Source organism: Lolium perenne, chromosome 2, assembly GCF_019359855.2.
Source record: "Lolium perenne isolate Kyuss_39 chromosome 2, Kyuss_2.0, whole genome shotgun sequence".
NCBI lineage: Eukaryota > Viridiplantae > Streptophyta > Magnoliopsida > Poales > Poaceae > Lolium > Lolium perenne.
The window spans coordinates 181,927,450-181,999,538 of record NC_067245.2 but is presented as its reverse complement, the minus strand read 5'-3'; the positions used below and the strand labels follow the sequence as shown (position 1 = coordinate 181,999,538).

Below are 72,089 nucleotides of genomic sequence, written 5' to 3'. Positions count from 1 at the left end.
TTCATTCCATGCCACCAAAATTGTTCCTTCAGGTCTTGATACATTTTAGTACCTCCGGGATGAATAGAGTATAAGGTGTCATGGGCTTCCTTCAGGATGACTTGCTTCAGCTCTGAGTCTGACGGTACACATAGGCGTCCGTTGTACCAAAGAACTCCTTCTTCATCTACGGTGAATCCTGGTGCTTTTCCTGTGGCTATCTGGGTCTTGATTCCATCAATGCTGGCATTTCCCTTCTGAGCTTCCTTGATCTGACCAATCAAGGTGGGTTGTAGCTCTATGCTGGCTAGGAATCCTTCGCTAACTAGCTCCATTCTAAACTGCTCAAACTCCTGGTATAGGCTAGGTTGTTCTTCTGCTATCATTGAGTTTAACTGACACGGCGGTCTACTCAGCGCATCTGCTACCACATTGGCCTTGCCGGGGTGGTAGTGAATTTCCATATCATAATCCTTGATCAACTCTAACCATCTTCTTTGCCTCATATTCAGCTCCTTCTGTGTGAAGATATACTTCAGGCTCTTGTGATCCGAATAAATCTCCCAGCGATTACCCATGAGGCAATGACGCCATACCTTTAGTGCTAAAACTACAGCTACGAGCTCGAGGTCATGGGTTGGATAATTCTGCTCATGTTGCTTCAGTTGCTGGGACAGATAAGATATCACCTTGCCTTCTTGCATCAACACACATCCAAGACCAATCTTGGATGCATCACAGTAGACGTCAAAGGGTTTGGTGATGTCCGACATAATCAGAATTGGTGCTGAGGTCAGTCTAAGCTTGAGTTGTTGGAAACTCTCTTCACATTTGTCCGTCCATTCGAACTTCTTGTCCTTCTTCAGCAATTGGGTCATTGGTCGAGCGATGCTCGAAAAGCCTTCTACAAATCTGCGGTAATATCCGGCTAATCCAAGAAAAGCGCGGACCTCGGTCTGGGTTGTTGGGGCTTTCCATTCTGCAACAGTCTTGATCTTGGCGGGATCTACGGCAATTCCTCCTGCAGACAAGATATGTCCCAGGAATCCTACTTCCTTCAGCCAAAACTCACATTTGCTGAACTTAGCATACAGCTTATGCTCCCTAAGGGTATCCAGGACAGCTTTTAGGTGTTGCTCATGTTCTTCTTCGGACTTGGAGTAGATTAGAATGTCATCGATGAAAACGACAATAAACTTATCCAGAAAGTTCATAAAGATCTTATTCATGAGGTTCATGAAATAAGCGGGGGCATTGGTCAATCCAAATGACATGACATTGTACTCGTACAATCCATATCTGGTGGTAAAGGCAGTTTTGGGAATATCCGATGCACGAATCTTCAATTGATGGTATCCAGTCCTAAGATCAATCTTCGAGAATACTACGGCACCGGTCAGTTGGTCAAACAGATCTTCTATCTTCGGTAAGGGGTATTTGTTCTTGATGGTGACATCGTTAAGCTTACGATAATCCGTACATAAACGACTGGTGACAAGGGATTAACTTGTTAATGCCTACGGATTGTAGACTAGGGTTTAGTTAGATGTAGAGGGCAAGTAGATCTCGAAGGTGTCAGCCGAAAAGTGCTTGACGAATATGAAACTAGGGTTGTGTTGACAATAGAGTTCGGTCCTTTCTTTGTTCCTCGACTCCCCCTTATATAGGAGGTGGAGCCGAGGGTTTCGTAATACAAAAGTTTACAGAGTCCGGGAGGGTTTCTAACCCATCCCGCAAGATTACAAGTATCCTTTCCTAATACAATTCTAGCTTTCCTTAATAATATATTGGGCTTCCGAATCTTCTTATTCTTCGGGTCATGGGCCTTTAATAAACCCCGGGTACCATCTTCGGCAGGCCCATTGGGGATGCCTATGTCAGTAGCCCCCGAGATTTTGCTTGAATCACAGAATCATGGAAAATCTCCAACTTTATATTCGTTCCATTAACCGAATTTATCACATATCTTTTAAATATGCAATTCTATATTGTACAGGGATAACGGTAGTTGGGGCTAGTTCATCTGACGGATCAGGTACTAGTTAACTGCTCTAGTGGCAATCCGCAAAAACCTACTTCAAGATCACGTCCCTGGACATGATCTCAGGATACTGGTGTAAACTTCGACAGGCGCGGCTTAAGGTCTTACCATTCTGTCGAGTCCCAGTCATATTTTATCGGGTACCTAACGCGTCCATTAGAATTTTTCTTCATATCTGTTGATACGGAAAAAAGTAGCAAACCGACGTCAGAGACGGTGCTACGCCGCTCAGAACGGATCTGGGGTCTTACCTTCGCAAAGTTATGCGGCATTCAGAGATTATTCGCGACTTTTAGCGCTCTGAGAATATATTGTCGAGTGCTTTTTGGCTGTTGGAATAGCACATTTTATTCAGTCATATTTGATGACTTATTTTTGTGTTCCCGATGGGGTATATGTAGAGTTATATGTATAACTCGAAATATATTCACTTCTTTTTTCCTTTCTCTATATTTTTGTATAAATTCATCGGGCACGCGAATAGCGTTCCCGATGGGAGTAGCCCCCGAGGCTACAGCCAAGGACTTGTGCTTGGTTGTAGGCTCCACAAATTAATACCATCTATCAATATATTGTTACTCTTTCTCGAGCTTCTCATATCTATCGGGTGCGCGACCAGCGCTCCCGATGGGAGTAGCCCCCAAGGCTATGAACAAATACTTGTATTTGATCATAGGCTCTCGCCATTTCTATTTTGTCACACTTGAATATTTCTTTTTTCCGAAGTAGCCCCCGAGCATTTGGGCAAAAACTTGTATTTGATCAAAGGCTCCCGAAATAATCAATAATATTTTCCTGTCGAAATTCTTGTCAAGCGTCTTTGTCGAAAATTTCTCTTATCAAGGTGACATCATTGCTTACGATAGCCACGGTTACTGAATCAGGAACATGCGAGAACCGCTTCTCTCTCTGCCTTGTGGGTCCTATTTTCCTATCCAATTGACATGTCGCGCAAGTGGGGGACACACGTCCTCCGCTTTTTCTGGCACTTATACTGTATCACCTGTCCGTTCACTTCTCAGTAAAAATCCATTTTTACCCCTTGTCCACGTGTTTGCCATTTGCGTCATAATTTTTCCATCCAACGGTTGCGTCGACTCGCCGCACCACTACATAAGGCCATCGTCTTCCTCCTTCAGCACTTTCGCTCGCGCCGCATCTCTGCTCCTCCTCTGCAACTCCTCCATTGCTCCCATTGCTTCAAGCGCTCAACCACTCTTACGCCCTTCGCCGCCAAGTCCGTTGATGTTGCCTCACATCCGTTTGACTAGGCATAGCACGCCGGAGTCGAAGATGACGACAACAGATCTGGGAAGCGCCGAGTGGGAGAGATCCAAGATCTCTGCCCAAGACATCAACATGCTGAAGAAGATGGGATTCAACAAGAAGGAGGACTCGCTCCAGTTCCCCAAGGAGGAAAGCTACCCGAAGCCTCCAATCGACTATCGGGTTAGTTTCGTTGACCATCTCATCCGAGGACTTTCTCCCCCAATCCAAGAATTTCTTCGTGGTCTCCTTTTTGTCTATGGGCTTCAATTGCATCATCTGACGCCCAATTCCATCCTCCACATCTCGATTTTTATCACACTATGTGAGTGCTTCCTCGGGGTCCAACCCAATTGGGCTCTGTGGAAGCGCATCTTCTGCATCCGCCGTAATGGCTCTCACAACGTCGCCTACAACATTGGCGGCGTTGTTATCTGTGTTCGTTCTGATGTCGAATATTTCGACGTCAAATTTCCTGACTCCGTCCAAGGTTGGCGGAAGAAGTGGCTGTATATCCATGAAGAAAGCTCCAATCCAGTGGAGGAAAACATCGCCCCTTTTGACGGAGAAGCCAAAATCCTTCGCCGCCGTTCTTGGGATGCTGAAGCTACCGAAGCTGAGAAGTTGGCGACAGAGGCGCTGATGACTCGCATCCATGAGCTACAGAACACCCGCGGCAAGGAACTGTCGGGTATTGAGATTACCGCCTATTTCCTTAGGACTAGAGTGCAGCCTCTCCAGGCGCGCAAAAACCCCTTCTGGAAATACGCTGGTGAAAAAGATGTTGACAGGCTCTCGAAAGATCTTCCTTTGAAGGATTTTGAAAAGCTTATCCGCAAAATCTCATCACTCAACAAGAAGGATTCAGTTCCATCTTCTTGCCGTATTGCGCCATATAGTAGCGCCAATCCCCTTCCCGAGGTGATTTTTCTTTTTAATTGCTATACCGCCTCTTCGAGTTTTATTTTTTTCGACTACTATCTTATTAATGCCTTTTTGTCGACACTCTTTCTTTTTCTTAGGATCACCCCGTCCTTGCTTCTCTTCCTCCTCTTCCTGAGGGTGGAGAAGTTGAAGATCGTGCTCTTGTCGACGATGATAACCAAGGCAGCTCGCGCCCTGCCACTGAAGTCGCGGGTTCTCACAAATCCGCGGCTTCGGTTGAGTCAGAAGCCACTGCCTCGACACACTCTCTTCCTCACGCTTCTCCAAGGGTGAAGAGAAAAAGGGATGAAGTCAAAGATTCCGGCACTTCCAAAGCCGAAGAAGCTGAGCCTTCAGATAGGAAGGCAGCTTTTAATCCATATACTGATGCCCTCGTCAGCTCGTAAGTTACTCCTTACTCTTTACTTTTTTGTTTTGATGTTTCTTGTCTATCTTGCTTCTTATACTGTCGCTATTTTATTGTAGTGGTGACGAGGAAGAAGAACAACCTATTGACGCGGCTGCTAGAACGAGTACGTCGCGTACTTTAGTTGTTTCTGAAGCTCAGCATGATGGGGATGAAACTTCGCCTCCCCAACAGGACATCGTGCAACCGCCGCCAGTTGAGAGCCCCCGACCTCTCCTCCAAAGAGAGCTAGGGTTGAGTCATCCAAGGAGCCTATCCAATTTCCTGGTAGCTCTTCGACACCTTCATTGGATGATGTAAGTTGCAGACCTTTTCATACTTCCATCTCCCCTTTGTTTTTTGCTAAGTGTTGTCGAATTTACATTAGCTATATTGACTTCTTTTTATTCCTTTGTCGTTTCTTCAGCCTTTAATGAAGGAGTTTATTCGTCTTGGTACCCAATTTGTCGGGTACCGTGACTTTTCGAAGAAGTTGGAAGGTATTATCTTTATTTTTCTCTGTTGCATGTGTACCACTTTTTGTCATGATATTTGACTGTCATGTATTTTGCCAGGAGATCTTGCGGAGGCCAACAAACGTGCTGACGCTCTTGCTGTCAAGTTAGAGCAAAGCGAAAGAGCCCGCGAGAAAGATGAAAAAGATGCTGCCGCCATTGAAGATCTTCGAAAGAGGCTTCATGACGCGGAAAATTCCTTGAGCGAGAATATATCTCGGCAATCAGCTCGAGAAACAGAGATCCTCACTCGCTTCGAGTCGCAGAGTCGACGTTTTGTCAGTAAGTGCCTGAATCCTTGTGCATTTCCTCGGGTTACTTCGCTTTTTCCCCACGTTCTTTGTTTACAAGCTAATCTTTGCTTGTTTTTAGGGAGAACTCATCAAGAATACGAAGTTGAGGGTCCTGAAGGCGACGAGCTTCTTGATGCGCTGACCCTTCTTGAGATCCATGGGGATGAAGCACGCGACGGCCTTGAAAACGCTGAGGCAGGTCTGTCGAAGCTTTTCCCCTACTTCTTCCCGAAGAAAGAGGTCCCCATTACTTTTGTTGATCTCGCCAAAGCCTTCAATGAGTCGGAAGATCTTGGGCTAAAACTTCGCCAAGAGGGTCTAAAAATTGGCGTTGAAGGCACCATCGCGCTGATCGCTAATAGTCAGCAAAACGTTGACTGGGCCAAGGTTGGCGACATAGGTGATATGGAGACGAAGAAATGGCAATCTCTAATTAGAGCTGCCAAACCTTCCGCCAGACCAATCCTTTCCTTCCTTGGTGTGAAACCAGCACCTGCTCCAAGCGCATCCAAGCCTTGTCCTCTTTTTTTTTAGTTCTATCTTTTGATGTTGTCGCCTTAGTAGTTTCGGTGACAACTGCTTCAGTAATCTAGTAGTGGCCTTTCTTTTGTAATAGCAATGTGCATACTTCGAGATTTAATGGAAATCTATGTTTGCTGGATGATTGATGTCGAAAAATCTTTATTTTCAGTTGATTTTTGACAACTATTCTGCAACTCCTCGTCCTTCCGATGTTTTACTTGCCTCCTCTCACTCGAAGAAAGTGCTTGTTGATACTGAACTTGGTGAACATTCCTCTAGTAAAAATTTAGCTCAAGAATTGGAAGAACTTCGTCGACAACTTCAATATGCGAAGAAACAAACACTTGTAATGTTGGAGCAAGCTCGCAAGTCATCCGAAAAAGAGGAATTTGCACTCCAGCAAGCTCGGGAAGCCATAGCACCTAAGGAAGCCGCCGTTTCTGAGGCTGAAAAGGCAGCCACTCGAGAGAATTTAATGCTGGATTTGATGAATGAAGCCAGTACAGATATGTCAGGTATGCTTTCCCAAATCAACACTTCATCTGTCTTCTTGTTTGTTCTTTTCTCTGAGATTCCTGTGCCGTCGCCAAATAGGTTCTTTCCTTGATGCTGCTGCTAAGGACGAGAGGGTGAACACAAGGACCAATCTCCTCGTTAATCTTTCTCTTGACCATGGGTCTCTTTTCTGGGCCACTCCAGAACGTACCCGACAGATTGTCCGGTTTCAGGACCGCGCCTGTCAGGTTCGCGAATTCCTTGATTTCTGCACTAGGACCTTGTCCCTGGTGTACAAGACAATGTTTCTTCAGAACGAGGCACCCAATACCCTTCTTGGTCTCATGGAAAAATTTCGGGATGCTCCTCGTATTCATAATTTTGTGCGAGCTCAACTATCTGCTGGGGCAAGATTTGCCATGATTATGATACAGATCTGTTACCGAAAATCAGACCTGACGACGATTGTCTCCAAGTGCCTGGCTAAGCAGTCGAAGAGAAAAAGGAACATCGACAAGATCAACGATGTTGTGACTCCTGTAGCCGAGGAAATGATGGACAAGCTTCTTCGGATGGACTCTGAATTTTTTGTCAAAGGAAGTTATGCCGAACATACAACGACTGCTGTCCATAGATTGTATATTAGGTAGGGATTGATATTTTTTCTTGTAACTTGTTGAACTTTCTCAGGAATTGCTTCTTCTGTGTTGTAAGCATATTCTATATTGTAAAGCCAAAGAGTATATTTATTTTTCTTCATCAAGCCCCCGAGTATTTCAGGGGTGTGTTTTTTATCGTGTATGCGAGGTTTTTAAACCAAGGCAACCGAACTTTTATTGACTATTTTTGCGGGTACTAGCCCCCGAGTGTTTTGCTCTGTTTTGATTGCTATTTTGTATCTTCTTTTTATCTGGCGAGGTATTTGGTACCAAGGCGAAATAACTTTGTCAGGTAAACTCATCTATATTGTATATATATATTGTAACTTCAAAGGCGTGAACCCCTGAGCATGTCGAAGGAAAAGATATATATCTCCACTATCTTTATTATATTGCAGCACCGCGAGCCCGCCTCATTAAAAACCTTTCCTAGCCCCACTCGGTGCACCGAAAAAGGAAAAGAGTGCGTCTGAAAACTCGCAGGCGTTTCAGTACATTGTATTTTTACAAGGAGGACTATATTTCGACACTAAGCGTAAAAACGCCTTAGCTGTGCCACGTTCCAGGGATTTTTCTCGGGATTCCCTGTCTTCTTATCCTTGATCCTGTATGCTCCTCCTTCAATGACTTCTGTGACGATATAGGGACCAAGCCATGGTGACTCGAGTTTTTCAGTGCGATCTTGATTGAGTCGCAGAACTAAGTCTCCAACCTGAAATGACCTTGGTTGCAAACGCCGACTGTGGTAATTTTTGAGGTCTTGCTGATATTTAGCGACCCTTGACAGTACTTCGTCTCGAGCTTCGTCGAGTGCGTCAACGTCGTCTTCCAATGCTCTTCTGGAAGTTTCTTCATTGTATTCCGTGACTCTCGGAGAGTCGTGCTCTATTTCTATCGGCAGTACTGCCTCTGCCCCATGGACCAGAAAAAACGGAGTCTCCTGCGTCGCTGTATTTGGCATTGTTCGGATACTCCATAACACGCTCGGCAGCTCTTCTGGCCAAGTGTGTCGAGATTTTTCCAGTGGCCCTAACAGACGCTTCTTGATGCCATTGCAGATGATACCATTGGCTTTCTCGACTTGACCATTGGTTTGAGGATGCGCGACTGACGCGAAGTGCAATTTGATACCTACTTCTGCGCAATATGCCTTGAATTCCTTGAATTCCTTGGATGTGAAGTTACTACCATTGTCCGTGACGATGCTATGAGGTACCCCAAACCGGAAAACAATGCTCTTCACGAATTTTATTGCTGACGCTGCATCTGGTGAATTTATCGGCTTAGCTTCTATCCACTTGGTGAATTTGTCGACAGCGACGAGCATGTACTCGTATCCCCCTGGCGAAGCTTTGTGCAATTTTCCCACCATATCGAGACCCCACTGAGCAAAAGGCCAAGATAATGGTATTGGCATTAATTCTGCCGCCGGAGAGTGAGGTTTTGCGGCAAATCGCTGGCACGCGTCACAAGTCCGCACTATCTCCTTCGCGTCCTCAATTGCTGTCAACCAGTAAAATCCAGCTTAAAAAACCTTGGCCGCGATGGCTCGACTACTTGCGTGATGGCCGCATACTCCTTCGTGTACTTCTTTCAGGATTACCCTTCCTTCTTCGGGTGTAACGCATCTTTGTAGCACGCCTGAGATACTTCGTTTGTATAACTCTCCTTTGATCACAGTGAAAGCTTTGGAACGCCTAATAACTCGCCTTGCTTCAACTGGATCATCGGGTATTGTTTTTCTTAGTATGTATGATATGTACGCTTGCATCCACGGTACTTGCACCATCATGACTAGCTCCTGTTCCTCTTCTTCTTCGTCCAGTGATTCCTTTGCAACACCCGAGGGTTTTGCATCCTTCTCCTTCTTTTTTGATTTCATCGGCTTGGTGGATCTCTCGCTTATTTCTTCCCAAAACACGCCTGGAGGAATCGCCAGGCATTGCGACCCAATATTTGCAAGAACATCGGCTTCATCATTGCTCAATCTGCTGATATGATTTACCTCACATCCATCAAACAGCTTTTCTAGCTCATTATACATCTCCTTGTATGCTATCATACTCTCGTTGACTGCATCACATTGATTCATGACCTGCTGTGCCACCAATTGTGAGTCGCCAAAGATTTTCAGTCGGGTTGCACCGCAAGCTTTCGCCATCTTCATCCCATGTATAAGAGCTTCATATTCTGCCTCGTTGTTGGACGCGTTTGGGAACGTCATCCGTAAGACGTACTTTAATTTGTCGCCTTCAGGTGATATGAGAATCACGCCTGCTCCAGCTCCCTCTAATCTCTTGGATCCATCGAAGTTCATAGTCCAAGTTCTTGATAAGTCCGGAGGTCCTGTGTTTTGCAATTCCATCCACTCTGCGATGAAATCTGGCAGAATTTGCGACTTTATTGCTTTTCTTTTTTCGTACGTGATGTCCCGAGGGGAGAGTTCTATTCCCCAAAGGGAGACACGACCTGTAGCTTCTAGATTGTTTAGTATATTGGATAGAGGAGCCTCGTTAACCACTATTATCGGATGCCCCAAAAAATAGTGCCGCAGTTTTCTTGCGGTTGTAAACACTCCGTATGCTAGCTTCTGGTACTGCGGGTACCGCTGTTTTGAAGGCGATAAAACTTCACTGATGAAGTATACCGGTCTCTGCACCCCGTGGAGTTTTCCTTCTTCTTCTCTTTCGACAACTAGCGCTGTGCTGACCACTTGGGGTGTAGCCGCAATGTACAGCAGGAGGGGTTCCTTCTCTTTTGGCGCCACCAAGATTGGTGGTGTCGAAATTGTCCGTTTGAGATCCTCGAAAGCCCTGTCTGCCTCTTCGTTCCATTGGAACTTTTCTCCTTGCTTGATTAAGGCGTAGAACGGTAGCGCCTTTTCTCCCAGCCTGGTGACGAATCTGCTTAAAGCTGCGACTCGCCCAGTTAATTGCTGTATTTCCTTCAACTTTGTTGGCTTCCTCATTGTTACGATAGCTTGGATTTTTTCGGGATTTGCTTCAATCTCTCTTGCTGAGACTAGAAACCCAAGAAGTTCTCCTGCAGGAACGCCAAAAGAACATTTCGTCGGATTCAGCTTGAGACAAAACTTGTCGAGGTTGTCAAAAGTTTCTTTCAAATCCTCGATCAACGTTTCCCCCTTTTTTGAAGTTATGACGATATCGTCGATGTAGACTTGTACGTTTTTCCCAATCTGTGTTGCTAGGCATTTCTGCATCATCCGCTGATATGTTGCTCCTGCGTTTTTCAAACCAAAAGGCATTGTTCTGTAACAAAACACGCCATATGGTGTGATGAACGTTGTCTTGGCTTCGTCGTCTTCTTTTAATCGGATTTGGTTATAACCAGAATATGCGTCCAAGAAGGAAAGACGTTCGCATCCTGCCGTGGAGTCGATAATTTGATCGATCCTTGGGAGGGGAAAGTGATCCTTTGGACAATGTTTATTGAGGCACGTAAAGTCGACACACATGCGAAGGACTTTCGTGTTTTTCTTCGGCACCATCACTGGGTTAGCTACCCACGTGGCTTCTGTAGATATCTCTTTAATAAAACCAGCATCTTTGAGTCGATCAATTTCTGACAGCATAGCTTTGCGGTTTGGTTCCGAAAAACGCCGCAAAGGTTGTTTGATTGGTCTCGCTATAGGATCCAAGTTTAGGTGGTGCTCGGCAAGTTCCCTGGGTACTCCTGGCATGTCAGCTGGACACCATGCGAAGATTTTCCAGTGCTCACGGAGGAACTCGACGAGCGCGCTTTCCTATGCGAGGTCCATATTTGTTGCAATGGACGTTGTTTTCTTCGGGTCCGTCGGGTGGATCTGCACCTCTTTTGAATCCTTCGTCGTGTTAAAGGTTAGTTCCCTGAGTGGCCTCCCTGTGTCTGGCAGCACATCATAATCAGTGAGCCTTGGCGCCATATATTCTGCTTGCATTCCGAAAGTTTCCGACAGTTGATGAAAATCTTTGTCGCACTTATCAGCTAACGCGAAGCTTCCCTTGACTGTGATTGGTCCTTTGGGTCCAGGCAACCTCCACAATAAGTACGTGTAGTGAGGTACCGCCATAAACCTGGCATATGCTGGTCGTCCCAACAAAGCGTGATATTGTGATGGGAAATCCACAACTTCAAACTCCAATTTCTCTATCCTGTAGTTTTCTCGGTTCCCAAACCGAACGTCGAGATTGATCTTGCCCAACGGATAACTTGGCTTCTCTGGCGTGATCCCGTGGAAACGTGTATCAGTTGGTGCTAAGTTTGCCAGGGATATGTTCATCTTCCTTAGTGTATCTGCGTACATAAGGTTTAAGCTGCTGCCGCCATCTATAAAGACTCTCGACACGTCGAAACCGGCGATTACTGCGGGTAAGATAAGTGCGGATTGCCCTGGTCGAGGAACCTGCTGCGGGTGATCCGCAATTGTGAAGCCAATGTCCTGTCCCGACCAATTTAAGTACTCGACTGTTGGTGCAGGCATCTTTTCTGCCATGAACACCTGCCGCGAAATTACTTTCTGCGCCCTGTTAGATGGCCTGGCTTTCTGAATCATCAAGACTGCACCATTAGAGTTAGGGTCAACATATGGAGGTGGATGTGGTGCTGCCGCTATTCTGAGCTGGTGCCGATTTTCGTCCGTAATTGCGGGAGGAGGTGGGAGGTGTATCTCGCTCCTTGGCCCCTGGGGGTTTCTATTCATCGCTTGAGCGTTGGCCATTCCTGCGGCTCGCAACATTGCTTGAAAATTTCGACAATCCTTCTGCAGATGTCCTGACTGCCTCTTCCCATTATTATCAAGGTAGAAATGCATCTGGCATGGTCCGTTCATCATTTCCTCGGGAGACACATATGGTCTCTGAAACCTTGGTCCACTATTTTGCCTATTACCACGGTAGTCACTTCTGTTGTCGCCTTGTTGCTCATTACTTCTTTGGTAATCATCTCGATTATTTCCTCTGGAGTTTCCTCGAAAACCAGCCGATACGTGGCCAGGAGCATCATTATTGTAGAATTGGCGAGAAAATCGCCTTCTATTTTGAAAATTTCGACTGCGGTCCTCCTCTGGCGACCTGTGTCGCTTGTTATGTATAGCATCTTCTCCATCTGCCCACTTGTTTGATATTTCCATCAGTGCTGATATTGTTTTTGGGTTGGTTCTTCCTAGGTCCTCGACAAAATCTCCTCGTCGAATTCCTGCTATGAACACATCTATTGCCCTCTCGTCAGATATATCTTCTGCCGAGTTTTTGATGATGTTCCACCTCTGTATATATTTTCTCATAGATTCATCGTGTTTCTGTCTACACGCCCTCAATTCTTCCAATGATGCTGGTTTCTTGCAGGTGGACCAGAAATTATTCACGAAAATGTCCTCGAAACTATGCCAGTTGTCGATGGAGCCTGGGGGAAGTTTCTTTATCCAAGATCATGCGGCTCCGCTTAGATGTACCTGGATGCTTTGCATGGCTGTTTCCCTGGTTCCTCCTATCAACTTTACCATCTCGAGATAATCAACGAGCCAATCTTCGGGATCCTGTAAGCCGTCGAATTTCTTGAAATTTTCGGGTAGTTTGAACCCTGACGGGACTCGAGTTTTTCGGACTCGTCTCGTGAAGCACGGAAGCCCGCACAGATCTTCATCGGCAACTTCTGGTGAATGCCGATGTTCTCTTCTTTCTTGTCGCGCTCTGTCTACCCTTGCTTGAGCCGCTGTATCTCTTGCTCCACTTGTTCTCGGTGGATCTTGCACCGCTGCAGTGGGTCGTGGACTATTTTGCCTTGCAGTTCCTTCGGGAGGTGTAGCTGTGAATGCTGTTCCCATGACTCCAACTCCTGCCATTGCCATGTTGAACAACGCTTCCCTCGGATCCCCAGGGGGTGGTCTGGATGCGAGGATATAAGCTTGCGTTGCCATATACCCAGCTTCCGGTGTTTTAGGGATAATATTTCCCCTTGTGTCGATCGTCATGAAAGACATGTCGAGGTTTTGAACCAAATGCTCCCTCTCTGCTTCAGGTATATTTTGCAGTCGAGATCTTGCTCTCCTTCGAGCCTCTCTGTGACTATCTCCCGAAGTTCCTGATTGTCGACTTAATTCTGCTCTTCGCACAGCTTGATGCGAAGCTGCCTCCTTTCTCTGTTCAAGGAAAATTTGTTTGTTTTCCAGTTCCCTACTCACACGAGCAAGTCTATATTGATAAGCTTGTAATTCTTCTGCCGTAGCGAGTTGTGGTCATTGGTTCTGAACCGTCCATGGCTCTTGCGGCTCTATCCCATGCTGGTTGCGGGTGTTGAACTTTTTCACGTGGTGAGGACCCGACATATTTAGTGCCTAGGCCTCTTCTGAGATCAGCGGGATCGACGTATGGGTTTCCCAAATCGTCGAAAGCCTCTGACGTCTCTGGTTCTGCTCGGCTTGCCTCCTCGATTGCATAGACTTGATGGTATTTTGGGTATTGGTTTTTGTTAGGATTGGTGACACCATCGTAGAGATTGGTGAAGACCTTTCCGATGGCAGCAGATTTGTCGATGAAGTTTAAGGCATCGGCCCATTTGTCGGAGTCGCTTGATGCGTGCAATTAACACACGTCCGTTGGGAACCCCAAGAGGAAGGTGTGATGCGAGCAGATAGCAAGTTTTCCCTCGAGAAAGAAACCAAGGTTTATCGAACCAGGAGGAGCCAAGAAGCACGTTGAAGGTTGATGGCGGCGGGATGTAGTGCGGCGCAACACCGGGGATGCAGGCGCCAACGTGGAACCTGCACAACACAACCAAAGTACTTTGCCCCAACGAAGCAGTGAGGTTGTCAATCTCAGCGGCTTGCTGTAACAAAGGATTAACCGTATTGTGTGGAAGATGATTGTTTACGAAAACAGTAAAGAACAAGTATTGCGAGATTGTATGCGATGTAAATAATAGGACCGGGGTCCACAGTTCACTAGAGGTGTCTCTCCCATAAGATAAATAGCATGTTGGGTGAACAAATTACAGTCGGGCAATTGACAAATAGAGAGGGCATGACAATGCACATACATGATATGATAAATATAGTGAGATTTAATTGGGCATTACGACAAAGTACATAGACCGCTATCCAGCATGCATCTATGCCTAAAAAGTCCACCTTCAGGTTATCATCCGAACCCCTTCCGGTATTAAGTTGCAAACAACAGACAATTGCATTAAGTATGGTGCGTAATGTAATCAATAACTACATCCTTGGACATAGCATCAATGTTTTATCCCTAGTGGCAACAGCACATCCACAACCTTAGAACTTTCTGTCACTGTCCCAGATTTAATGGAGGCATGAACCCACTATCGAGCATAAATACTCCCTCTTGGAGTTAAGAGCAAAAACTTGGCCAGAGCCTCTACTAATAACGGAGAGCATGCAAGATCATAAACAACACATAGGTAATAGATTGATAATCACCATAACATAGTATTCTCTATCCATCGGATCCCGACAAACACAACATATAGAATTACAGATAGATGATCTTGATCATGTTAGGCAGCTCACAAGATCCAACAATGAAGCACATAAGGAGAAGACGACCATCTAGCTACTGCTATGGACCCATAGTCCAGGGGTGAACTACTCACTCATCACTCCGGAGGCGATCATGGCGATGAAGAGTCCTCCGGGAGATGATTCCCCTCTCCGGCAGGGTGCCGGAGGCGATCTCCTGAATCCCTCGAGATGGGATTGGCGGTGGCGGCATCTCAGTAAGGTTTTCCGTATCGTGGCTCTCGGTCCTGGGGGTTTCGCGACGGAGGCTTTAAGTAGGCGGAAGGGCAACGCAGGGGGCCACATGAGGGCCCCACACGCTAGGGCCGTGCGGCCAAGGCCTGGGCCGCGCCGCCCTAGTGTGGCGGCGCCTCATGGCCCCACTTCCTTTCCCCTCGGTCTTCTGGAAGCTTCGTGTAAAAATAGGCCCCTGGGCGTTGATTTCGTCCGATTCCGAGAATATTTCCTTACTAGGATTTCTGAAACCAAAAACAGCAGAAAACAGCAACTGGCTCTTCGGCATCTTGTTAATAGGTTAGTGCCGGAAAATGCATAAATACGACATATAATGTGTATAAAACATGTAGATATCATCAATAATGTGGCATGGAACATAAGAAATTATCGATACGTCGGAGACGTATCAGCATCCCCAAGCTTAGTTCCTGCTCGTCCCGAGCAGGTAAACGATAACAAAGATAATTTCTGGAGTGACATGCCATCATAACCTTGATCATACTATTGTAAGCATATGTAATGAATGCAGCGATCAAAAACAATGGTAATGACATGAGTAAACAAATGAATCATAAAGCAAAGACTTTTCATGAATAGTACTTCAAGACAAGCATCAATAAGTCTTGCATAAGAGTTAACTCATAAAGCAATAAATCAAAGTAAAGGTATTGAAGCAACACAAAGGAAGATTAAGTTTCAGCGGTTGCTTTCAACTTATAACATGTATATCTCATGGATAGTGTCAATGTAAAGTAATATAACAAGTGCAATATGCAAGTATGTAGGAATCAATGCACAGTTCACACAAGTGTTTGCTTCTTGAGGTGGAGAGAGATAGGTGAACTGACTCAACATAAAAGTAAAAGAAAGGTCCTTCAAAGAGGACAGCATCGATTGCTATATTTGTGCTAGAGCTTTTATTTTGAAAACATGAAACAATTTTGTCAACGGTAGTAATAAAGCATATGTATCATGTAAATTATATCTTACAAGTTGCAAGCCTCATGCATAGTGTACTAATAGTGCCCGCACCTTGTCCTAATTAGCTTGGGTTAACACTGATCATCATTGCATAACATATGTTTCAACCAAGTGTCACAAAGGGGTACCTCTATGCCGCCTGTACAAGGGTCTAAGGAGAAAGTTCGCATTGGATTTCTCGCTTTTGATCATTCTTCAACTTAGACACCCATACCGGGACAACATAGACAACAGATAATGGACTCCTCTTTTAATGCTTAAGCATTCAACAACAGTTAATATTCTCATAAGAGATTGAGGTTTTATGTCCAAACTGAAACTCCCACCATGATTCATGGCTTTAGTTAGCGGTCCAATGTTCTTCTCTAACAGTATGCATACTCAAACCATTTGGTTGTGAAAACCGCCCTTACTTCAGACAAGATGAACATGCATAGCAACTCACATGATATTCAACAAAAAGTTGATGGCTGATACGTCTCCGACGTATCAATAATTTCTTATGTTCCATGCCACATTATTGATGATATCTACATGTTTTGTGCACACTTTATGTCATATTTATGCGTTTTCCGGAACTAACCTATTGACGAGATGCCGAAGGGCCAGTTCCTGTTTTCTGCTGTTTTTGGTTTCAGAAATCCTAGTAAGGAAATATTCTCGGAATCGGACGAAATCAACGTCCAGCATCCTATTTTTCCACGAAGCTTCCAGAACACCCGAGAGTCGCCAGAGGGGGGCCACAGGGGCCCCAGATGATAGGCCGGCGCGGCCCAGGCCATGGCCGCGCCCCCCTAGTGTGTCACCGCCTCGTCGCCCCTCCGACTCCGCCTCTTCGCCTATAAAAAGGTCCCTGACCTAAAACCTCGATACGGAAAAGCCACGGTACGAGAAACCTTCCAGAGCCGCCGCCATCGCGAAGCCAAGATCTGGGGGACAGGAGTCTCTGTTCCGGCACGCCGCCGGGACGGGGAAGTGCCCTCGGAAGGCTTCTCCATCGACACTGCTGCCATCTCCACTGCCATCTTCATCACCGCTGCTGTCTCCCATGAGGAGGGAGTAGTTCTCCATCGAGGCTCGGGGTTGTACCGGTAGCTATGTGGTTAATCTCTCTCCTATGTACTTCAATACAATGATCTCATGAGCTGCCTTACATGATTGAGATTCATATGAGTTTTGTATCACAATTCATCTATGTGCTACTCTAGTGATGTTATTAAAGTAGTCTATTCCTCCTCCATGATGTAATGTTGGCAGTGTGTGCATCATGAAGTACTTGGTTTATGCTATGATTGTGATCTCTTGTAGATTATGAAGTTAACTATTACTATGATGGTATTGATGCGATCTATTCCTCCTTTCATAGTGTGAAGGTTACGGTGTGCATGCTATGTTAGTACTTGGTTTAGTTGTGTTGATCTATCTTGCACTCTAAGGTTATTTAAATATGAACATTGAATTGTGGAGCTTGTTAACTCCGGCATTGAGGGTTCGTGTAATCCTACGCAATGGTGTTCATCATCCAACAAGAGTGTAGAGTATGCATTTATCTATTCTGTTATGTGATCAATGTTGAGAGTGTCCACTAGTGAAAGTATGATCCCTAGGCCTTGTTCCTAAATACTGCTATCGCTGCTTGTTTACTGTTTTACTGCATTACTACTGCTGCGTTACTACTGCTTGTTTACTGTCCTGGGCAAAAGCACTTTTCTGGTGCCGTTGCTACTGCTTATATTTATTTATACCACCTGTATTTCACTATCTCTTCGCCGAACTAGTGCACCTATTAGGTGTGTTGGGGACACAAGAGACTTCTTGCTTTGTGGTTGCAGGGTTGCATGAGAGGGATATCTTTGACCTCTTCCTCCCTGAGTTCGATAAACCTTGGGTGATCCACTTAAGGGAAAACTTGCTGCTGTTCTACAAACCTCTGCTCTTGGAGGCCCAGCACTGTCTACAAGAATAGAAGCTCCCGTAGACATCGAGCTATTTTCTGGCGCCTTTGCCGGGGAGGAAAGGTAAAAGGCTCTCATACTTCGGTCCCAGGTAAAGTACTTTTCTGTTGCCGTTGTGTGTGCGCTCGAAGCTATTTCCTTTAGATCTTGCAATTGCATCCTTTTGTTTCTTGTTTACACTAGTTAGGCATAATGGACAACAATGAGCTTCTTATTCTATTTCCTGATTTAAGACATGGATGGTTTGATGCGAAAATTAAAAACCCTATGGAACATATTAGTATGAACGCTTTGAACACCATTGTTGCTAATGATATGGAAAATTCTAAGCTTGGGGAAGCTGACTTTGATGAGCATGATCTTTTTAGTCCCGCAAGCATTGAGGAGGAAATTTTCTTTGATGATACTTTGCCTCCTATTTATGATGATTATAATGATAGTAGTCTTTTGTTGCCACCTACTATGGAGAGTAAATTTGATTATGATTACAATATGCCTCCTATATTTGATGATAGCTACTTTGTTGAATTTGCTCCCACTATTACTAATAAAATTGATTATGCTTATGTGGGTAGTAATAATTTTATGCATATGACTCATGATAAGAATGCTTTATGTGATAGTTATATTGTTGAGTTTGCTCATGATGCTACTGAAAGTTATTAGAGAGAGGAAAATATGGTTGTAGAAATTTTCATGTTACTAAAATAACTCTCTATGTGCTGAAATTTTTGAAGCTACACTTGTTTTATCTTCCTATGCTTGTTACTTTGCTCTTCATGAACTTGTTTATTTACAAGATTCCTATGCATAGGAAGCATGTTAGACTTAAATGTGTTTTGAATTTGCCTCTTGATGCTCTCTTTTGGTTCAACTCTTATTTCTTGCGAGTGCATCATTAAAACTGCTGAGCCCATCTTAATGGCTATAAAGAAAAGAACTTCTTGGGAGATAACCCATGTGTTATTTTGCTACAATACCTTGTTTTATTTTTGTGTCTTGGAAGTTGTTTACTACTGTAGCAACCTCTCCTTATCTTAGTTTTGTGTTTTGTTGTGCCAAGTAAAGTCGTTGATAGTAAGGTTCATACTAGATTTGGATTACTGCGCAGAAACAGATTTCTTTGCTGTCACGAATCAGGGCAAAATTCTCTGTAGGTAACTCAGAAAATTATGCCAATTTACGTGAGTGGTCCTCAGATATGTACGCAACTTTCATTCAATTTGAGCATTTTCATTTGAGCAAGTCTGGTGCCCTTTTAAAATTCGTCTTTACGGACTGTTCTGTTTTGACAGATTCTGCCTTTTATTTCGCATTGCCTCTTTTGCTATGTGGGATGGATTTCTTTGTTCCATTAACTTCCAGTAGCTTTGGGCAATGTCCAGAAGTGTTAAGAATGATTGTGTCACCTCTGAACATGTGAGTTTTTGATTATGCACTAACCCTCTAATGAGTTTGTTTCGAGTTTGGTGTGGAGGAAGTTTTCAAGGGTCAAGAGAGGAGGATGATATATTATGATCAAGGAGAGTGAAAGCTCTAAGCTTGGGGATGCCCCGGTGGTTCACCCCTGCATATATCAAGAATACTCAAGCGTTTAAGCTTGGGGATGCCCAAGGCATCCCCTTCTTCATCGACAACATTATCAGGTTCCTCCCCTGAAACTATATTTTTATTCCATCACATCTTATGTACTTTGCTTGGAGCATCTGTTTGTTTTTGTTTTTGTTTTTGTTTGAATAAAATGGATCCTAGCAATCTTTGTGTGGGAGAGAGACACGCTCCGCTGGTTCATATGAACACATGTGTTCTTAGCTTTTAATGTTCATGGCGAAGGTTGAAACTGCTTCGTTAATTGTTATATGGTTGGAAACGGAAAATGCTACATGTAGTAATTGGTATGATGTCTTGGATAATGTGATACTTGGCAATTGTTGTGCTCATGTTTAAGCTTTTGCATCATATACTTTGCACCCATTAGTGAAGAAATACATAGAGCTTGTTAAAATTTGGTTTGCATGAGTGGTTTCTCTAGAGTCTAGATATTTTCTAGTGAGGTGTTTGAACAACAAGGAAGACGATGTATAGTCTTATAATGCTTGTAATATGTCTTTTATGTAAGTTTTGATGTACTAGTTCGTGCTTGTGTTTGCTTCAAACAACCTTGCTAGCCTAAAACCTTGTATCGAGAGGGAATACTTCTCATGCATCCAAATCCTTGAGCCAAACAACACTATGCCATTTGTGTCCACCATACCTACCTACTACATGGTATTTCCTGCCATTCCAAAGTAAATTGCTTGAGTGCTACCTTTAAACAATTCAAAATTTATCACCTCTGATTTGTGTCAATGTTTTATAGCTCATGAGGAAGTATGTGGTGTTTATCTTTCAATCTTGTTGGGCAACTTTCACCAATGGACTAGTGGCTTCATCCGCTTATCCAATAATCTTGCAAAAAGAGCTGGCAATGGGATTCCCAGTCCCAAATTAATTAACAAAAATAGACACTCCTCAATGGTATGTGATTGTTGGACGGCACCCGAAGGATTCGGTTAGCCATGGCTTGTGTAAGCAAAGGTTGGGAGGAGTGTCATCATAATAAAACTAAAATAAAAAGGCACTCCTTCATGGTATGAGATTGTTGGCAGGCACCCGAGGATTCGGTTAGCCATGGTTTGTGAAAGAAAGGTTGGAAGGAGTGCCACCCAAAAATAAAATAAAATGGGAGCCGCTCTTTGAAGGTTTGCCTGGCAAGGGGGCTAGAGTACCCGCTACCATTCGTTGACAACAACATACACCTCTCAAAACTTTATTTTTATGCTCTCTTTATGTTTTCAAAATAGAAGCTCTAGCACAAATATAGCAATCGATGCTTTCCTCTTTGAAGGACCATTCTTTTACTTTTATTGTTGAGTCAGTTCACCTATTTCTCTCCATCTCAAGAAGCAAACACTTGTGTGAACTGTGCATTGATTCCTACATATTTGCATATTGCATTTGTTATATTGATTTGCATTGACAACTATCCATGAGATATACATGTTACAAGTTGAAAGCAACCGCTGAAACTTAATCTTCCATTGTGTTGCTTCAATACCTTTACTAAGAATTTATTGCTTTATGAGTAACTCTTATGCAAGACTTATTGATGCTTGTCTTGAAGTACTATTCATGAAAAGTCTTGCTATATGATTCATTTGTTTACTCATGTCATTTACATTGTTTTGATCGCTGCATTCATTACATATGCTTACAATAGTATGATCAAGTTTATGATGGCATGTCACTCCAGAAATTATCTTTGTTATCGTTTACCTGCTCGGGACGAGCAGAAACTAAGCTTGGGGATGCTGATACGTCTCCGACGTATCGATAATTTCTTATGTTCCATGCCACATTATTGATGATATCTACATGTTTTGTGCACACTTTATGTCATATTTATGCGTTTTCCGGAACTAACCTATTGACGAGATGCCGAAGGGCCAGTTCCTGTTTTCTGCTGTTTTTGGTTTCAGAAATCCTAGTAAGGAAATATTCTCGGAATCGGACGAAATCAACGCCCATCATCCTATTTTTCCACGAAGCTTCCAGAACACCCGAGAGTCGCCAGAGGGGGGCCACAGGGGCCCCAGATGATAGGCCGGCGCGGCCCCTGGCCGCGCCCCCCTAGCGTGTCACCGCCTCGTCGCCCCTCCGACTCCGCCTCTTCTCCTATAAAAAGGTCCCAGACCAAAAACCACGATACGGCAAAACCACGGTACGAGAAACCTTCCCGAGCCGCCGCCATCGCGAAGCCAAGATCTGGGGGATAGGAGTCTCTGTTCTGGCACGCCACCGGGACGGGGAAGTGCCCCCGGAAGGCTTCTCCATCGACACCGCTGCCATGTACACCGCCATCTTCATCACCGCTGCTGTCTCCCATGAGTAGGGAGTAGTTCTCCATCGAGGCTCGGGGCTGTACCAGTAGCTATGTGGTTAATCTCTCTCCTATGTACTTCAATACAATGATCTCATGAGCTGCCTTACATGATTGAGATTCATATGAGTTTTGTATCACAATTCATCTATGTGCTACTCTAGTGATGTTATTAAAGTAGTCTATTCCTCCTCCATGATGTAATGTTGGCAGTGTGTGCATCATGAAGTACTTGGTTTATGCTATGATTGTGATCTCTTGTAGATTATGAAGTTAACTATTACTATGATGGTATTGATGCGATCTATTCCTCCTTTCATAGTGTGAAGGTTACGGTGTGCATGCTATGTTAGTACTTGGTTTAGTTGTGTTGATCTATCTTGCACTCTAAGGTTATTTAAATATGAACATTGAATTGTGGAGCTTGTTAACTCCGGCATTGAGGGTTCGTGTAATCCTACGCAATGGTGTTCATCATCCAACAAGAGTGTAGAGTATGCATTTATCTATTCTGTTATGTGATCAATGTTGAGAGTGTCCACTAGTGAAAGTATGATCCCTAGGCCTTGTTCCTAAATACTGCTATCGCTTCTTGTTTACTGTTTTACTGCGTTACTACTGCTGCGTTACTACTGCTTGTTTACTGTCCTGGGCAAATGCACTTTTCTGGTGCCGTTGCTACTGCTTATATTTATTTATACCACCTGTATTTCACTATCTCTTCGCCGAACTAGTGCACCTATTAGGTGTGTTGGGGACACAAGAGACTTCTTGCTTTGTGGTTGCAGGGTTGCATGAGAGGGATATCTTTGACCTCTTCCTCCCTGAGTTCGATAAACCTTGGGTGATCCACTTAAGGGAAAACTTGCTGCTGTTCTACAAACCTCTGCTCTTGGAGGCCCAACAACATCTACAAGAATAGAAGCTCCCGTAGACATCAATGGCGTCCCCAGGAACATGGTTATCGCACAACAAGCAACTTAATAAGAGATAAAGTGCATAAGTACATATTCAATACCACAATAGTTTTTAAGGCTATTTTGTCCCATGAGCTATATATTGCAAAGGCAAATGATGGAAATTTAAAGGTAGCACCCAAGCAATTTACTTTGTATTGGCGGAGAAATACCATGTAGTAGGTAGGTATGGTGGACACAAATGACATAGTGGTTGGCTCAAGGATTTTGGATGCATGAGAAGTATTCCCTCTCGATACAAGGTTTAGGCTAGCAAGGTTTATTTGAAACAAACACAAGGATGAACTGGTGCAGCAAAACTCACATAAAAGACATATTGTAAACACTATAAGACTCTACACCGTCTTCCTTGTTGTTCAAAACTCAATACTAGAAATTATCTAGACTTTAGAGAGACCAAATATGCAAACCAAATTTTAGCAAGCTCTATGTATTTCTTCATTAATGGGTGCAAAGTATATGATGCAAGAGCTTAAACATGAGCACAACAATTGCCAAGTATAAAATTATTCAAGACATTTTAGGATGACTACTATAGCATTTCCCGATTCCAACCATATAACAATTTAACGAAGAAGATTCAACCTTCGCCATGAATACTATGAGTAAAGCCTAAGGACATATTTGTCCATATGCAACAGCGGAGCGTGTCTCTCTCTCACACAATGAATGCTAGGATCCATTTTATTCAAACAAAAACAAAAACAAAAACAAACAGACGCTCCAAGCAAAGTACATAAGATGTATTTGAATAAAAATATAGTTTCGGGGAGGAACCTGATGATGTTGTCGATGAAGAAGGGGATGCCTTGGGCATCCCCAAGCTTAGGCAGCTTGAGTCTTCTTAAAATATGCGGGGGTGAACCACCGGGGCATCCCCAAGCTTAGAGCTTTCACTCCTCTTGATCATAGTATATCATACTCCTCTCTTGACCCTTGAAAACTTCCTTCACACCAAACTTCAAGCAAACTCATTAGAGGGTTAGTGCACAATAAAAATCCACATGTTCAGAGGTGACACAATCATTCTTAACACTTCTGGACATTGCACAAAGCTACTGGACATTAATGGATCAAAGAAATTCATCCAACATAGCAAAAGAGGCAATGCGAAATAAAAGGCAGAATCTGTCAAAAACAGAACAGTCCGTAAAGACGAACCTGGAAGGGGCACTTAACTTGCTCAAACGGAAAAACTCAAAACTAATGAAAGTTGCGTACATATCTGAGGATCACGCACGTAAATTTGCAGATGTTTTTGATTTTTTTACAGAGACTTCTGCGCGAATTCGTGACAGATAGCAATGCTGTTTCTGTGCAGCAATCCAAATCTAGCATCAACTTTACCATAGAGACTTTACTTGGCACAAAAACATGATAAGGAGAGGTTGCTACAGTAGTAAACAACTTCCAAGACTCAAATATAAAACAAAGTACTGTAGTAAAAACATGGGTTGTCTCCCATAAGCGCTTTTCTTTAACGCCTTTCAGCTAGGCGCAGAAAGTGTATATCAAGTATTATCAAGAAATGAAGCATCGACATCATAATTTTTTCTAATAATAGAATCATAAGGTAACTTCATTCTTTTTCTAGGGAAGTGTTCCATACCTTTCTTGAGAGGAAATTGATATTTAATATTACCTTCCTTCATATCAATAGTAGCACCAACGGTTCGAAGAAAAGGTCTTCCCAATATAATGGGGCAAGATGCATTGCATTCAATATCCAAGACAACGAAATCAACGGGGACAAGGTTATTGTTAACCATAATGCGAACATTATCAACTCTCCCCAAAGGTTTCTTTTTAGCATTATCAGTGAGATTAACATCCAAATAACAATTTTTCAATGGTGGCAAGTCAAGCATATCATAGACTTTCTTAGGTATAACAGAAATACTTGCACCAAGATCACATAAAGCATTACAATCAAAATCATTGACCCTTATCTTAATGATGGGCTCCCAACCATCTTCTAACTTCCTAGGAATAAAAGTTTCAAGTTTTAGTTTCTCTTCTCTAGCTTTGATGAGAGCATTTGTAATATGTTTTGTAAAGGCCAAATTTATAGCACTAGCGTTGGGACTCTTAGCAAGTTTTTGTAAGAACTTTATAACTTCAGAGATGTGGCAATCATCAAAATCCAAACCATTATGATCTACAGCAATGGGATCATCACCCCCAATGTTGGAAAAAATTTCAGCAGTTTTATCACAAGCAGTTTCAGCAGTTTTAGGAATTTCAGGCAGTTTTGTACGCTTTGCACTAGGAGTAGAAACATTGCCAACACCAATTATTTTACCATTGATAGTAGGAGGTGTAGCAACATGTGAATCATTATCATTACTAGTGGTGGTAATAGTCCAAACTTTAGCTATATTATTCTCTTTAGCTAGTTTTTCATTTTCTTCTCTATCCCACCTAGCACGCAATTCAGCCATTAATCTTATATTCTCATTAATTCTAACTTGGATGGCATTTGCTGTAGTAGTAATCTTATTATCAATGTCCTTATTAGGCATAACTTTCAATTTTAAAAGATCAACATCAGAGGCAAGTCTATCAACCTTAGAAGCAAGAATATCAATTTTATCAAGCTTTTCCTCAACAAATTTGTTAAAAGCAGTTTGTGTACTAATAAATTCTTTAAGCATGGCTTTAAGACCAGGGGGTACACTCCTATTATTGTTGTAAGAATTCCCATAAGAATTCCCATAACCATTACCATTAGCAGAAGGATATGGCCTATAGTTATTACCAGAATTGTTCCTATAAGCATTGTTGTTGAAATTATTATTTTTAATGAAATTCACATCAACATTTTCTTCTTGAGCAACCAATGAAGCTAAAGGAACATTATTAGGATCAACATTAGATCTACCATTCACAAGCATAGACATAATCACATCAATCTTATCACTCAAGGAGGAGGTTTCTTCGACAGAATTTACCTTCTTACCTTGTGGAGCCCTTTCAGTGTGCCATTCAGAGTAATTTATCATCATATCATCAAGAAGCTTTGTAGCCGCCCCCAAAGTGATGGACATAAAGGTACCTCCAGCAGCTGAATCCAATAGGTTCCGCGAAGAAAAATTTAGTCCTGCATAGAAGGTTTGGATGATCATCCAAGTAGTCAGTCCATGGGTTGGGCAATTCTTTACCAAAGATTTCATTCTCTCCCATGCTTGAGCAACATGTTCATTATCTAATTGTTTAAAATTCATTATGCTACTTCTCAAAGATATAATTTTAGCGGGAGGATAATATCTACCAATAAAAGCATCCTTACATTTAGTCCATGAATCAATACTATTCTTAGGCAAAGATAGCAACCAATCTTTAGCTCTTCCTCTTAATGAGAAAGGAAACAATTTCAACTTTATAATATCACCATCTACATCTTTATACTTTTGCATTTCACACAATTCAACAAAATTATTAAGATGGGCAGCAGCATCATCAGAACTAACACCAGAAAATTGCTCTCTCATAACAAGATTCAGTAAAGCAGGTTTAATTTCAAAGAATTCTGCTGTAGTAGCAGGTGGAGCAATAGGTGTGCATAGGAAATCATTATTATTTGTGGTTGTGAAGTCACACAACTTAGTGTTTTCAGGAGTATTCATTTTAGCAGTAGTAAATAAAGCAAATTAGATAAAGTAACTAATTTTTTTGTGTTTTTGATATAGAGAGCAAGACAAGTAAATAAAGTAAAGCTAGCAACTAATTTTTTTGTGTTTTGTTTAAGTGCAGCAAACAAAGTAGTAAATAAAATAAAGCAAGACAAAAACAAAGTAAAGAGATTGGATTGTGGAGACTCCCCTTGCAGCGTGTCTTGATCTCCCCGGCAACGGCGCCAGAAAAAGAGTTGTTACCGTGGGAGTTGGCAATTTCCGTGGTGTAGCTTTTCTTTAGATCCCCGGCAACGGCGCCAGAAAAAGAGCTTGATGCGTGCAATTAACACACGTCTGTTGGGAACCCCAAGAGGAAGGTGTGATACAGACAGTAGCAAGTTTTCCCTCAGAAAGAAACCAAGGTTTATCGAACCAGGAGGAGCCAAGAAGCACGTTGAAGGTTGATGGCGGCGGGATGTAGTGCGGCGCAACACCAGGGATTCTGGCGCCAACGTGGAACCTGCACAACACAACCAAAGTACTTTGCCCCAACGAAACAGTGAGGTTGTCAATCTCACCTGCTTGCTGTAACAAAGGATTAATCGTATTGTGTGGAAGATGATTGTTTGCAGAAAACAGTAAAGAACAAGTATTGCAGTAGATTGTATGCGATGTAAAGAATAGGACCGGGGTCCACAGTTCACTAGAGGTGTCTCTCCCATAAGATAAATAGCATGTTGGGTGAACAAATTACAGTCGGGCAATTGACAAATAGAGAGGGCATGACAATGCACATACATGATATGATAAATATAGTGAGATTTAATTGGGCATTATGACAAAGTACATAGACCGCTATCCAGCATGCATCTATGCCTAAAAAGTCCACCTTCAGGTTATCATCCGAACCCCTTCCGGTATTAAGTTGCAAACAACAGACAATTGCATTAAGTATGGTGCGTAATGTAATCAATAACTACATCCTTGGACATAGCATCAATGTTTTATCCCTAGTGGCAACAACACATCCACAACCTTAGAACTTTCTGTCACTGTCCCAGATTTAATGGAGGCATGAACCCACTATCGAGCATAAATACTCCCTCTTGGAGTTAAGAGCAAAAACTTGGCCAGAGCCTCTACTAATAGCGGAGAGCATGCAAGATCATAAACAACACATAGGTAATAGATTGATAATCACCATAACATAGTATTCTCTATCCATCGGATCCTGACAAACACAACATATAGAATTACAGATAGATGATCTTGATCATGTTAGGCAGCTCACAAGATCCAACAATGAAGCACATAAGGAGAAGACGACCATCTAGCTACTGCTATGGACCCATAGTCCAGGGGTGAACTACTCACTCATCACTCCGGAGGCGATCATGGCGATGAAGAGTCCTCCGGGAGATGATTCCCCTCTCCGGCAGGGTGCCGGAGGCGATCTCCAGAATCCCCCGAGATGGGATTGGCGGCGGCGGCGTCTCAGTAAGGTTTTCCGTATCGTGGCTCTCGGTCCTGGGGGTTTCGCGATGGAGGCTTTAAGTAGGCGGAAGGGCAACGCAGGGGGCCACACGAGGGCCCCACACGCTAGGGCCGCGCGGCCAAGGCCTGGGCCGCGCCGCCCTAGTGTGGCGACGCCTCGTGGCCCCACTTCCTTTCCCCCTCGGTCTTCTGGAAGCTTTGTGTAAAAATAGGCCCCTGGGCGTTGATTTCGTCCAATTCCGAGAATATTTCCTTACTAGGATTTCTGAAACAAAAAACAGCAGAAAACAGCAACTGGCTCTTCGGCATCTTGTTAATAGGTTAGTGCTGGAAAATGCATAAATATGACATATAATGTGTATAAAACATGTAGATATCATCAATAATGTGGCATGCAACATAAGAAATTATCGATACGTCGGAGACGTATCATCGCTGCTTATAAAGGAGTCCGCAGACGACCCGAAGGATGTGTCGCTGAAGATCTTGGCGAGCTTTCCGCTTGCCTTGGTGTTGACGAAGCGTAGCGACGAAAGCTCTTCATCGCTTGATGAAAAGTCAGAATTGATCGCTGAAAATTCCGACGAGATCTGAACTTCGAGATGATAAGATCCCTCCTTGTTGACGCTATATCGGAATTCTCCGAACGTCATGACGATGGGCTCCTCCAGATACGCACATGCATCCAAACGGGAGGGCGGGTGAGGAATAAAATCGACTAGATCAGTTTTTTCCTGTTTACCTCGATCCATCGCATTGCTTGCTACCGACGAAGTCGACGATTCTGGACGTGCCATCGATATCAGCTCCTTGCAACCTCTAAATCCCACAGACGGCGCCAATTGACAAGGGATTAACTTGTCAATGCCTACGGATTGTAGACTAGGGTTTAGTTAGATGTAGAGGGCAAGTAGATCTTGAAGGTGTCAGCCGAAAAGTGCTCGACGAATATGAAACTAGGGTTGTGTTGACAATAGAGTTCGGTCCTTTCTTTGTTCCTCGACTCCCCCTTATATAGGAGGTGGAGCCGAGGGTTTTGTAATACACAAGTTTACAGAGTCCGGGAGGGTTTCTAACCCATCCCGCAAGATTACAAGTATCCTTTCCTAATACAATTCTAGCTTTCCTTAATAATATATTGGGCTTCCGAATCTTCTTATTCTTCGGGTCATGGGCCTTCAATAAACCCCGGGTATCATCTTCGGCAGGCCCATTGGGGATGCCTATGTCAACTGGCACCGTCTTTCTTGTTGATACGTCTCCGACGTATCGATAATTTCTTATGTTCCATGCCACATTATTGATGTTATCTACATGTTTTATGCACACTTTATGTCATATTCGTACATTTTCTGGAACTAACCTATTAACAAGATGCCGAAGTGCCAGTTGCTGTTTTCTGCTGTTTTTGGTTTCAGAAATCCTAGTAAGGAAATATTCTCGGAATTGGACGAAATCAATGCCCAGGGGCCTATTTTTCCACGAAGCTTCCAGAAGTCCGAAGACGAGACGAAGAGGGGCCACGAGGCAGCCAGAGCATAGGGCGGCGCGGCCCCTGCCCTGGCCGCGTGGCCCTATGGTCTGGGCCCCTCGTGCTGCCTCTTGACCTGCCCTTCCGCCTACAAATAGCCTCCGTGACGAAACCCCCAATACCGAGAGCCACGATACGGAAAACCTTCCAGAGACGCCGCTAACGCCGATCCCATCTCGGGGGATCCAGGAGATCGCCTCCGGCACCCTGCCGGAGAGGGGAATCATCTCCCGGAGGACTCTACGCCGCCATGGTCACCTCCGGTGTGATGTGTGAGTAGTCTACCCCTGGACTATGGGTCCATAGCAGTAGCTAGATGGTTGTCTTCTCCCCATTGTGCTATCATTGTCGGATCTTGTGAGCTGCCTAACATGATCAAGATCATCTATCTGTAATTCTATATGTTGCGTTTGTTGGGATCCGATGAATAGAGAATACTTGTTATGTTGATTATCAAAGTTATATCTATGTGTTGTTTATGATCTTGCATGCTTTCCGTTACTAGTAGATGCTCTGGCCAAGTAGATGCTTGTAACTCCAAGAGGGAGTATTTATGCTCGATAGTGGGTTCATGCCTGCATTGACACACAGGACGATGTGAGAAAAGTTCTAAGGTTGTGTTGTGCTGTTGCCACTAGGGATAAAACATTGATGCTATGTCTAAGGATGTAGTTGTTGATTACATTACGCACCATACTTAATGCAATTGTCTGTTGCTTTGCAACTTAATACTGGAAGGGGTTCGGATGATAACCTGAAGGTGGACTTTTTAGGCATAGATGCAGTTGGATGGCGGTCTATGTAATTTGTCGTAATGCCCAATTAAATCTCACTATACTCATCATGATATGTATGTGCATGGTCATGCCCTCTTTATTTGTCAATTGCCCAACTGTAATTTGTTCACCCAACATGCTGTTTGTCTTATGGGAGAGACACCTCTAGTGAACTGTGGACCCCGGTCCAATTCTCTTTACTGAAATACAATCTACTGCAATACTTGTTCTACTGTTTTCTGCAAACAATCATCTTCCACACAATACGGTTAATCCTTTGTTACAGCAAGCCGGTGAGATTGACAACCTCACTGTTTCGTTGGGGCAAAGTACTTTGGTTGTGTTGTGCAGGTTCCACGTTGGCGCCGGAATCCCTAGTGTTGCGCCGCACTACATCCCGCCGCCATCAACCTTCGACGTGCTTCTTGACTCCTACTGGTTCGATAAACCTTGGTTTCTTACTGAGGGAAACTTGCTGCTGTACGCATCACACCTTCCACTTGGGGTTCCCAACGAGCGTGTGCTTTAGGCGTCATCAAGCTAAATTTCTGGCGCCGTTGCCGGGGAGATCAAGACACGCTGCAAGGGGAGTCTCCACTTCTCAATCTCTTTACTTTGTTTTTGTCTTGCTTAGTTTTATTTACTACTTTGTTTGCTGCACTAAATCAAAATACAAAAAAATTAGTTGCTAGTTTTACTTTATTTGCTATCTTGTTTGCTATATCAAAAACACAAAAAATTAGTTACTTGCATTTACTTTATCTAGTTTGTTTTATTTACTGTTGCTAAAATGGCCAACCCTGAAAATACTAAGTTGTGTGACTTCACAACCACAAATGATTTCTTATGCACACCTATTGCTCCACCTGCTACTACAGCAGAATTCTTTGAAATTAAACCTGCTTTACTGAATCTTGTTATGCGAGAGCAATTTTCTGGTGTTAGTTCTGATGATGCTGCTGCCCATCTCAATAATTTTGTTGAATTGTGTGAAATGCAAAAGTATAAAGATGTAGATGGTGACATTATTAAACTAAAATTGTTCCCTTTCTCATTAAGAGGAAGAGCTAAAGATTGGTTGCTATCTCTGCCTAAAAATAGTATTGATTCATGGACTAAATGCAAGGATGCTTTTATTGGTAGATATTATCCCCCTGCTAAAATTATATCTTTGAGGAGTAGCATAATGAATTTTAAACAATTAGATACTGAACATGTTGCTCAAGCTTGGGAAAGAATGAAATCTCTGGTTAAAAATTGCCCAACCCATGGACTGACTACTTGGATGATCATCCAAACCTTCTACGCAGGACTAAATTTTTCTTCACGGAATTTATTGGATTCAGCTGCTGGAGGTACCTTTATGTCCATCACTCTTGGTGAAGCAACAAAGCTTCTTGATAATATGATGATCAATTACTCTGAATGGCACACGGAAAGAGCTCCACAAGGTAAGAAGGTAAGTTAATGAAGAAACCTCTTCCTTGAGTGATAAGATTGATGCTATTATGTCTATGCTTGTGAATGATAGGACTAATATTGATCCTAATAATGTTCCATTAGCTTCATTGGTTGCACAAGAAGAACATGTTGATGTAAACTTCATTAAAAATAATAATTTCAACAACAATGCTTACCGGAACAATTCTAGTAACAACTATAGGCCATATCCTTATAATAATGGCAACGGCTATGGTAATTCTTATGGGAATTCTTACAACAATAATAGGAGTTCACCCCCTGGACTTGAAGCCATGCTTAAAGAATTTATTAGTACACAAACTGCTTTTAACAAATCTGTTGAAGAAAAGCTTGGGAAAATTGATATACTTGCTTCTAAAGTCGATAGTCTTGCTGCTGATGTTGATCTTTTGAAATCAAAAGTTTTGCCTAATGAGAATCATCATAATAAAATTGTTACTACAGCAAATGCCATTCAAGTTAGAATTAATGAGAATATAAGATTAATGGCTGAATTGCGTGCTAGGTGGGATAGAGAAGAAAATGAAAAACTAGCTAAAGAGAAGAATGTAGCTAAAGTTTGGACTATTACCACCACTTGTAATGCTAATGCTACACATGTTGCTGCACCTCCTACTAATACTAATAAAAGAATTGGTGTTAGCAATGTTTCCACTTCTAATGCAAAGCGCGAAAAACTGCTGAAAGCTAAAACTGCTGAAACTACTTTGTGATAAAGCTGCTGAAATTTTTTCCAACATTGGGGATGATGATCCCATTGCTTTAGATTATAATGGTTTGAATTTTGATGATTGCCACATCTCTGAAGTTATAAAGTTCTTGCAAAAACTTGCTAAAAGTCCTAATGCTAGTGCTATAAATTTGGCCTTTACACATCATATTACAAATGCTCTCATAAAAGCTAGAGAAGAGAAACTAGAGCGCGAAGCCTCTATTCCTAAAAAGCTAGAGGATGGTTGGGAGCCCATCATTAAGATGAAGGTTAAAGATTTTGATTGTAATGCTTTATGTGATCTTGGTGCAAGTATTTCCGTTATGCCTAAGAAAATTTATGATATGCTTGACTTGCCACCGCTGAAAAATTGTTATTTGGATGTTAATCTTTCTAATCATTCTACAAAGAAACCTTTGGGTAAAGTTGATAATGTTCGCATTACCGTTAACAATAACCTTGTTCCCGTTGATTTTGTTGTCTTGGATATTGAATGCAATGCATCTTGTCCCATTATATTGGGAAGACCTTTTCTTCGAACTGTTGGTGCTATTATTGATATGAAGGAAGGTAATATAAAATATCAATTTCCTCTCAAGAAGGTATGGAACACTTCCCTAGAAAGAGAATGAAGTTACCTTTTGATTCTATTATGAGAACAAATTATGATGTTGACACTTCGTCTCTTGATAATACTTGATACACACTTTCTGCGCCTAGCTGAAAGGCGTTAAAGAAAAGCGCTTATGGGAGACAACCCATGTTTTTACCTACAGTACTTTGTTTTTATTTTGTGTCTTGGAAGTTGTTTACTACTGTAGCAACCTCTCCTTATCTTAGTTTTGTGTTTTGTTGTGCCAAGTAAAGCCGTTGATAGAAAAGTAAGTACTAGATTTGGATTACTGCGCAGTTCCAGATTTCTTTGCTGTCACGAATCTGGGTCCACCTCCCTGTAGGTAGCTCAGAAAATTAAGCCAATTTACGTGCATGATCCACAGATATGTACGCAACTTTCATTCAATTTGAGCATTTTCATTTGAGCAAGTCTGGTGCCATTTTAAAATTCGTCAATACGAACTGTTCTGTTTTGACAGATTCTGCCTTTTATTTCGTATTGCCTCTTTTGCTATGTTGGATGAATTTCTTTGATCCACTAATGTCCAGTAGCATTATGCAATGTCCAGAAGTGTTAAGAATGATTGTGTCACCTCTGAATATGTTAATTTTTATTGTGCACTAACCCTCTAATGAGTTGTTTCGAGTTTGGTGTGGAGGAAGTTTTCAAGGATCAAGAGAGGAGTATGATGCAACATGATCAAGGAGAGTGAAAGCTCTAAGCTTGGGGATGCCCCGGTGGTTCACCCCTGCATATATCAAGAAGACTCAAGCGTCTAAGCTTGGGGATGCCCAAGGCATCCCCTTCTTCATCGACAACATTATCAGGTTCCTCCCCTGAAACTATATTTTTATTCCATCACATCTTATGTGCTTTTTCTTGGAGCGTCGGTTTGTTTTTGTTTTTGTTTTGTTTGAATAAAATGGATCCTAGCATTCACTTTATGGGAGAGAGACACGCTCCGCTGTAGCATATGGACAAGTATGTCCTTGGTTTCTACTCATAGTATTCATGGCGAAGTTTCTCCTTCGTTAAATTGTTATATGGTTGGAATTGGAAAATGATACATGTAGTAATTGCTATAAATGTCTTGGGTAATGTGATACTTGGCAATTGTTGTGCTCATGTTTAAGCTCTTGCATCATATGCTTTGCACCCATTAATGAAGAAATACATAGAGCATGCTAAAATTTGGTTTGCATATTTGGTTTCTCTAAGGTCTAGATAATTTCTAGTATTGAGTTTGAACAACAAGGAAGACGGTGTAGAGTCTTATAATGTTTTCAATATGTCTTTTATGTGAGTTTTGCTGCACCGGTTCATCCTTGTGTTTGTTTCAAATAAGCCTTGCTAGCCTAAACCTTGTATCGAGAGGGAATACTTCTCATGCATCCAAAATACTTGAGCCAACCACTATGCCATTTGTGTCCACCATACCTACCTACTACATGGTATTTTCCGCCATTCCAAAGTAAATTGCTTGAGTGCTACCTTTAAAATTCCATCATTCACCTTTGCAATATATAGCTCATGGGACAAATAGCTTAAAAACTATTGTGGTATTGAATATGTAATTATGCACTTTATCTCTTATTAAGTTGCTTGTTGTGCGATAACCATGTTCTTGGGGACGCCATCAACTATTCATTGTTGAATTTCATGTGAGTTGCTATGCATGTCCGTCTTGTCTGAAGTAAGAGCGATCTACCACCTTATGGTTAAGCATGCATATTGTTAGAGAAGAACATTGGGCCGCTAACTAAAGCCATGATCCATGGTGGAAGTTTCAGTTTTGGACATATATCCTCAATATCAAATGAGAAAATTATTAATTGTTGTTACATGCTTATGCATAAAAGAGGAGTCCATTATCTGTTGTCTATGTTGTCCCGGTATGGATGTCTAAGTTGAAGAATAATCAATAGCGAGAAATCCAATGCGAGCTTTCTCCTTAGACCTTTGTACAGGCGGCATAGAGGTACCCATTGTGACACTTGGTTAAAACATGTGCATTGTGATGATCCGGTAGTCCAAGCTAATTAGGACAAGGTGCGGGCACTATTAGTACACTATGCATGAGGCTTGCAACTTATAAGATATAATTTACATGATACATATGCTTTATTACTACCGTTGACAAAATTGTTTCATGTTTTCAAAATAAAAAGCTCTAGCACAAATATAGCAATCGATGCTTTTCCTCTATGGAGGACCATTCTTTTACTTTTATGTTGAGTCAGTTCACCTATTTCTCTCCACCTCAAGAAGCAAACACTTGTGTGAACTGTGCATTGATTCCTACATACTTGCTTATTGCACTTATTATATTACTCTATGTTGACAATATCCATGAGATATACATGTTACAAGTTGAAAGCAACCGCTGAAACTTAATCTTCTTTTGTGTTGCTTCAATGCTTTTACTTTGAATTATTGCTTTATGAGTTAACTCTTATGCAAGACTTATTGATGCTTGTCTTGAAGTGCTATTCATGAAAAGTCTTTGCTTTATGATTCACTTGTTTACTCATGTCATATACATTGTTTTGATCGCTACATTCACTACATATGCTTTACAAATAGTATGATCAAGATTATGATGGCATGTCACTCCAGAAATTATCTGTGTTATCGTTTTACCTGCTCGGGACGAGCAGAACTAAGCTTGGGGATGCTGATACGTCTCCGACGTATCGATAATTTCTTATGTTCCATGCCACATTATTGATGTTATCTACATGTTTTATGCACACTTTATGTCATATTCGTGCATTTTACGGAACTAACCTATTAACAAGATGCCGAGAAGTGCCGATTCTTTGTTTTCTGCTATTTTTGGTTTCAGAAATCCTAGTAAGGAAATATTCTCGGAATTGGACGAAATCAACGCCCGGGGCCTATTTTTCCACGAAGCTTCCAGAAGTCCGAAGATGAGACGAAGAGGGGCCACGAGGCAGCCGAGAGCATAGGGCGGCGCGGCCCCTGCCACGGCCGCGCGGCCCTATGGTGCAGGCCCCTCGTGCCGCCTCTTGACCTGCCCTTCCGCCTACAAATAGCCTCCGTGACGAAACCCCCAATACCGAGAGCCACGATACGAGAAAACCTTCGAGACGCCGCCAACGCCGATCCCATCTCGGGGATCCAGGAGATCGCCTCCGGCACCACTGCCGGAGAGGGGAATCATCTCCCGGAGGACTCTACGCCGCCATGGTCGCCTCCGGTGTGATGTGTGAGTAGTCTACCCCTGGACTATGGGTCCATAGCAGTAGCTAGATGGTTGTCTTCTCCCCATTGTGCTATCATTGTCGGATCTTGTGAGCTGCCTAACATGATCAAGATCATCTATCTGTAATTCTATATGTTGCGTTTGTTGGGATCCGATGAATAGAGAATACTTGTTATGTTGATTATCAAAGTTATATCTATGTGTTGTTTATGATCTTGCATGCTTTCCGTTACTAGTAGATGCTCTGGCCAAGTAGATGCTTGTAACTCCAAGAGGAGTATTTATGCTCGATAGTGGGTTCATGCTGCATTGACACAGGACGGTGATAGAAAGTTCTAAGGTTGTGTTGTGTTGTTGCCACTAGGGATAAAACATTGATGCTATGTCTAAGGATGTAGTTGTTGATTACATTACGCACCATACTTAATGCAATTGTCTGTTGCTTTGCAACTTAATACTGGAAGGGGTTCGGATGATAACCTGAAGGTGGACTTTTTAGGCATAGATGCAGTTGGATGGCGGTCTATGTACTTTGTCGTAATGCCCAATTAAATCTCACTATACTCATCATGATATGTATGTGCATGGTCATGCCCTCTTTATTTGTCAATTGCCCAACTGTAATTTGTTCACCCAACATGCTGTTTGTCTTATGGGAGAGACACCTCTAGTGAACTGTGGACCCCGGTCCAATTCTCTTTCTTGAAATACAATCTCTTGCAATACTTGTTCTACTGTTTTCTGCAAACAATCATCTTCCACACAATACGGTTAATCCTTTGTTACAGCAAGCCGGTGAGATTGACAACCTCACTGTTTCGTTGGGGCAAAGTACTTTGGTTGTGTTGTGCAGGTTCCACGTTGGCGCCGGAATCCCTGGTGTTGCGCCGCACTACATCCCGCCGCCATCAACCTTCGACGTGCTTCTTGACTCCCTCTGGTTCGATAAACCTTGGTTTCTTGCGAGGAAACTTGCTGATGTACGCATCACACCTTCCACTTGGGGTTCCCAACGAGCGTGTGCTTTACGCGTCATCACTTGTCCACAAACAAAACTGGGGATCTCCAAGGTGACGCACTTGGTCGAATCAGACCTTTGGCTAGCAATTCATCCAGTTGCTTCTTCAGTTCCACTAACTCTGCTGGGTTCATGCTATAGGCTCTCTGGGCTATAGGTCCGATTCCAGGGATTAACTCAATGATAAACTCGATATCCCGATCTGGGGGCATACCGGGTAAACCATCAGGAAACACATCAGGGTATCGACAGACGACCCTGATCTGATCCAAGGTTGGCTTGGCGACACTCTGGTTGCAGGTAAACTTTCTAGGTAGTCTTTTAGATACATGTTCTACTATGATACTGGTGCTACTGGTCATGGTGATGGCTTTCTTGGCACAGTCAATCACTACATGATGTTTGGCCATCCAATCCATACCCAGTACTATTTCCAAACCTTTGGTTCCCAGAATAATCAGATTGGCATAAAAATCTACTTCATGTATTCTGATGGGTACATTTTTGCAAAATTTTCTGGCTTTAGTGGTGGATCCGGGAATTTTACTTGTGGATGCAAAGTCTTCGGTGACAAAAGAATGAGATGCTCCGGAATCAAACAACACTCACAGCAGTGCGAGTTGACGGAAACATACCCGGTACAACATACGGTGCTTCTGGGCTTCTTCGGTGTTCATGTGGAAGAGACGGCCGTTGCGGTTATTGGGGTTGTTGGGGGCGAACTTCTTGCCGGTGGAGACGCGGCGTTGCTGCTGAGCAGGTGCAGCAGTGTTGCCGGCGAGCTTGGAGAGCCTCTTGGGGCACTCGTTGGAGTAGTGTCCCACTACACCACACTCATAGCAAGTGATGGTGGTCTTGTCCTTGGTTGCGACGGGGATGGCGTTGCTCCCAGTCCTTGGAGCGGTGTTGGTGTTGTTGTTGTTGGTGTTGGGGGCTCGCATTGGGGCGCGGTTGAAGTTGTTGGTGTTGTTCTGATAGTTGTGGTTGTTGTTGGGGTGGCCTCCTGGCCTGGGGTTTCCTCCACTCCGGTTCTGAAAACCCGGGCGTGAAGTCTGCATCTGGGGCTTGTTGTTTCTGGGGGCAAAACCTCCGCTTGAGCTGGGCGATACTTTGGAGTATTGCTGGGCCCACTCTGGTGCATCATGCGGCGTTTGCGGTTCTCATTGGCTTGGTTCAACTTGCCTTCCATCTGAATGGCGGAGTCCACTAAGGCTTCAAGGTCGGCGAAAGGGATGTTGACGAGGACAGTCTGCATCTCATCATGCAGTCCGTTCAGGAATCTCTCCTGCCTCTTCTCAGTGGTGTCGGTCTCGTCGGGGGCATACCTTGACAGTGTAAGGAACCTGTCGCGGTATTCTACCACCGTCATCCTTCCTTGCTTGAGTTCGCGGAACTCATCCCTCATGTTCTTGATAAGACCCGGGGGCACATGGTACTTGCTGAACTTGAGCTTGAAATCTGCCCAAGTCATGACTTGACCTCCGTTCATGGCACGGGTGCTAGTCCACCAGGCTCGGGCTGGTCCGGCAAGGTAGTGGGTTGCAAGCAAGACCTTCTCATTGGCTTCTACTCCGGCTACTTCCAAGTTGTTCTCCATAGTCTGGAGCCAGTCGTCAGCGTCGAGGGGTTCTTCAGTCTTGCTAAACACCGGAGGGTTGGTGTTCTGGAAGTTCTTGAGCTTAGATCCGGGATGATCATGATTTCCATGGCCTTAGTTAGCAAGGTTTTGCAGTGCGGCGATGTTGGCTTGACGTTCAGCTCTTTCAGTCTCCTTGTCAGCTAGCAAGGTTTGCAACAGTTGCATCATGGCGTCATTGTTGTTGCGATTGGGAGGGGCCATCTGAATATACAGAAGATTATAAGATAAGAGAGAAATTTCTATGGTTTATTTTGAGTGAGCTCAAAACTTGTAAAACTTGAATGCTTTTGATGACAAACACAAACATTCATTCTTTCATTCAACATAACACTTACAAGCTAACATACCAACACTTCCCATGGTTTTAAGAACCATTCTCATGCTACGATACAAGGGACGGGATACAACTCACACCTACATCAGTGATCAAGTGCAACTACCCTCATCCTCAATGTCTATGGGAACGATGTCGTCAGGTCCTGGCTCCGGGAACGCGTAATCCTCCTCCTCAGTGAACTCGTCCTCCTCAAAGTCGTCATCGTCACTCAGGAAGGCTCCTCCTCCCTGAATGTTGATACCGGCCTCGTCTTCCTCCATCTCTCTTAGCTGGTCCTCCTGGGCCTTGACAGTGGCCTCCAACGATGCTATCTGGGCGCGAAGGCGCACGATAGTAGCATCCCTCTTGGCACGCTGCAGGCGAAGCTTATTGCGGTCCTTGGACAGCATCTTGATGGCATCGGCATGAGTGGCCAATGCAAGGTGAGTCTGGTTCGCGTACGCACGGGAGTTGTCTAACTCCTTCTGAGTGTGGTACAACATGAAATCCAGATGCTCAGCATGGTGCCTCATCTTCGGGTGCGGCTGCAGCTCCATAGGCACTCCCATAGCATCACGCCTCACAAGATGTGCGAAGCGAGACGCAAGTAGGCGCACCATGTTCTGTCCACAGAGGCGCGCAAGTGCCTCTTGAAGGCCACGTGCGAGTCCATCGAGCCAGTTGCTCTCGCGGAAAGAGAAGAGGATCCTCTCCGAGGTGGGAGGCTCCATCTTGCCCCTCAAGTCAGCGGTGATGATCCACTGCAACTCTCCTCCAGCCTGGTAGTTCACCTGAATTCCATGGAACTCAGGGTGCGGGCGTCCAAGGAAGTCTGAGATAGCGTCGAGGTCGTGCTCGAAGATCAAACTCCCTCCGTTCCCAAGTTGATAAAACTTGGCGTTGATGGGTGCATTCGGCTCCATCTGAAAGCGAATTGGAGGAGTAAGTTAGAGAGTGAACAAGTGTGGCAAAATTTTAAGTAGATTCAAATAAGAAAGAGCATGATTCATCACATTTCGAAAAAGCCTCAAAGACAAGAGTGTGAGTAAATTTTCATAAATATTCTCTTCATTTTGATTTCAAAGTTAGGTTTCTATGAACGCCCATTCTAACTAGGGTTTCCTAAGGTCAAACAATGGCTCTGATACCAACTTGTCAACACCCGGATTTTTAAGTCCGGATGCCTATTATGACATTCATCGCAATCCCAGGAATAGTGTTGTTGCGAGGCATAATAGTCGAATATCACAGTCATCATTTATTACAAGCCATATTGTCTTACAACTTGAATCACATGATCCATATTACCAAATAGTTGATCTATCGATCAACGAACAAACACAAGTTCATAGCGGAAGCGTAAAGATAAAGGGACTCTCTAGTCCACAGGCCAACGCTTGACGTCAGAAAAACTCCTAGTTGTCGTAGGCGTCCTGCCGGTCATCTCCTTGGTAGTTATGTTCATCTTCATACTCTGGCCATTTGAATAGCCAGGGACAAAGCCGTAAGAACTTTAAGTACTTGCAAACTAACACTAAGGTAAGTGCTAACAACTTGAGTAAGGGGTGCTAAGCTCTAGTTTAATTTGCATAAAGCCAGTTTTAGTTCACAAGTATTGAATAAAAGACTTATTCATGTGCTAACTAACTCAAGTGGGAACATTAGTGTCATTCCCACAACATTTGTTGTAATTCAACAAGTCACCAAGTCACCATTCATTTCATCAATATTTTCAAAATCTGACACCGGAAACTGTATGGCCTTTCCAACCGTCCGTAACCGTGGACACGGCTATTCAAATAGATTTACACTCTGCAGAGGTTGCACACTTGTGCCACAACATTTGATTTCATCCGTCGGGATTACCCCGAATCATTGTAGCACAGTACGCGGATCATCAACCATAACTTTTCACTTACAAACCCTAGTATGAGCACCTCTCCCCATGAGCTTGGCCTCCCAGTGAAAACCAACTGTTAACCTGGGAACTGCACAGGGCTTGGCCGTACACTTCACCTCAATTCACATCATTTCTCAACAACAGAGGCAGCCTCGGCATAACCCCTATGATGTGTGTTCAGAGGGAACCCATACTAAAGTGTATAAATTTCTAGTTAAGCCCTACCCATAATCAGGTATTGTGGGGGTACTCAAAATTGGAAAGGTATCGCATTCAAACCAATATCAGGTTTATATCAAAAATCACTATCTTCTCTTGTTCACATTCAACTTGAAATCATTCAATGGAATGATTCATCATTCCAAGGTTTCAAATTCAACAAGTCATATGTTCCCATCTAGAGTAGTCAAGTTTTAGTATTTTAGCACTAGCACTAATCATGAGGGGTGCTATATTGCTTGGCTAGCTTGAGACTAACTTTGCTACTCTAGTAATCTTACTCACCTAGACCAAGTTAACTTATCCCAGTAACTGTTGGAAATAAACAAGTAAAACTTGTATGGTAAAAACTTGGGATAGGCTTGTGTTAAGAAAGATAAGAATCATGGTGCCTTGCCCCAAAGAGGCTTTGCACTTTGCAAGAGTATTAGCTTGCCTTGGTAGTTCTCAAGGTTCTCTTCTTCCTCCTCTTGGTAGAATCCTTCCTCTTCCTGGTATTCTCCGGTGCTAGCGTCTAAATTTCAGGCGAAGCTTGTTGCGGTCCTTGGACATCATCTTGATGGCATCGGCATGAGTGGCCAGTGCAAGGTGAGTCTGGTTCGCGACGCACGGGAGTTGTCTAACTCCTTCTGAGTGTGGTACAACATGAAATCCAGATGCTCAGCATGGTGCCTCATCTCCGGGTGCGGCTGCAGCTCCATAGGCACTCCCATAGCATCACGCCTCACAAGATGTGCGAAGCGAGACGCAAGTAGGCGCACCATGTTTTGTCCACAGAGGCGCGCAAGTGCCTCCCGAAGGCCACGTGCGAGTCCATCGAGCCAGTTGCTCTCGCGGAAAGAGAAGAGGATCCTCTCCGAGGTGGGAGGCTCCATCTTGCCCCTCAAGTCGGCGGTGATGATCCACTGCAACTCTCCTCCAGCCTGGTAGTTCACCTGAATTCCATGGAACTCAGGGTGCGGGCGTCCAAGGAAGTCTGAGACAGCGTCGAGGTCGTGCTCGAAGATCAAACTCCCTCCGTTCCCAAGTTGATAAAACTTGGCGTTGATGGGTGCATTCGGCTCCATCTGAAAGCGAATTGGGGGAGTAAGTTAGAGAGTGAACAAGTGTGGCAAAATTTTAAGTAGATTCAAATAAGAAAGAGCATGATTCATCACATTTCGAAAAAGCCTCAAAGACAAGAGTGTGAGTAAATTTTCATAAATATTCTCTTCTTTTTGATTTCAAAGTTAGGTTTTTATGAACGCCCATTCTAACTAGGGTTTCCTAAGGTCAAACAATGTCTCTGATACCAACTTGTCAACACCCGGATTTTTAAGTCCGGATGCCTATTATGTCATTCATCGCAATCCCAGGAATAGTGTTGTTGCGAGGCATAATAGTCGAATATCACAGTCATCATTTATTACAAGCCATATTGTCTTACAACTTGAATCAGATGATCCATATTACCAAATAGTTGATCTATCGATCAACGAACAAACACAAGTTCATAGCGGAAGCGTAAAGATAAAGGGACTCTCTAGTCCACAGGCCAACGCTTGACGTCAGAAAAACTCCTAGTTGTCGTAGGCGTCCTGCTGGTCATCTCCTTGGTAGTTCTGTTCATCTTCATACTTTGGCCATTTGAATAGCCAGGGACAAAGCCGTAAGTACTTTAAGTACTTGCAAACTAACACTAAGGTAAGTGCTAACAACTTGAGTAAGGGGTGCTAAGCTCTAGTTTAATTTGCATAAAGCCAGTTTTAGTTCACAAGTATTGAATAAAAGACTTATTCATGTGCTAACTAACTCAAGTGGGAATATTAGTGTCATTCCCATAACATTTGTTGTAATTCAACAAGTCACCAAGTCACCATTCATTTCATCAATATTTTCAAAATCTGACACCGGAAACTCTATGGCCTTTCCAACCGTCCGTAACCGTGGACACGGCTATTCGAATAGATTTACACTCTGCAGAGGTTGCACACTTGTGCCACAACATTTGATTTCATCCGTCGGGATTACCCCGAATCATCGTAGCACAGTACGCGGATCATCAACCATAACCTTTCACTTACAAACCCTAGTATGAGCACCTCTCCCCATGAGCTTGGCCTCCCAGTGAAAACCAACTGTTAACCTGGGAACTGCACAGGGCTTGGCCGTACACTTCACCTCAATTCACATCATTTCTCAACAACGGAGGCAGCCTCGGCATAACCCCTATGATGTGTGTTCAGAGGGAACCCATACTAAAGTGTATAAATTTCCAGTTAAGCCCTACCCATAATCAGGTATTGTGGGGGTACTCAAAATTGGAAAGGTATCGCATTCAAACCAATATCAGGTTTATTTCAAAAATCACTATCTTCTCTTGTTCACATTCAACTTGAAATCATTCAATGGAATGATTCATCATTCCAAGGTTTCAAATTCAACAAGTCATATGTTCCCATCTAGAGTAGTCAAGTTTTAGTATTTTAGCACTAGCACTAATCATGAGGGGTGCTATATTGCTTGGCTAGTTTGAGACTAACTTTGCTACTCTAGTAATCTTACTCACCTAGACCAAGTTAACTTATCCCAGTAACTCTTGGAAATAAACAAGTAAAACTTGTATGGTAAAAACTTGGGATAGGCTTGTGTTAAGAAAGATAAGAATCATGGTGCCTTGCCCCAAAGAGGCTTTGCACTTTGCAGGAGTATTAGCTTGCCTTGGTAGTTCTCAAGGTTCTCTTCTTCCTCCTCTTGGTAGAATCCTTCCTCTTCCTGGTATTCTCCGGTGCTAGCGTCTAAATTTGAATACGAGGTATAATCACTAAGCAAGCTCAAGAGCTATACTAAGCACATCATTATTTCACACAAACTATGCTAAGCACACACATAACATAATTAGGTGCATTAGTTTTCTTTATTGAAAATAATTTCCTGTCATTACATATGTAATTAGTTTCTATTTAGTTCTCGAGGAAAATAATTTCCTCTCATTGAATCTTCTTAAGATTTAATTTCTCAACCAATAATATATGAACTTATATTGACCTAAGTCAACCATTCCTTATCATCATTTGAGAAAATGATTTAAATGAGGTAGACCACTTCATACCATTTAATAATTCTACAAATGATTTAAATCTCAAGTATTTCATCTAAGAGTGTTTGACCAGGGGTTCAAACCTCTCATGAATTCACTTGGGACAAGATTTAAATGAAGTAAAATACTTCATATGATTTCCATATTAGTTTTGGACAATATCACTTAAGTAAACTAGCCATATTGTCCATTATTTAAACTAGGCCATGATCATCCAAAGTGACCACACCATTTTACTGCAGAAAGTTTAATGTGAGCTATTAGAGTTGGAATTAACTAAATATCATTTTTGGTTGATTTTTAATATTTATTTGAATATGCAAAAGTTCCTGACTTAATCTTTTTGTCACATTATTTTCACAACAGATCTCGAGGTGAGACCAATGGCATGTTGTAGAACTTTTCAGTGGCTTTCCAACAATATAAAATTTGTTAAATTTGGCCAAGCCAAACAGATTCTATTTAATTTCAAAGTCAGGGCCAGTATTGAAATTGGTTTGAATTTATTTAAACAAGATTTAAATAAAAGGGCCGGCGGGAAACGCTAACGGGCCAGGTTTTCAAACTAACGGCCTGCTCAGCCCAACAACGCATCCAGTGCGAGTGGGCCGCCTGACAGCGTGGGACCCGCATGTCAGCGGCTCTTTAAACCCGAAACGGTATGAAGCATTGCGGTGCGTTGGATTAGAACGAGATCGAACGGCACATGGCCATCGTCGTCTCCGGCGAGATTGGGTCACTGGAACGACGGCGGTAGGGGGTCGGAGAGCTCACCGTGGCTCCAGCTAGGGTTGGCAGTGTGCGTGATGACGTTGTGGACGACGACGAGGCAGCCTGTAGCAGTGGCTTCGCTCGAGGAGGCTCCAGTCGATGGCAATTGCACCAGGGCTTCCGCGGCTTCGATCGCTCGATTGAGCTTGCTCCGGCGACGATTGAGGTGGCTAGCGGTGCGAGGAGAAGCGGTGGAGAATGGTGGTCATGGTGGTGTGCTGGGGTTGCTATGAGAAGGCCTCTATTTATAGGAGGGAGGGGGTGCTGCGGGGCATGGTGCGGGTCGTCGTGGGCGCGGCGTCTCCGGCGAGCTAGGGAGCTAGGCGATGACACAGCGGCGATCATGACGGTACGGCGAATCTCCTAGCGTCCGCGGCGCGTTAATGCGAGGCGTACGGTGGTCGGGGCCGTGCGCGTACTGTCGCGGCCGTGGCGGGCGGTCTTGTCCTCGCCGGCGACCGTAGGCGCTAGGGGGTGACGGCAGCGTGTCCGACGAGCTCCGCGTGGCGAGACAAGTACCAGGGCGTGCGGAGGTGGTCGGGGTACGGCGAGGTATGGCGGACGACGCGTGCCCGTGTCGCGCGCGTCCGTGCACGGGTGACATCGCCATGCCGTTGGCGGCGTACCTGGAGCGTACTGGGCGCGCTCCGTCCGGGTCGTGTCGTCGTTCTTTCGTTCAACGGCGGGTACAGGCGATCTCCGGCGATCATGGGCGACGTGTTTGGCAAGGTGGCGTGGGTTGGAGAGGCAGGGAGAGAGTGGTGGCCGTCGATGGGGAACGTGGCCGGCATGACCATGGCCAGCCATGTTTTGGTCGTGTCCATGGTGTCTCCTTGCATGGGCTAGGTAGGGTAGGGTCAAGGGATCATGGCTAGGTCAAGTGGTGAGCAGAAAGTGGCCTGGTTTGATTAAAATTGGCAAAGTGATGATCTTGCCAAAGTTTCAAAGTCTCCTCTTTGCTTGCTCATAACTTTTGATCCAAAAAGAATTTGGTATGATGATCTTTACATAAGTTGTTCACCTTGTTGTGTACTTGGATGACATGCAAAGAATGGGATTTGTTTAGTTTAGAAATCTTGAAATATAGAGGCTCAAAGTGGTGACCAGATTGTAATTGTCAAAAATGACCATTATTCTATGTGAGCATATTTTGATTTTTGGATTTGGTTTAAATGGTGTTTCTTTGATTCCCAAAGTTGTAATAACTCTTTAATATCATATTGCAAGTAATGGTGAAGATCAAATGGGTCTAGGGTCAAAGTTTGCAAAAATGGCATATGCCATATGTTAGGGTTTTTAGGGTTTTATTCAGATTTGATTTCTTTCTCTTTTTGATTTATTTGATTGGTGATCTTCACTTGATCACTTTAGGGTTTTAGAGTTCATCACATAAACAATAAAACAAACATCATGGCATATCACTCAAAATGCACAAGTCCTATGCAGGGCACTATATGCAATTTAAAAGTTTTTGTTGGTTCTGAATTTTGAATCTCTGAAATTCTTCTTCTCTCTTTTATTTGAAATTTGGGATGTTACAATTTTCAATCGGAGCCGTACCGCAGTGTGGATACCCACAACGACGCCCCAAGAGGTATACGACACCCACAAACATCGCGGTCGTTGGCGCCGAGGCGTTGAGCTTTCACCATCCGCACACCGCACCCGGGAACTCAGCCGCCCGCAGCCCCAAGTTAGGCTTCCAAAACACGATCTGGGAGTTGCCAAAGCCAAAGCACCGCCAAAACCAGGATCCCTGTCAACTCCTCGCTATCCGTATGACCGAAGAGAGACCACCACCACCGCCACGTTGCCCGTCATAGAGCCCACGTAGCCCACCTTTGAGGGCTAACGCCCCGTCATCCCCACGAACTTGAGCCCATGACTTGATCAGCAACACCGCACGCGAATTGGATAGGGTAGGACGACACCATAGCCAACAGCCATAAGAGCACACGGCAGCCAAGGGAGGGGATCCGCCCACCACCACCCGAGGTGCTCGCCGTCCGGACGCACTAACATGGCCGCATGCAAGCTCAAAACGAAGGTCCCGCCGCGCGGGCTTTGCCCGGCGGCCCTCGCCGGCGACGGCGGAGGATGAGGGGTGGGGGTGTAAGAAGCTAGGGTTTTCCCCGATCATTGCCTGAACATCAGCTCCCACTAAGTTGTGTAATCTGAATCGTCGTTTACTTTGGGGACCCTTGTTTGTTTGCTTAATTGTTTGAATTTGGACTATAATTATAGCTTAGATTATTGTTGCATTGTGCGATGTTGAAATGCGTCAATTAGAGTTTGTTTTCGGAGTAGCATTTTTGGTCTCGCAATTTTGTGGAGTAACCAAATTACAGTGCATTTAGTACTTGCACTGGTGGAATTCGTTCGGTACATTTTACTGTTGCCACTCCACTCCCCCTTCGAGCATCCGCACTGCTAGGGTTCATCGCCGCCGCTGTTGCCGCTTAGAGCACGGCCGGCGCCTTCCTCGATCCGCCGCCTCCCCCGCCCCTCACCCTTGTTGTCGCTCGCACATCTCCACTCGCAGCAGCGAGGACAAGTTCCGCAATCCGCCGCCGCTCTCCCGCAGCAGACGCAGTTCCCCCGCTTTCCATCTAGGTGCACCCTAGATGGAGCACCTCGAGGGGGAGACCGCCGCCGAGCACGCTGAGTTATCCGCCGGCGGCGGTTGCAGCGAGGACTGCCTCAGCGCCCTACCCGACGACGTCCTTCTCCACATCCTTCGCGTTCTCGGCAGCACCACCACCGCTGCTCGCACCAGCGTCCTTTCCCGCCGCTGGCGCCGCCTCTGGGCCCTCCTCCCGGACCTCTACTTCGTCCTTCGCGCCAACCCAGACAGTCTGCGCGGCGCCCTCGCCGCTCTCGAAGCGATGTCAGACGACGAAGCGCCGCCGCTCCGGAAACTCTATTTCTTCGTCTTCAGCGAGCACGCCTCCCCCGACTCCCTGGCGGCCTGGCTCCCCATCGCAGCCCGCCGCCTCGCCGGCCTTCTCCATGTCTGCATTTTGGGCAATGCGGGGAAAGACGGAAGAGGTGCCTTTGAGCTGCCCTGCTTCGAGAGAGCCACCAAGATGAAGCTCCGTCTAGGATTTCTTAGCCTCAACCTGCCGCCTTCCGGCATATTCGCCAGGCTCACCAATTTATCCCTGGAGAAACTCCACCTACATGGTCCTTGCAGGATCGGTGAAGCCGTCTCCTCGCCACGGTGTCCATCCTTGCAAAGACTCAAGGTGGTCAATGCCCAGGGTCTGGGAAATTTTGCCATCCACTCAGAGTCTCTCCTGAAAATAAGGCTGGAGAAATCGTGTGGATTGCAGCAGCTGACTATCGTGGCACCAGCACTCAAAGAGTTAATTGTGTTATACTGCTTTGCTCATGATTCAGATCCGAGTCAACCTGTTGCCGACATCGCAGCACCTCAACTCGTGTCACTCCACTGGAGGGATGCTTATCATCCAAGCTCTGTCCAGTTTGGCGAGATGGCGCAGCTGGAATTGCTGGGCGCCACCTTTTCCTTGTAGATGAAGCAGATGGCTATGAACACAATCGCGACTGCGTCAGGCTGTTGCGCCACTTTCAGGATGTCAGCACTCTTACTCTGGAGCTGGCCTATATGCCAGAAGATATCGAGGTAAATACGCATGTATTTCAAGTTAAGGAATGTGTCATTTGAGATATGGGGTTCAGGTTAAAGAATGTGCCATTTTGGGTTGTAGTCTAGTATGTGTGGCATGTACATCATCAAGATGATGGTGCCATTTGAGATATATGGAGTTCAGGTTAAAGAATGTGCTATTTTGGGTAGGAGTCTAAGATAATTGTGCCATTTGAGAATAGCCAGGCACAATTCTTGCTTGCTTAGATTTTTTCTTTTTTTGAGGAAATGACATAAAATCTGTCCACCGATGCTACTGCACTAGCAGCATCTCTCGGACTATAAACCTATACTCTAAAATTTAGTTAGGTTGGGACCTCTGTTCATAAAAGGTTGTCTTAAATTTATCAAAATTTTGATGAAGGTAGACACTATTTAGTGCATAGATACATCCAAATTTAGGCAAATAAATATTTTTATGGACGCAGGGAGTATGCCACTGATCCTATAACAGAAATCTGAAGTGAACTTGTTAATTATGGCTTTGTGGAAAATGAGATCCATGTGTCCATTTCGAAGTTACATAACCTGTAACTTTTACTTTGCATGAACCTACAGGAGGACTTAGGTGAGCATCACTACTTGATGGAAGACATGGCAAGGCTCCCTTACGTTACATTCTTGACCCTGCTTATTACTGCAAAGGGACATTCCTTTGGAGCCAGCTCTTTCCATGTTCTCAGGACGTGCACTAGTATAAGAAAGCTGATGCTAATATTTAGTTCTTCTGTGGACTTGGAGGTAAGGCTATCCTTAATTTGTTTACTATTGCTTTAGCTACCAGTGGTGCCACTTAAAACAACATGCATTTCTTGCCACCCTGGGGCTTTATCTGATAGTTGCCGTACTCTAGGTGTTGGTTTGATACCAGTACTTTGATCCCAAGCTTATACTCCTATGTGGCAACTATATTTTTTTTCGAAATGGGGTGTACCCCGGCCTCTGCATCGGTTGATGCACACAGCCTTTTATTAAAACATGTGGCAACTATATGGTTTATGCCTCTCGTGATTATAACATTTTGTTCTTCTGGATTGATAAAAGTGGCATTCTACTTGCGTTGTAGTAGATTTCACTTTTGAATATTATCAGTATGTTGGAAATATATGGCAGTGGATGGGAAATTAGCCTAGTTATTCTGTACATGGCAGGCTCAATCTTGATAACACAGTTAGGATTTAGGATATAGTAGTATTATGCTTATGGCATGAGCTTTTCTAAAAATTCCATCAGTAACCAACCAAGCCTAAGGTCGATCAGAAATCTTCTTGAATATGGGCTGTTGGTAGCACTGTATCTGAGTAAATTTTATAGGTTAACACTTTCACTTTGCACAGAATAAGCACATTTTGTTGCATAGGTTGGCCTTAAGATAATTTCTAGGTGGTGCTCTATTGTAAATTTTGTTAATGACATATCTATAAGTAACAAGGTAGTCTTCGCAAAAAGTAAGTAATAAGACAGTCATACATCTTCCAGTTTCCTCTCATGTCTATGTGGTCAAGCTGTAGCAGTTATACTTACTAAGTTGATGTGTGCCCCCATTTCAGGCAGAACCTGCATGTTCATCAGGTTGCTTCTGTGATCATCCACCAAACTGGAAAACCGAGGAACTTGTGCTGAATCGCCTTCAAGAAGTAGAAATCAGTTACATGAAAGGAACTAAACATGATTTTGCTCTTGTCAAACGATTATTCAATTGGGCAACAGCACTAAAAACAATGACAATAAGTTTCCATCGCTCAATCACCGAAAGCATGGCCAAAGAGTTCTGCCAGAGGATACTAGGCTTCTCCAAGCCAGACATATGTCTAAAATTTTACGTGTACCATGACTTCTTTGAGAAAGTCTTGTATGTTCCAGAAGACTAAGGTGTGGGCTTTCTGTTTGCACTTTTGGTATTTCGTGGCTTTTGGTATCAGCTGTACCCTGTGCAAACATCAAAAGTCTAGCAGATCCTTCTGAAATGATACTATGTCATCCATCACGATTTACTTATTCCGTGTTATGTTTTACATAAGGAGGTTTAAACGTTGTTCACAAGCTATATGTGTGCAAGATCCAAACGTTGGCATGCTGAAGAGTGATGATGATCTGTTTTTGGATAGTTCACTGCAATGACCCTGCAATTATGTTCAAGTGTTGGTAAAATTTGTCTCGCCGTCTGCTCCAGCCAATACTGTTGGAATTTTGGCCCAAAATAGCCCAGTCCAATTATTCCATTCCAATAATTCCTGAAAATCCTAGAGGCCCATGTAGCCCATTCATGCATGGCAAGAGGTGGGACAAATGTTTAAGTCCCACATTGCTAGTTGGGAGAGAGGCTGGAGTGGTTTATAAGGAGAGCTGTTCTAGCACTTGTATGTGAGTGAGAACAAGAGGGAATCCTCGCGCACTCCTCCTCCTCCTCGCTCGTTCGTCACGACACGACACGGGTTGCGGGAATGCCTCGAGCCGAGAGCTTCTCTATCCTTTTTGCCGCGCGTGAATGGGAAATAATGCGAACAGTTGCACAAAGCTGAAACGAATTTTTGCTAGTGGGTTTTTATTAGGGCCGTTCGGCTCCGGCTGCTTGTCTCCTCGGTTCGCCTCCCACCGACTGTTCGTTTCATCTCCCGTCGCCGTACATTCGCTGCCTGCCCGTGCCTATAAAAGGGAGGTCGCTCCTCACCTCAAGTACGGGTTCTTGCAAACGCTTTCCATAGCACTGCGCTGCTACGGGTTCTTCTCCATCCTGTCTTGCGGCGTGCACCGCGATCCGGGACAGTAGGCCTCCGAAACCCCGCTTCTTCGAGTCTGTACGGGAGAAGGGCGATAAGGTTTTTGGGGAGCGCTATCAGCGCGACTACTGACTTCATCACGGACTTCGACGACCACTTTCCCGACGAGGACTTCTTCCCCCACATCAGCAGTCTCTACCTCGACGACATGGCTGAAAACGACAACGTCAATGCCAACGCGGGCGCACAGCTGTATGGTGTTTTCTTTCATCTTGTTCAGATCACCACCATGCTCTGTATTTGTATCGCACCTATAATTTATGGATCAATCTCTCCGAATGTGTTTCCATTATCTTTCTTCTCCTACATACATTGTTTATTTTCCATTAATCTAGTCATGTTTTTCTTGCGGTCTATTTTGTCTAAATTACTTGGTAAATTGCTAATTTTCTCAACAATCCAAAAACCTTATTATAGGCAATTTACCCCAAGTGGCTTTGTCGCATCTGTGAAGCCACCCCTTTTTGAGGGTACTCACTACAAGAGATGGCGCGCGAGAGCGATTCTGCGGTTTGAAAACATGAACTGCTATGACGCCACTCTTGGCAAGCCCGAGGAGATCTTACTCCTGCTCAGGAGCAAGTTTTTCGAAAACGACAGGCTGTTCGGGGCTGCTCTGTTATCTGTACTTGGAGAGAACATTGTTGAACCCTATATGTCCTTTACTAATGGCAAGGACATGTGGGCTGCTCTCGAGGCCAAGTTTGGGGTCTCGGATGCGAGCGATGAAGCGTACATCATGGAGCAATTTTGTGACTTCAAGATGACTGGTGATCACTCAGTTGTTGAGCAGGCTCATGAGATACAGGCACTGGCCAAGGAGCTTGAGTACTTCTCCTGTGTGTTACCGGACAAGTTTGTTGCCGGAAGCATTATTGCCAAGCTGCCTCCTTCATGGAGGAATTTTGCTACTTCCCTAAAACACAAGAGACAAGAGTTCACTGCTTCGGATCTCATTGGGACTCTTGATGTGGAAGAAAAGGCGAGGGCAAAAGACACACTTGCTCGTGGTGCTGAGGGTGGTTCAAGTGCCAACTTGGTACAGAAAAAGAACTTCCAGTCCCACAAGTTCAAGAACAAGGGCAAGTTTGATGGCAAGAGCAAGTTATTTGGAAGAACAAGCCCTCACAGTCCACTACTTTCAAGAAGAAGACTGATAAGAAGAAAGGTTCTGTCATGTGTGCGGTGATCCTGAGCATTGGGCTCCTAGCTGCCCCAACCGTTATGACGGGCGCCCGGCATGGGAAGGCGGCAAGACCGCCAATGTTGTCATGGGCGATGTTGATATGAAGGATGTTGGGTATGGTATATTACCTACTGTTCTTTCATTATGTCATTCTCCTGATTGGTGGATTGACACGGGCGCTAATGTACATGTTTGTTCTGACATTTCCATGTTTTCTTCATATCAGACCAGAGGGACTCAGTCTGTGCTGATGGTGTTGGTACGGTCGATCTGAAGTTCACTTCGGGAAAGACCGTGCGACTGAAGAACGTGCATCGTGTTCCCTCAATAAATAAGAATCTTGTTAGCGGATCCCTTCTATGTCGTGATGGCTACAAGATTGTTTTCGAGTCCAATAAGTTTGTACTTTCTAAGTTTGGTACTTTTATTGGTAAAGGATATGAGTGCGGAGGTTTATTCCGTCTGTCCTTTGTCAGGATGTTTGTAATAAAGTTGTGAATCATGTTTCGTCTGATCTTATATCAAATGTCTGGCATTCACGTCTTTGTCATGTTAATTTTGGTTGCATGACGCGATTATCAAAATTAGATTTAATACCAAAATTCACTTATGCCAAAGGATCGAAATGCCTAGCATGCGTGCAAGCAAAACAACCTCGCAAGTCGCATACGACTGCAGAGGTGAGAAATTTGGCACCACTAGAGCTCATACACTCTGATCTTTGTGAGAAAAATGGTGTATTGACAAAAGGTGGAAAGAAATACTTCATGACATTGATTGATGACTCTACGAGATACTGTCATGTGTATCTTCTGAAGACAAAAGATGAGGCTTTGAGCTTCTTCAAAATTTATAAAGCTGAAGCAGAAAACCAACTTGATCGAAAGATTAAGAGGCTAAGGTCTGATCGAGGTGGAGAATATTTTTCCAATGAGTTTGATTTCTTTTGTGCGGAACATGGTATAATTCATGAGAGGACGCCTCCCTACTCACCCCAGTCAAATGGAGTAGCCGAAGGAAAGAACCGAACTCTTACAGATCTGGTTAATGCCATGTTAGACACATCGGGTCTCTCTAAGGAATGGTGGGGGGAGGCACTGTTGACCGCGTGTCATGTCCTAAACCGAGTTCCCACAAAGAACAAAGAAATTACTCCATTCGAGGAATGGGAAAAGAAAAGGTTAAAACTCTCTTACCTACGAACTTGGGGTTGTTTAGCGAAAGTGAATGTACCAATCCCCAAGAAGCGCAAGCTTGGACCAAAAACTGTAGATTGTGTCTTTCTGGGATATGCTTTTTGTAGCATTGGGTATAGATTTTTAATAGTAAAATCTGAGGTATCCGACATGCACATTGGCACAATCATGGAGTCGAATGACGCGACTTTCTTTGAGGATATTTTTCCTATGAAAAATGTTTCTAGCTCATCAAATCAGGAGATACCTAACTTATCTAGTTAGGAATTTGTTACAATTCCTGAACCTACTATTCCCTTCGAACACCTTCAAGATCCCGAGAAAGATGATAACGAAATTCCTAAAAGGAGCAAGAGACAAAGGACTGCAAAGTCTTTTGGTGATGATTTCGTTGTGTATCTCGTAGATGATACTCCCACTTCTATTTCAGAAGCCTATGCATCTCCTGATGCTGACTACTGGAAGGAAGCTGTCCGAAGTGAAATGGATTCCATTTTAGCCAATGGAACTTGGGAGATCACTGATCGTCCTTATGGTTGCAAACCTGTAGGATGAAAATGGGTGTTTAAGAAGAAACTAAGGCCGGATGGTACTATTGAAAAGTACAAGGCAAGACTTGTGGCCAAGGGTTATACCCAAAAGGAAGGAGAAGACTTCTTTGACACTTATTCACTGTGTCTAGGTTGACCACTATTCGAGTACTACTTTCTTTGGCCGCCTCACATGGTCTTCTCGTTCATCAAATGGACGTCAAGACAGCTTTCCTAAATGGAGAGTTGGACGAGGAAATTTATATGGATCAACCAGATGGTTTTGTAGTAAATGGTCAAGAAGGAAAGGTGTGCAAGTTGTTGAAGTCTTTATATGGTCTTAAACAAGCACCAAAGCAATGGCACGAGAAATTTGATAAAACCTTAACCAGTGCAGGCTTTGTTGTAAACGAAGCGGACAAATGTGTGTACTATCGCCATGGTGGGGGCGAGGGAGTCATTCTGTGTTTATATGTTGATGACATATTGATTTTTGGGACCAACCTTAATGTGATTAAGGAGGTCAAGGACTTTCTATCTCAGTCTTTTGAGATGAAGGATTTAGGAGTGGCTGATGTTATCTTGAACATCAAGCTGATGAGAGATGATGATGGTGGGATCACTTTGCTTCAATCTCACTATGTTGAAAAGGTCTTGAGTCGTTTTGGGTATAGCGATTGCAAGACTTCTCCAACACCATACGATCCTAGTATGATACTTCGAAAGAATCGAGGCACTGCTAGAAATCAACTTACATACTCTCAAATAATTGGCTCGCTTATGTATTTAACTAGCGCTACGAGGCCTGACATTGCTTTTGCTGTAAGCAAACTCAGTCGATTTGTCTCAAATCCTGGAGATGATCATTGGCAAGCTCTTGAGAGAGTTATGCGCTATTTAAAAGGCACCATGAGCTATGGCATCCACTATACCGGGTATCCAAGGTTACTAGAGGGTTATAGTGATTCAAATTGGATTTCTGATGCTGATGAGATAAAGGCCACGAGTGGATATATATTTACACTTGGAGGTGGCGCTGTTTCTTGGAAGTCTTGCAAGCAGACCATTTTAACGAGGTCAACTATGGAAGCAGAACTCACTGCATTAGACACGGCCACTGTTGAAGCAGAGTGGCTCCGTGAACTCTTGATGGACTTACCTGTGGTTGAAAAACCTATACCCGCAATTCTAATGAACTGTGACAATCAAACAGTGATTGTTAAGGTGAACAGTTCTAAGGATAATATGAAGTCCTCAAGACATGTGAAGAGGAGATTGAAATCTGTCAGAAAAATGAGAAACTCCGGAGTTATTGCATTGGACTACATCCAAACATCTAAGAATCTGGCAGATCCCTTCACAAAGGGTCTATCACGCAATGTGATAGATAATGCATCAAAGGAGATGGGTATGAGACCCACAATATGAGTTTTCCACAGTGGTAAACCACTCTATGTGATCGGAGATCCCGTGAATTAGAATTGGGAGACAAGCTGTTGGTTGACTGAGAGGAAAGTATCCATATTTTTAATAAACACCACTCCGTCTGCATGGCAGGTTGATATTTATCTTAATGTGTTCTAAGTGGCTTATCTTAAGCAGAGATGTTGTCCTGCAGAACATCTTTTGAAGAGCACACCTATATGAGTTTGACTGTTAACCGTCGCAGTCTATGAGAGTTGGGTGCTCTCTAACAAACTCATGAAAGGCCATGGAGTATGACGCATAAGCTCCACCCGCGGGGAAGTCCCACGGCAGCCTAGTATTGGTCAAGGCTTTGTGTGAAGCTAGGATGCAGCAAACTTGTAGTTCAAGGCATAGTCCACTGTACAAGTCGCCGCCTAGTGTAGCATAGAGTTCTAGGTGGAAGTTCAACTTAACAGTCTCCAGCTTGCGATGCCCGAGGTATATAAACAGTGTTTTGGAACCAAAGGCAAAATTACATGTGCCTCTGGGATCTGGTGGGGGATTGTTGGAATTTTGGCCCAAAATAGCCCAGTCCAATTTTTCCATTCCAATAATTCCTGAAAATCCTAGAGGCCGATGTAGCCCATTCATGCATGGCAAGAGGTGGGACAAATGTTTATGTCCCACATTGCTAGTTGGGAGAGAGCTGGAGTGGTTTATAAGGAGAGTTGTTCTAGCACTTGTATGTGAGTGAGAACAAGAGGGAATCCTCGCGCACTCCTCCTCCTCCTTGCTCGCTCGTTCGTTCGTCACGACACGCCGCGGGTTGCGGGAATGCCTCGAGCCGAGAGCTTCTCTATCCTTCTTGCCGCGCGTGAATGGGAAATAATCTGAACAGTTGCACAAAGCTGAAACGAATTTTTGCTAGTGGGTTTTTATTAGGGCCGTTCGGCTCCGGCTGCTGTCTCCTCGTTTCGCCTCCCACTGACTGTTCGTTTCATCTCCCGTCGCCGTCTGTTCGCCTGCCTGCCCGTGCCTATAAAAGGGAGGTCGCTCCTCACCTCAAGTACAGGTTCTTGCAAACGCTTTCCATAGCACTGCGCTGCTACAGGTTCTTCTCCATCCCGTCTTGCGGCGTGCACCGCGATCCGGGACAGTAGGCCTCCGAAACCCCGCTTCTTCGAGTCCTGTATGGGAGAAGGGTGATAAGGTTTTTGGGGAGCGCTATCAGCGCGACTACTGACTTCATCACGGACTTCGACGACCACTTTCCCGACGAGGACTTCTTCCCCCACATCAGCAGTCTCTACCTCGACGACATGGCTGAAAACGACAACGTCAATGCCAACGCGGGCGCACAGCTGTATGGTGTTTTCTTTCATCTTGTTCAGATCACCACCATGCTCTCTATTTGTGTCGCACCTATAATTTATGGATCAATCTCTCCGAATGTGTTTCCATTATCTTTCTTCTCCTACATACATTGTTTATTTTCCATTAATCTAGTCATGTTTTTCTTGCGGTTTATTTTGTATTAATTACTTGGTAAATTGCTAATTTTCTCAACAAATACATAGTCATGGAGTCATGGGCAGGTTACCTGTACAGGGTATGTATGTTGGGCTACTCTCGTCTTTATCTTACGGTTAGGGCTTCTAGCTTGATCTATGATACTGCAATATGTGATATGGCAATTTACCTCCAACAGAATTAAAGGAATAATGTTTACAATATGCCTATGTTACAGGGGCTCGAATCAACCTATTTGAACAGACTTAAAAAAAAACTGTTCTGTGCAACTCATTGAGATTCTGTTATTTGTGGCCAAAATAAACAATCAATGACACAACAAAAATATTATTACATGGCAACAGCAAGAACTACACCTGATTCCCTACTGGTTGGAGAGAGAATAGGAACTTTCAACTTTATCTACATCTAACCTAATTCTATGTTACATGATAAATGCCAGCAATGTTTCCCTGGAAGATAGAGCACCCATGCTGTCATGGATCTCACTCCTTCAGCAGCATTCAGTTGTCATCATACTCTGAGTCTTCACAGTTCAATGAACATCTAGTTGTCGCTATTTTACAAGAACCCAATAAACTGTGGGAAATCATATGGTGCAAGTGCAACCGCTGCTCGATTCTTAAAAGTTAAGATGGCGGCTGCAAAATATTGATGACTGTTGTTGCAAGAAGGGATCCTCAGAGATGCAGTACAGCTTATCCTTATAAGTTACAATCCTAGCAGAGCCAGGTTCATTTCCTTCTCTCGTCTTCTTATTCTTTCTCTATTATGTGTTAATCATGTCTTCATTTGATACTACCCAAAGGAGCTGTACCCCTGAACAAGATCCCAGATATAAGCGGCATTACTCACTGCACCCAGCACTCTATGTGTTTAGAGCAGAACCTGCTTTCCATTGGGCCTTGGCAGTGGACTAGGCTGAGGGTTTGCCATCGGAAAATGCATGGGGTTCGTTGAGATGGCGAAAGTACCATGATTGGAGGCTAAAGCTAATGGTTGAGGTGGAAAATTAGGTGTTACTTCCTGGATTGTTAGTGGCATCAGTCGAAAAGTGGATGATTCAAATGGCCTAGCATTGTTTGGTTCACTGTCAAATAAAAAAAGAAAGCATATTAGGATCTAGCAAATCAAAATGGAATAAGAAAAACTTATTTTGAAGATACCGATAAATAAAAGGAAGCCACTCACCCAACAGTGTTCTTTCCTTTCACATATGGTTCACTCCTCGAGGATGGTTTGTCTCTGAAGCTGTATCCGTTATCCTGCATACAACAGAGAGGTTATATGCATGCTTATCTCAGAATCATTTCCGACCTTTTACAGGGGGTGTGTATGAAGATGCCATGTGGCAAGAGACAGACTTACATGGACTTTAATTCCCGCAAAGGCATGTATGGAACCATGTTTGCTGTAATGACTTGAATTCCGGATAAATGGATGGTCCAACAGCTCGGTTGCGGTTGGCCTCTCCGCAGGATTCCTCTTGAAACACAATTGCAGAAAATCTTTTCCCTCTTGGGATAAATTCTCAGGAATTGGTGGGTCTTTATGCAAGAGAGTGGATTTGGTGATTAGGGGATACGTGAGCACCCGGTTATCACCGTTGGATTTGGTCCACCACCGTTGGATTCTGCTACTCACTAACGGCTACTAACGGCCACTCACTAACGGCCACTACCTCGCTGGCCTCCACCTCGCGCATCTGAGGCCGCGCCAGTGTCTCCCGGCCAAGCGCATCGCCCTGCACCTTCGCCTCGTCTCTCCATCCTTCCACTCGACGCGCTGGACCGCGTCGATGCGTGTACAGTGCTAACGTCGTTAGCCACGTGTCGCTCAGAAAAAGGGTGCTCACGTATCCCCTAATCACCAGGCTTCATCCGCTTTATGCAAAACCTTAAACATTGCAGCTGGCTGCAGTACAGAAAAAGGTTTCTTAGATTATAAAACCATAATGTTGATACCCAGTATTCTAGGAAAAAAATGTTGATACCCAAATTAACAAGTTACTAGTGATAGCTAATAACATTTCTTATGTTAACTTCTGTAACTATCTATTTGATCTACTATGAGTCTATGACAGCATATTCAGGCCCTCTAGCCCAACTTTCCTGTTCCAGCCCTGACATGTGATGGGAGTATGTGAAGGAAAGCTTCAAGCTCTCAATAATATCAATTTGAGTAACATAGACCTTTCTCTGAGAATGCCGGGCATTATTTGCATGGCATTTTTCAAATTCAGTGAGAAGTCACATGGCTGCATCTATCACATAAACATGTAAAGAAATAATGACCATGTACATGAGACTAGTCACTAGCACTGAAATACTATACTTCCCACCCGACATTTTCGTTTGGGTACTCCAGTTTATATAATTCTATGTCCCTCGCTAAAGAAAATGGTTTTATGCACACTAGGCAAAGTCGTGAAATGCATGTTAGTAAGCTTACTGTAAAGCTAAACGCTCCAAGTTATTACCGCTTCAAGATCACTCCAAGGAGGTTTCCCATCGAACATCTCAATGATGGTGCAACCAAGACTCCAGATATCAACAGCAAGATCATAGCCTACATCTTTAGATAGAGTAGCCTGAACCATCTGTACAAGAAGAAACAAATCAAAATTCAGCAAGCACAAACTAAATTTCCGCAATGTTAATTAACTTGAATACAATACTTTATCAGACTTTTCTGTAACATGGCAATTTAATTTCTGCGATGAACCTAATAAGCTGCCTCTTGCACTAGAGAAATTTAGTGATGTTGCTGTTGTTTCAACCTTTCAGGTCATATATCTGTCGTACTAAACCACCATATGGTTGCCTACATCTTCCTCTTTTTTTTTTTTCTTTTGTGAGGGGAACCATCTTCCCAGTGGTGAGGTAGATATGTCAAAAAGTACAATGTTGTCTCTTAACTGATTTCACACGAAGAAATAACAACTGATTCCATCAAACAAAGAACAATTCATAAACCGAGTTTGGAGCTGTACTGGCCCATGTAAGTTGTAATAATGCACATGCTTTGGATGTATGTAATTCAAAAAAGGTAAAGCGAGCATGACGAGCCACGGCAGTACAAGGTTAAAGAAAATCACTACTCCCTCCGGTACATATTAATTGACTATAATATGGATGTATCTAGACATATTTTAAATCTAGATACATCCATATTAACGACAAGTAATATGAATCGGAGGGAGTACATATATAAAAGAAATATATATGATTACCTCTGGGGCCATCCAGTATGGTGTTCCCTTCAATGAAAGATTAGGGGCTGCAGTACTTAACTGGTAAAACCAGAGTGCTGTCAACTGTACATAAACGAGAGGATACATAGGAAATGTTTACAATTATTATATAAGTAGCGCTATCTGAGCAAGCTTTCAAAAATTGTAGATTGGCCCTTCTCTTAAAAAAGTTATTCTGGATGCTACAATTGCAGGGTATGAGAGGTGCAGGACAGGACGTATCCTGATTTGAACTCTCAATTTTCAACAATTCTCTGATTCAGCAGTTTGTTTAGAAGAGGCTGGTCCAGATTTTCTTAGTCACAGCCTGAGAGCTTAGCTGATTGTACAAGCTCTGATTTAATTTAACAAAGCCTGCGATTTCCCTTAAAAAAGGAAGAGAAGGACACTGAAGAAAAAACATCACACCATTCACAAGGCAAGATAATAACATTCCATAGCTCAGGTGACCCCACATCAATGAAGCATAACGTTTTCGTCTTTCTGTTGTGGTCGAGCAAACCACTGCCATGAAGATGGAGAGCTGAACCTGTTCCCACTGAAGCTGCTGCTGTTTCTCTTCAAACTGACATACAATCTAAGTCAGATTTGGTTGCCTTATGTACGCATGGTGTCGTTGCCTATTCGACGATACCTCGAAGGAGAGATCCTCACAAGGGGGAGAAGAAGTAGGGACCATAGGGCGGAGTGCACTCAGGACGGTGGTACGCGATTTACCTAGTTTCGGAACACCTGCACGATGACAGGGTCTACTGCTGCTTGTCTGAAATTATCTGGGCGCTTTCGCGTTGTTACAATGAGTTGTGGTTGTGCCTCTAGAGCTCCCGGGATCCGGCTTATAAAGGCGCACGGATCTAGAGTTTACATGGAGAGTCCTAGCCGGAATACGAGTTGCCTAACTACGGTATAATATCTTGCCGTGTACGTAAAGGATCCACCTTCCATCAGGACCATGCTGGATCCGGATACTTCATGGGCCTTCACGGATCCGGCCTACCTCGCAGGTCGGTTGGGATCCGGCTTCCTGTTCCTGGGCTGGACTTCATCCTTCAGGATCTACAGCAACTGGGCCGCCCGATGGGCCACATGCCACATCACCATCTGTGGGCCACCCGAGCTTGCCGGATCTAGGCCATGCCGTTGATATACCCATAAAGTATACCCACAACAGTAGCCCCCGAAGTTCTCCGAGATTCATCATTCCTCCGACTTCAAACAGCTCGGTTCCGAAGAGAATCTTGAAGAGCTTCAAAACTTCACTCGTTTCTGAAATAATCCTCTCGGAAATCTTCTTTTCTTCAGTAACGACAATGTAGTAGATGTTGCACTTTTCCCGCGCTAAATTTTCGGAGATATGAACTTATAGCCGGAAGTTTCGGGAGTGCACGGTTAAGTCACCTCCACGTCATTTTACCGCTTTTGACCTAAGACACGTGTCACGCATCCAACGGTGCGACCGTTCAGTTTCCGCCGTAGGATCCGAGTCACGAATCTCCGCGCGAGGTCTATAAATACCCCCACGCGCGGTAACTTCTCATTCTTTCACCTCCTCACCACCTCGTCTTCTTCCCCGCGACGCGCCGCCAGCCAGATCTCAACTCCGGCGAGCTACTTCCGTGGGAAGCTTCGTGCGCCACCACTCCAAGCCTCTCCTCACGCCAAGATCGCCGCGGTTGATCGGGAAATCCTTTCCGCCGCCGATTCGTGGTCAAGAAGTGGAGTTTGCTGCAAGTCCGGCGACCTTCACTCCACCGGAGCTTCGTCGGACCACCGCGCCATTAACAGTACGTGTGCCGACCTTGTAGAAGAAGAACTTAGCGTAGATCCGGTTACTCAACTTAGTCTCGCATGGGTGCAGCCGGAAGTATGTCACATAGTTCACCAAACTGTACTGGTAGTTCTCCGAGTATTCCGGAACCCAGCACATTAGAACCAATCTACCCGGATCCCATTCCATTCTTGCCACCATTTGTTTCCGACATCAGGCTAGCTCAACCGTTCTCCACCTCTTCCAGCACTGCACTAGGCCGGATCCCTACTGCCGAAGAATTCCGAGAAGAACTCGAAGGACAGGCCAGGATGGCAGCCAAAGTTCAGGAGGTGGAAAACAAGAAGGCCTCCAAAGCCCGGATCCGTGCAGGCGAAAGGGGTCAGTGGTGGCCCTGTGAAACTACCGATGCGGAGCTTAGGGAGCTCCATAACGAGGGTATGATCTCCTCTCTTTGGAGTTTTATGCGCGACTCCGACGTCCCCAAGCCGGATGCGGACGAAAGGGTCATGACCAAGGCTTGGGTCGAGCGGGGTCTGTCGCTCCCCTGTTCGAAATTCTTCCTTTCTATTTTCAACACATACGGTCTTCAGCCCCACAACATCTGCCCAAACTCCTATCTCCTTCTCTCCAACTTTGCAACTCTCTGCGAAGGGCATCTCGGAATCCGACCAGATGTCCGGTTATGGCAGTTCTTTTTCCGGGTGAAGAAGGAAACAAAGGACAAGGCCATGGTGAACTGCGGGAGCATGACCTTTGTGCTCCGGCCTGGCCGCATGTATCCGCCTCATGACTCCCATGAATCCGTCCGGTACTGGAACGCCGGATGGTTTTATGAGAAGAACATCTCAGTTCCGAAAGTCCACGAAGGACTGCCCAAGTTCAAGAACCAGCCTCCGGAAGAACTCGCTAGCTGGAGCTTCATCCCTACGCTCGCCCAAACTCCGATTTTGGAGAAGGCTGCGTGGAGAATATCTTGGTTAGTCCACGACGGGCTGACCGGAGCCCAGCTGACCCTTAGCTGGTTTTCTCGGAGGATCCAGCCTCTACGATACAACGCACGTTTAATGTGCGAGTACACCGGGGCGGACGACCTTCTCCGAGTAACGCGCCATGATCTCCCTGCGGATTCTCTCAAGAGGAGGATCAAGACGCTTGTGAAGATAGGCCGGGGCCAACCGGTCCCGGAACTGATTAAAGACATCAACACGAACAACCAGTGTTCTCCGGTAAGTACTTGCTCCTTTGTCATATTCTTCAACTTCTCATATTTTTTGAAGTGTTCTAACTTATTCTCAAATCCTCCTCACAGCTCGATACTTTGGCGGAGGAAGACCTACGCAACATACTTCGAGTCCCCGTCAGCGGCGATGCGGCGGAGGAGGATCCGGAAGACGACGAAGAGGAAGAGGAGCGAGCGCCTCGAAAGGCTGCTCCTCGACCTTCAAAGCGTCCCCGCGCCAAAGCTTCCGGCTCTGAAGCCTGAGCTAGCGGCGAGGCCTCCACCAAGAAGCCCAGAGTTACCAAGCCACCTCCGCTAAACTCCAAGAAGGCGGAACGTGAACGCCTTAAGCTGCCGGCGACAGCAGGAAAGAAGTCACGCCCCAACATCCCTGGCGCCATGTGAGTCTCCGAGTATCGCGCATCTTTTGTTTTGGTAAAAATTTGTTACTTATGCATCTCTTTTGCCTGCTTGTAGGAATCCAAGTACCGCCGCCGCGTGGACCAACGTCCAAGAACCCATCATGAAATATAGGAAGAAGTCTCCTGCCATTGGTCCCGCAACACCAGCTCCTCCAAGCACCCGCACGCCACTCCTCATCCATCTCCTCCTCAGGCGGATCAATTTCCCCCTCAGACGGAGCAATCTCCCGCTCCTGCCACATCAACTGCACCGGAAATAATTCCGGTTAGCAGCGAGAAGGTGGGCGGCGAAAGCTCCGGAGGCAAAGGCCCTGCCCCTGATGAAGCTGAAGTTCATAGCCGAGAAGGCGCGGAAGTCAACTCCTCGGGGAAAGCTGAGGCTACGGCAAGTGATATGGTTGTTTTTCTGAAGAATTTTGGAGATCCAGCTAATCTTACCTCCACCCCCAAGGCATACGCCACCAAGTTCTTCAACAAGCTAACTGAAGCGGAAAAATGGGAGCTTGAGCAAGATCTGCTCAACTCTATGCTGGATAATGCCTGGGGTAAACCTGACGCCGAATCGTCGGAGATCCAGGATTTTAAGAAGGAAATTGGCTAGTTCCTCGACAAGCTCCTCTGCAAGCGAAAGGTACTCCCCAGTAGCCCCCAAGTATATAGGCGGAAACTAGTCAATAGTTAGCGTCTAAATACTTAGAGAAAAACTCAATCTGAAGTAGCTTTTTTTTTTTAAATGTCGTAGTAGCCCCCAAGCATTAGGGCGGAAAATGTTTCCGGCGTCAATGCTTCAGAAGGACATACTTTATGAAATACCCGGAATTTACTCCTGCTCTTGTTTGCATTTACAGGAACAGCAGGCCCTGCACTACGAGCTCCACAAGAACATCGCTCTGCAGCGCCGCGTGACCTTGAGCCAGGCGGAGAAAATTCAGCTGTTCAAGCAAGAGAACGCGGATTTGAAGAAGCAGTTGTCCAACGCCCAAGGTTGGTTTCCGGCTTCGCAAGCTAAAATTCATGATCCGAATTCCGAGCTGATCTTGATTTATCTTGAACAGGTGCATCCACTTCCCTTGCCACCGCCTCCTCCGAGCTCGAGACTCTGCGCTCCTCCCAAAAATATCTAGAAGCGAAGCTCGCAGAGGCGGAGAAGAAACTGGCGGAGAAGAGCTTAGAGCTCATCCGTAAGGAAGGTGAATTCCAATTGAAAAGAAAGGCTGATAGCGAAACCATCCAAAGGCAGCAGAAAGAACTTGGTGGTCTCCAAAATTACATGGAAACGGCGGAGCAGCACTGGGACTTGCTCAACACATACGTCATGGGTAAATTCTCGAAGTTCATGTAGTAATGCATGTGCTAAATTCAATCTGTTATGCTTATCGGAAATTGTTTCCTCCAGAACCTCTTGGATATAATGAGGAACGTCAGAGCCAGTTCCCACGTGATGATCTGCTTCAACTCGCCGGAGAGGACTGCAAGGATCTCGTCTCCGCCTGCCGGAAAATTTGCTACAACTTATCGATTAAGAAGAGCCGCACTTGCGACGTGCGCAAGCTTATCCAGAGGATGGACATCCTTCCGGAGTTGGTGGTGGATCTGCAGGCGTCATCAGCACGAGGTGCTGCCGCAATGTCCTTGGCTATGTGCTTAGCACATAACCCGGAGCTGGATATTGACAGGGTAACTTCCGGAGTTCCTCCGAACTCGAACGTCGAAGCACTGCTGGATGCAGTCAAGGGCTACGACACTCGCATCGCTCGGAGAATCTGTCACGATGAGTTTTACGACAAGGAGGTTCTTCCTGCCGACGAACCTCTTGAAGCAGAGCTCCATAAGAATCGCGAGGCGGAAGCCCGATCTGCGCAGTCCGGAAGCCAATACACCTGGACCAGTTCCAAGGACAAGGGTGGCGAAGCATCTCCGGCTGAAGGTGACGAAGAGAGTGATGATGATGTCTCCTCTCCAGCCAAGAACGAAGAAGAGGCTGCTCCGAAGGTTGATGACAAAGGCGAAACTTCTCCGGCTAAGGAGAAGTAAAGAACTTATTCCTGCGGGAAGAAAGACAATGCATCATTTTGGCCCCTAGAGGGTTTGTAATATAACTTAAATTTTTAAGTAGCTAGGGATGAAACACTTATGCATGGGCGGAAAAAACTTATCCTGCTATCTGTTAAGTTTATTTGCATGTTTCATTTGTTGAAAGCAAGTGCTGGTTCCCATGCTTTCCGGCTTGCTCACTTGACCTTCCATGAGCCGGAAGACCTCTAACCGGAAACGCTCGCCAGCGGCGACGAAAGCCCAATGGCAGTCCGTCAATAACCGCGGAAACAAGCCCCCAGCCAAGGTGCCGGAAATCGTTACTAGGAATCCATGAGTTTGCAACAGAAAGTATTTCTACCAGAAAACTTAAGCTTACGTCCTGAAGGAAGATTTTGAAAAATCACAACTTTAATACACGCCTAGGCGGAAATATCCAGCTCTGCGGTTTTAGTCGGAAAACATACACGATCTAAAAATGAACAAGTAAAGGAGGTAAAAGACTCAATGAGTGAACCAAAAGCTTTATTTCATTGATCATGTATAACTATTACAGGGTATGTAATTCGAGAATTGTGCTAAGTGTGGAAAGGATGTAGCTGTGCAATGTTCCAAGGACGTTCTGTTTCATCGTATATGTCATCCGGATCCTCTCGCTTGCGTTTCCGGTATCAGTTAGCAGGTCTATCCTTTAGCTCCCGGAAATCGACAAGGTAGTATGATCCGTTGTGAAGCACTTTGCTAACGACGAAGGGTCCTTCCCATGGAGATTGCAACTTATGATCTTTCACCTGGCGAAGGCTTTCGAACTCGACGACTGTGATAGCGTCGGAGTTTCTGCTGGTAGATGGTGGAACGTTGGTCAGCTAAATTCCGAGCTTCTTCGATCAGGTCCACAGATAGCTGTCTGGCCTCGTCAGCAGTTTCTTCATTGTAGGCGGAAACTCGCGGTGAATCGTGGATGATGTCGGAGGGGAGCACGGCTTCAGATCCGTATACCAGGAAGAACGGAGTAAATCCGGTTGACCTGTTAGGGGTAGTTTGTAAACTCCACAGAACAGAGTCTACCTCTTCCACCCAAGCTCCGGCTGCGCGTCGTAGTGGTTCTTCAAGGCGTGGTTTAATCCCAGATAGTATGAGACCGTTGGCTCTTTCGACCTGACCATTGGATTGTGGATGAGCCACATATGCAAGGTCAAGCCGGATCCCTACGTCATGGCAATAATCCTTCAATTCTCCTTGTGCGAAGTTCGTGCCATTGTCTGTGATTATGCTGTGTGGGATGCCGAATCTCGTCACGAGGCTGCAAACAAATTTGAGTGTCGTAGCACCATCGGCTTTTCTCACTGGCTTTGCCTCTATCCACTTACTGAACTTGTCAACAGCGACCAGGAGGTACTCAAAACCGCCAGGAGATGATATCTTTAATTTACCAACCATATCGAGCCCCCAGACTGCGAACGGCTAGGTGATAGGGATGGTCTTCAGCTCTTGAGCTGGAGCGTTTGGTTGAGTAGCATAGTACTGGCAACCTCGGCAGGTTTTTACCAGCTTGTCCATATCTTCTTTAGCTATGAGCCAATAAAATCTGAGCCGAAAAGCTTTTGCAACGAGTGACCTTGGGGCGGCATGATGCCCACAATCCCCTGCATGGATCTCTCTGAGGATTTCAATGCCATCTTGATTGGAGACGCATTTGAGAAATACTCCAGTTGCGCTTCGTTTGTAGAGCTGTCCGTCAACAATTGTGTAGGATCTTGCTCGTCTGATGATCTGTCGTGCGAGGACCTCGTCCTCTGGCAACTTTTGATCAATGAGGTAGTCCAGGAAAGGCTGCGTCCAGGCCGGGATGATGACCATCACTTCCCTTGCCGGAGATACTGCCACCTCTGGATTTTCTGGTTAGCGCCCTTCACCTAGGGTATCCGTAGGTGCTCCAGGAAAATACCAGGCGGAATTGGTTTCCTGCCGGATCCGAGCTTGGATAGCATGTCTACCGCTGCGTTATCGTCTCGCCTAATGTACTTGACTTCGTATCCGAGGAAGCATTTGGCGATCTCGTCAACTTCATCTCTGTAAGCCGCCATGACGGAGTTTCTGGCGTTCCAGGTTCCGGCTACTTGTTGTGCCACCAGGTCGGAATCTCCGCAGCAAATGATGTGCTTGATCCCAACACTTAGCGATGCGCAGACCATGTAGTAGAGCCTCGTATTCCGCCACATTATTTGTAGCTTCGAAGTGAATCTGCAGGACGTACTGCAGCTCTTCTCCGGTGGGGGACTTGAGGGTGACTCCGGCTCCTGAGCCTTGATGCTGCTTAGATCCATCGAAGTGCATGACCCATGTTTCTGGTTCTGGCTCCAGATTTGCATCCGAAGCTTTTGTCCAATCTGCAACGAAATCTGCCAAGATCTGAGACTTGATCGCAGTCCTGGCTTTGTAACTGATGTCGAAGGCGGATAATTCGATGCCCCATTTTGCTGTGTGTCCTGTTGCGTCAGCGTTGTTGAGAATTGTTGACAGTGGAGCCTTGCTCACGACTGTTACTGGATGCTCTTGGAAGTAGTGCCTCAACTTCCTGCTACCTAGGAATACGCCATAGGCTAGCTTTTGAAAGTGAGGATATCTTTGTTTGGATTCCATCAGTACCTCGCTGATGTAATAGACAGGCCTTTGGACTCCATACTTGTGACCTTCTTCCTTTCGCTCCACCATGATGACGAGGCTAATGACTCTATTAGTAGCTGCCAGGTAAAGGAGCATAGGCTCTGACTCTTCTGGAGCTGCTAGGATAGGTGGGGAGGTGAGTATTTCCTTCAACCCTTGGAGTGCTGCATCTGCCGCGTCGTCCCAGAAAAATTTGTCTGTTTTCTTCAGCAGCTTGTACAGAGGTAGCCTTCTCGCCAAGACGGCTGACAAACCTACTGATTGCTGCGACACAACCAGTTAGTCATTGCACATCTTTGAGACAAGTTGGCATTTTGATGCACAAGATTGCCTTGATTTTCTCCGGGTTAACTTCAATGCCCCTGTTAGAGACGATGAAGCCAAGGAGTTTTCCGGCTGGAACGCCAAAGATGCACTTCAGCAGATTCAACATCATCTTGTACCGTCGGAGGTTCTCAAAGGTTTCTGTGAGGTCGCTGATCAGGTCGGATCCTTTCCGGGTCATGACCGCGATGTCGTCGATGTAAGCGTGTACGTTCCGGCCAATTTGGTCCTTCAAGCACCGTTGCATCGTACGTTGGTAAGTGGCACCTGCGTTTTTCAAACCAAAGGGCATGGTGACATAGCAGTAAGTGCCGAAAGGGGTGATGAACGAGGTCGCCTTTTGGTCGGACTTCTTCATCCGGATCTGGTAATACCCGGAATATGCGTCAAGAAAACACAGAAGTTCCGCCCCTGCCATCGAATCAATGACTTGGTCAATGCGCGGCAAGGGGAACGGATCCTTCGAACAATGCTTATTCAAGCCGGAGTAATCGATGCACATTCTTAATATTTCAGAATTCTTTTTGGGTACAAGGATGGGATTTGCGACCCAATCAGTATGGATAAATTCTACTACAAAACCTACCTCTAGTAACTTTGCTAATTCCATTCCTATGGCACGGCGCTTCTTATCTCCAAAGCGTCGCATAGCTTGTTTCACCGGTTTAGCCCCCGGATTTATGTTGAGGTAGTGCTCGGCGAGTTCCCTAGGTACTCCGGACAAGTCAGAAGGCTGCCATGCGAAGATGTCCATGTTAGCGCGGAGGAACTCGACGAGCGCGTCTTCCTATTTGGGGTCCATGTTGGCTCCGACCGAGACGTGCTTAGTGGTATCGCCTTCCTTGAAGTCGATCTTCTTGGTCTCTATCGCGGCCTTGAATGAGGTTTTCTGTTCGGAGATCTGCTTCTTGGTGGTGTGCATCTCAGTTGGATCCACCGCGGCTCTGTTGCCTTGCAGCTCCTCTCCAGATATCACAGACTATGCGAAGGCGGCTTCGCCTAACTCGCACTCATGAGCCTTCTTGTAGTCTCCGGATACGGTAATCATACCATTGGGACACAGAATCTTGAGCTTGTTGTAGATGTAGCAGGCCCTTGTGTGAAACTTGTGGTTGGTGGGCCTGCCGAAGATGACGTGGTAGGAGCTCTTGAAGGGCACAACCTCAAACGTGATTTTCTCTTCGCGGAAGTTATTGATATCGCCGAAGGCCACGGGAAGTGTGATGCTGCCAAGGGAATTCGCCTTTTTGCCCGGAACCACACCATGAAATTCAGTTGTGCTGTGCTTAAGCTGTTCCTTGGTAAGGTTCATTCGCTCCAGAGTATCCAGGTACATGATGTTCTAGCTGGCTCCGCCGTCCATAAGGCACTTGGAGAAATTATACCCGTCGATGCGGGGACTTACAACCAAGGCGTATCACTCTTTCGGGATGACAATAGGATGATCCTGTCTGTCAAACGTACACGGAGTTTCCGACCACCTGACATACTGCGGCACAGCCGGAACTGTGGCGTTCAGGATCCGGAGAGCTGACTTGCTAGCACGGACTGTTGGGGTTCCGAGGAAGGTGTGGTACGCACCCGCGCTCTTTTTGACGAAGGGGTTGGGTTTAGCTGCGGATCCTTCCTTGGGATCCGGCGAAGCATCATCCTCATCCATTGCCTCGGAACTGTCTTCCTCCTTATCCTTGTTCTTGCCCTTGCCTCCTTTGCCGCGTGGGCGGTGCTTCTGGGCTCGCTTGTATCCTGCTTCCGGGTCAGCTTTGAGATCGTTGACCCACTTGCAGTTGCGGTTAGAGTGAGTGGACTTCCCCGTAGCCAAATCCAGGTGGGCCAGGCAGGGCATGTCTCTGTATTCCTCGTAGGTTTGGGGGGCGCGGGTTCCGGCAGCGGTGACCTCATCACCACGCTGTTGGCCCTGCCGGCTCCGCCTCCGCGACCGCGGCCTCTTCCGCCTCCTTGACCTCCGCGTTGGAAAGCCATGGCGACCATCTCGGATCCGCCACTCTTTTGGTCATCAGGGGGATTTTTCTGCTTAGTGCTGCTGCTGTTACCGTTATCACGGTTCTTCTTTTGCTGATGCAGGGGAATTGCTGTAGCTGCGAGATCTCCGCCTGCATCATCATCGGCGGCAGTGTGGTCGCTGGCAATGGTGATCATGTCATCCAAAGTCAGTTTATTTGCATTGACCAAGCAAGTGAGCTTGTGCCGCAGCAGTCCTCCTCTCTGAAATCCACCTATGAAGGCGTGCATGGCTGTGCGATTATCAACGTTTTCACACTCGTTCCTGGTTGCCAACCATCGTGTGAGGAAGTTCCTTGATGTTTCTCCCTTCTTCTGGATACATGCCTGTAGGTCGCTTGTCGTGGCAGGTCTCTTGTAGGTACCTCTGAAGTGCTTTTCGAAAGCGGTCTTCAGGTCGAACCAGCAAAAGATGGAGTTCTTCTCGAGGTGGCTGAGCCAGATCCGGGCTGGACCTACAAGGTACAGCTGAAGCATGCGGCAGACGATATTAGGGGTTCCTCTGGCGAAGGTTACTGCATTATAGTAATCTTCAATCTAGGTATCCGGCCTTTCCGTGCCATCATAATTCTTTAGGTTTCCAGGTAGCTTGAGGTTCATCCTTGGCTTTGGTTCCTCTCGAATCATCCTGCCAAAGCACTTTGGGCCGATGTAGTCAGTTTTGTATTCGTTGAGACGTTCCCGTGCGTCACGCGAGCCATTGCGGGGGGATTTTGAGCGTGAGCGAGATCTCCGGCCGCCACCTCCGCCTCCACCGCTAGGTGGTGGGGAAGGAGATCTGCGAGGGGGCCGATGCGATCTCTTGCTTCCACCTTCTGATTCTCCTTGCCCTTCACGGTGCTGATTCCGGCTTCGGTGGCTTCCTTCACCATGGTGCTGGCTGCCTCCGTCGTTCCGGCTTCGGCGGGGCTCCGGTTCACGTTCTTTGTTCCGACTCCTCCTGGGCTCGGGCTCATGATCATTGTTCCGGCTCCGGCGGGGTTCCGACGTACGCTCTCTGTTC

General features: G+C 44.9%; 1 protein-coding gene and 1 long non-coding RNA gene across 2 annotated transcripts; one reads left to right on the top strand and one right to left on the bottom strand.

Moving 5' to 3' along the window:
- The first annotated feature begins 47,449 nt into the window (after positions 1-47,449).
- LOC127294548 (putative F-box/FBD/LRR-repeat protein At4g03220) lies at positions 47,450-50,792 on the top strand. The gene is made up of 3 exons (XM_051324390.2): positions 47,450-48,721; positions 49,304-49,486; positions 50,296-50,792. Exon 1 carries the CDS (start codon positions 47,700-47,702, stop codon positions 48,609-48,611), a length of 912 nt encoding a protein of 303 aa, XP_051180350.2. The 5' UTR covers positions 47,450-47,699; the 3' UTR covers positions 48,612-48,721; positions 49,304-49,486; positions 50,296-50,792.
- A 6,802-nt stretch (positions 50,793-57,594) lies between these two features.
- On the bottom strand, positions 57,595-58,925 carry LOC127347383 (uncharacterized). Its single transcript, XR_011751019.1, has 3 exons — positions 58,743-58,925; positions 58,566-58,639; positions 57,595-58,464 (listed from the first exon to the last, which is right to left on the bottom strand). It is a non-coding gene; the product is annotated as an uncharacterized lncRNA (long non-coding RNA).
- Positions 58,926-72,089: the final 13,164 nt, after the last annotated feature.

Coding starts and splice junctions, on each gene's coding strand:
- LOC127294548 (XM_051324390.2), top strand. CDS start 47,700: ATGGAGCACCTCGAGGGGGAGACCGCCGCCGAGCACGCTGAGTTATCC.